The 64167-nt window shown below is 44.3% G+C and overlaps 2 protein-coding genes across 3 annotated transcripts; one reads left to right on the forward strand and one right to left on the reverse strand.

Moving 5' to 3' along the window:
- Nucleotides 1-10991: 10991 nt before the first annotated feature.
- On the reverse strand, nt 10992-38183 carry RDH10 (retinol dehydrogenase 10). Its single transcript, XM_027127907.1, has 6 exons — nt 37642-38183; nt 35773-36008; nt 15568-15666; nt 14210-14355; nt 12494-12625; nt 10992-12387 (listed from the first exon to the last, which is right to left on the reverse strand). The coding sequence occupies exons 1-6, from the start codon at nt 37928-37930 to the stop codon at nt 12264-12266; spliced, it is 1026 nt and encodes a 341-aa protein (XP_026983708.1). The 5' UTR covers nt 37931-38183; the 3' UTR covers nt 10992-12263.
- Nucleotides 38184-39547: 1364 nt separating this feature from the next.
- On the forward strand, nt 39548-42779 carry RPL7 (ribosomal protein L7). Of its 2 annotated transcripts, none has more exons than XM_027127909.1 (7): nt 39548-39659; nt 40451-40559; nt 40835-41001; nt 41528-41665; nt 41758-41867; nt 42200-42409; nt 42710-42779. In XM_027127909.1, the coding sequence occupies exons 1-6, from the start codon at nt 39646-39648 to the stop codon at nt 42406-42408; spliced, it is 747 nt and encodes a 248-aa protein (XP_026983710.1). In that variant the 5' UTR covers nt 39548-39645; the 3' UTR covers nt 42409; nt 42710-42779. The 2 variants fall into 2 exon arrangements, with proteins under 2 accessions (XP_026983710.1, XP_026983709.1); XM_027127908.1 differs by lacking the exon at nt 39548-39659 and adding an exon at nt 39865-39896.
- Nucleotides 42780-64167: the final 21388 nt, after the last annotated feature.

Raw genomic sequence — 64167 nt, forward strand, 5'->3', positions numbered from 1 at the left:
AACCGGGGCACGAACCCATGTACCCTGCATCGGCAGGCGGGCTCTCAACCACTGTGCCACCAGGGAAGCCCCAAGATCCCTGCCTTTTCATTGCTTTTAGCAGAGATGCGAACGGTGAGTTCCCCTAGCACAGACCTGGCACTCTGAGAGTTCAGCAGAGGGGGGGAGACTGCACTTCTGGTGGAGCAATTTTGGGGCCCTGTGGAAGGAGTGAGCCTGGGACCCCATGTTGGAAGTGGGAAGATAGTAGGAATGGCCTGTGGCCAAAGCTTAAAGAGCCCTAGGGAGACGGTAAATCCAGGACAATGTTGGGAATGGAGGCGGGGGGAAAACAGGTGTGGGTCGGATGCATGAATGAGATGATACACAATTAAGAATTGACGAGAGAAAGCTGCAGAGTAACAACAACAACGTGAACGGGAAGTTTCATCTGAGGATTTTAAGGGCCCAGAACCTCAGCAGCGACCTGCCAGGAACTATCCCCTAGATGCAGCGACAGAGCAGTTGTACCAGTTTGTGGTGTGGCCTCTATTACTCAGGTGCGTGAGTGTGGCTGAGAAAAGTTGGCCTGAAGACCTTGGAGCCCAGAGGTGTCCTGTTTCCTATTAGGTGACAGCTACGTTAGCACCTGGACCACTCTGCAGAGCCTGGGACAACTGGTGGCCTGCCCCCTGCCCTCGGGGTCCTCACTCGGATCGTCTGAGCCCACGGCTGGCTCTGTAGGCTGCCTGCGGGCTGTCGGTTCCCCACCAGGGCCTTAGCCTCGTGGTTTCTGGTCCTGCCTCAGGTCATTTCCAACTGAGGTGAACTCTTGGGAAAAGTCGTTGTGGCTGCCATTACTTTCCACCCCAGGCCAGTCAGAGAGCTGGCTCCCAACTGGGTAAACTCTTTCCTCAGTTTGGGAAGGAAAACAAGTGTGCAAAGCAATAGCTCATGTGCCCTGAAGGCCTACTGGTTGCCAAACACTCAGAGGAAACCAAGATTCAAGCCTGATGCACGGAGAGCACTGGTCCAGCCAGGATCAAACACACAGAGGTGTAAACAGCAGCCCAATTCCCAGGGTGGCTGAGAAGCGGCTACCCCTCGGGACTGAGGGGTGTTCACGGTGCGCTGGGAACAGTCTCTGGCAGTGGAGCGCTTTTCTAGGAGCATCTCAGGAGACTTGTGGGGAAATGGTGCTGTATTTCCTGTGGGCGTGCTTGACATTATGAGTGGGGTGCAGCCTGGGAGCTGGAGAAGCCGCAGAAAGCCAGAGCCAGCAGCAGTGCTGGTCATTTAGAAAGTACACGTGGCAACAGTTTTTGCAATGCTCCTAGGGAAATCACTCCATCTGAGTGTCCGGCCTTCGATCCCCTGAGGATGTGTGTCCTGGTCACCTCTGCATCCTAAGTGTCCAGCATGTGGCATCAGCTTGTAGCGTTCGCCCTGTGATTTGAAACGCTGAGAGAGTGTTCGCCCTGTCTTGTCACAGGTGAGGAGGACGTCAGGTAAGGAGACCATCTGCTATGGCTACTTATGGATGGAATGTTGCCTTCTCAATAGTGGCCCCAAAGGCCAGGCCATTCAAGTGGTTTTTTTGTTTGTTGGTTTGTTTGTTTTGTTTTTAATCATAGTAAAATACACGTACAATTTACCATTTTGACCATTTGAAGTTTACACTTCAATAGGGTTAAGTATATTCACATTGTTGTGCAATCAATCTCTAGAACTTTTCCGTCTTGCAAAACTGAAACTCTGTACCCATTAAACAATAATTCCCCATTTCCCGTCCCCACTCCTGGCCCCTCAACCAGCCCCTGACAACCGCCATTCTACTTTCCTTTTTTTTTTTTTTTTTTCTTTTTGCAGTACGCGGGCCCCTCACTGCTGTGGCCTCTCCCGCTGCGGAGCACAGGCTCCGGACGTGCAGGCTCAGCAGCCATGGCTCACGGGCCCAGCCGCTCCGCAGGATATGGGACCCCCCCAGACCGGGGCACGAACCCGTGTCCCCTGCATCGGCAGGCAGACTCTCAACCACTGCGCCACCAGGGAAGCCCCATTCTACTTTCCTGTTGCTATGAATTTGACTACCCTAGGTACCTCATTTGAGTGGAATCATACAGTATTTGTCCTTTTGTGACTGGTTGATTTCACTTAGCACCATGATCTCAAGGTTCATCCCTCTTGTAGTATGTCTCGGGATTTCTTTTCTTTCCAAGGCTGAGTACTATTTCATTGTATGTCTGTACCACATTTTGTTTATCCATTCATCTGTCAGTGGACGTGTGGGTGTCCTCCACCTTTTGGCTATCGTGAATAAGTGATGCTACGAACATGGGTTACAAATACCTCTTTAGGACCCTGCTTTTAATTGTTTTGGATATAGACCCAGAAGTAGAATTGCTGGATTACATGAAAATTCTATTTTTAATTTTCTGAGGGACCACCGTATGTCTTCCATAGTGGCCGCACCATTTTACATTCCTACCAACAGCACACAAGGGTTCTGTCTTTTGAAACAGCTGCTCTTCTAAGACTGAAGTGTGTTCTTTAAATAGCTGTCTGTTGAAGTTGGACACAGAAACTTTTTCTTCTCCTTTCCTTTTTCATCTTCCTGCCTCCCAAATTGTAACTGGTTCGACTGCAGATGAATCTGATTTTAGGGGTCTGATGCAATGAGAAAATACTAGAAACCCTAAGGCTGATTAAAGAATCTATCTCAGCCGATGAGCCTCCACTGCCAGAGGAGCCAAGTAGACTGGCCTGGGGGATCCGCAGTTGTGTGCATTTTTCTCTAGTCCGTCGTAACTTCACTGTTTCCTCTTTAGGTGACACTTAACTGATCTTTGAAGTTACTCGATTTTTTTCATCCATCCATAAAATACTACTTCTTCTCTTCTAAGATAAATCATTTCAAATGGACATTTATTCATTGAGAATAGGCCAGAAGTACCCAAATGGCACACACTTTTTATTCTGTGGCTCACTGAGCTAAAACCTAGAGGTGCGAATGAAACTCATTCCCCAAAGCTCTGTCCCAGATAGGGGAATTGGGCCAGTCTGTCTTCTCCAGAATGTGCTGTGCTGCATCTGGAGCAGGTGAGGAGGAATGGTTCCTGGGCTTTCAGCTGGCTGCGGGAAGGTCTTCAGGGACAGACTCCAGGTGGTGGTGGAGCAGGAAGTCGGAGCAGCTGGAGGAACTGTGGTTAGGGAATCTCCCCCAGGGCCACAGGTTTTGCTCCATCTAGTTCTTTCCGTGACAGCCGGATTCATTTCTTCACTCCCTGGCCAGGTTCCGAGTTTCCCTGATCGCAGTGCTGGAGGGCCTCCCTCTGCTTCAGGAATGTTGAGGGCAGTGGGTTGGGCTCCAGAGGCTGTCATGAGAAAAGCATCTTTAGGTCCCCTCCCGGGGATGTTGCAAAGATCCTTTAGCATCCATCCTGCTGTAAAGCCCAGAAAATCTGACAATGCCATTGCCGAAGTCACAGCAAAGCAAGTAGAAAATGAAAGGCAGAGTCTGGACGATAGAAGCTTCTAGTTATTCTTTTTTTTTTTCTTCTTCTTCTTTTCCTCAAAGGATAAGCTTTCCATTGTCACTTCAAGCCAGAAGAAATGGTGTATTAGGAGTCCGATTCAACTTCTCTGTGTCTGTGTCAATGCTTGTCTTTTTCAAAACGTGGCTAACTTTTGTTTTTCTCTCTTGACTTTCCAAGACCGGTGAGATACTCAGAGGGGTTGGAAGGGCCAGCATCTGTAGGTGCTTTGCATACCAGTGAGGTTGATTGGAAGAAAGTCAACAAGGGCATGTGAATAGAAAATTCCTTTGTCCTTATAGTGCCTTTAGAAGCAACAGAGCAGAAAAAAAATTCCTTTAGTGCACAGAAGACTTGGGAAAGTTCCTTTTTATTTCACAGATGAGACGGCCACCAGGTAATATGTGTAAAGCACAAAGGTCATTCAGGTCAACATTGATTGAGCATCTAACTGTATGCTTGGCTCTATTTGAGGTGCAAGGACTAGGATGGTTGAGAAGAATAAACAGGACTCTTGTCCTCAGATATACAAATAATTGCAAAACAATTTGTGGTAGAATAAAAAGATAATATGTATATTTGTCCTTTGCCCCCAGTTCCTGGCATAGAGTTCCTAAAACTCTTGGAATTTCAAGAGTGAAGGAAGTGTCTTTTGTTATTCATAACAAGCCCCTTTCAACCAAACCTGAGTTTATGCTAATGAGGTGACAGAGGTTGGCATTTAGATAGTTTCAAGGAGGGGCCTGGCCTTGCTTAGAGGATTGGAATTTTCAACTACCATCTGTCACCTCCCACTTCCAACCTCTAGGGTGGGAAGAGGGGATGGAGATTGGGTTCATTCATCAGTGGCCCATGATGTAGTCAATCTTGCTTACGTAATAAAACCATCATAAAAAAATACTTTTTCCTTTGGCCACGCCTCGCATCTTGAGGGATCTTATAGTTCCCTGACCAGGATAGAACCCGTGCCCCATGCAGTGGAAGCATAGAGTCCTAACCACTGGACTGCCAGGGAATTCTTCAAACCACCATAAAAATTCTTGAACTATGAGATTTGGAGAGTCTTCAGGTGGGTGCCCACATTGAGGCGCTGGGAGGGTAATGTGTCTGGAGAGGGCACGGAAGCCCTATGCCACCTTCCCCGTCCCCTCCTTGATCTGTGTATCTCCTCATTTGGCTGTTGATTCGTACCCTTTATAATGAACTGTAATCTTAAGTACAGGGTTTACCCACGTTCTGAGTTGTTCTAGAGGATTAGCAAACCTGAGGCGGCACTGTGGGAACCCCCAAATTTGGAGTCAGCTGGACAGATGTGTGGGTAGTCTGGGGCCCCCACTTGTAGCTGGCATCTGAAGTGGGTGCAGTCCTGTGAGACGGAGCCCTTAACCTGTGGGGTCTGTGCTAATGCTGAATGGTGTCAGCACTGAAATTGAACTGTAGGACACCCGGTTGGGGTCAGAGAGTGAGAACTGTTGTTGGAAAAACCAAACGGTATTATAAACAAGGTCTCTGTTCTCACCACCACCACCATCACTATCATTACTGTTAGGCTGGACCCTATGAAACTGCCTTTTGCTGTATGTAGGTCAAAACTAATTGAGTCACAGCGAGTTCATATAATTCAACCTAATGCCTTTTCTTCAGCATTTATAATTGACAGTAGGCACAGTACCGAGTGCTTTATGTGTGTTCTCTTGAATATTCCTTACAATACTCTTGAGATAGGTACTGCCATTATTCCCAGTTTATACATGAGGAGACTGAGACTTCCAGAAGTTAAGAAAAAGGCTGAGGATAAATGGCTAGGGAGGGGCAGAGCTGGGTTTGAGCTGAGGCCGGGCGTCAGCAGACTCTGCGTTCCTCTCCTAGGACTGCCTTAACAGAGTATCACAAACTGGACGCTTTTTTTTTTTTAATCTTAGGAGCCAGAGTAAATTTGAATATAGTTCACATGTTAAAAGAATAAACCTATGATGTGTACCAAATGAAAAAATATACAATGCGGCAAAACTAATACATATACAAAGTGATTTTTTGTGCATTTTTGATCACGAGGTTTATATTCTATATTAAATCATAGATAAAAGAAGCTATATATAGTTTTTGGGGGGGCGGTTTGTGGTACGCGGGCCTCTCACTGCTGTGGCCTCTCCCGTTGCAGAGCACAGGCTCCGGACACGCAGGCTCAGCGGCCATGGCTCACGGGCCCAGCCGCTCCGCGGCATGTGGGATCTTCCCGGACCGGGGCACGAACCCGTGTCCCCTGCATCGGCAGGTGGACTCTCAACCACTGCGCCACCAGGGAAGCCCTATATATAGTTTTTTGATAAATGTATTCTCTCACAGTTCCAGAGGCTAAAAATCAGAAATCAAGGTGTCGACAGGGTTGATTCCTTTTTGGAGGCTCTGAGGGAGAATCTGCTCCTGGCCTCTGCCTAGCTGCTGTCCTTGCCGGCAATCCTTGACACTCCCTGGCTTGTAGCTGCATCCCTCCCCTCTTTGCCTCTGTCATCACATGGTTTATTCCCTGCCTGTTTCCATCTTTCTTTTAAGGACTCCAGTGATTGGGCTTAGGGTCCCCCACCCCCCATGCAATATGACCTTATCATGACTACATCTGTGAAGTCCCTATTTCCAAATACCGTCACATTTACAGGATCTGGGGGTTAGGACTTCAGGACATTATCTTTTCGGGAGGGGAGGGACACATTTTGACCCAAAATGTTGGGGTCAGATGGGAAATCTATGGCTTCAGGATGCTGTGTGCCTGTGTTGGGGCCAGGATCCCAACATGCCCATTGGCCTCCTGGACCTCGCACGCCCTACGCACAGAGCCAGGCTAGCTGGGGTGACAGCAGAGGGCTGGGAGGGAGGGGCCAGGCTCCTCCTCTGCGGGGGAGGGGAGACCTCCCAAGTGCAGTCCAGGTGGACCACCCAGGACGCGTGGGCAAGGCAAGGGGGCATTTTTCATGGCTGCTATGACCACACATCTCTCCCTGCAGCATGGTTTAAATCACCTGGACAGGAAAACCTCAAACTTAGAGTCTGGGCTGAAGATGCTTTGTTTTTCTTGCTAATCAATTCTCTTGCTTTTGGCTAGTGGTTAGAAAGGTTTCAACACTTGACAGCTGAAAAGCTTGTTAGAAGCTCCTGGAAGACATCTTGGAAATACTCTATAGAAACGGAGCAAGTTAAATGAGAAATAATTACCTAGCGGTAGGATTCATGACCGCACATTCTCAACGCTTGCCCAAAGAGAGCGTAGGGAAAATGTGTTAAGTGTTATTGTATTGTAGGAACTGTGAGGCCCAGGAAGGGTCATAATAAATAGTACCTAGGACTGTGGTCCCACACGGCTCTGCCTTGCCGTTTCCTGGGAGAGCTGGGGAGTGCTTGGATGTCCATCTTGACCTGGGGATCTGCCCGGAGCAGTTCTTGGCTAAGAGTTTAGTGCTTGCGGGAACCAGATAGGAGCCTGTCTCGTCGAGCAGACTGATAGAAGCTGGTTCTGTCCCATCTTTCTGGCACGTCAGAAGGAGTTCATCTGAGCTAACATGTATCCTTCTGGTGATGCTTGAAAGGCATTTGGTTTTCCCCCGGGTTCTCATGAAGCATGGCCTCCAACATTTAAGCAAGCCGTGCTTCTGAGGCCAAGCAAAAAACACTGTCAAGTGTTGACGTCTCCAGGCTTCACTTAGGAAGCAATTCTACTTTGGTTATTTTAACAATGGCTTCAGTTACTAGGAACCGGGGTGCCCGGGTAGATAGACCCCTTGGGCTATCTGCTGACACTACCCTTCACCTTTTGGGCCTCTGCCCCAGGGCTGGCCACACAGACTCTTTTTCTTGGGCCAGACTGAGGTCTCTTAAATGTGACTCAGACTGGAGATTGGGCCCAGCCAGAGGAGATAATTGTTTCTAGTCTGGTTTCTCCTCGGGAGGAGGAAGTTCCCCTTCGAACTTCGCTGAGACGTCACCCGTTATGAATTTCCCTTCAGCTGCTCCCTCCTGTTCCCCAGGTTTTGAGCACTGGACCTTCGCATTCTGCACGTCCCCGCTCCCAGTTTCCTTGAGTCCAGAATCCTAGCACCCACCTCTCTCCTGAGGGCCAGGTCTAAGGTCCCCGTGTCTGCCGGGGATCGATCATCACCTCGAATGCAACGTTTCTTACAGTCACTGTTGGTTCTGCGGCTCCCTTAGAAACGACCTGGCTCTCTCTGCCTGACTTACTTCACTTAGTATGATAATCTCTAGGTCCTATATTCACTATCGTGTAATAAACTATAATGGAAAAGAACACGAAAAAGAATATATATAGGTATGTATAACTGAATCACCGTGCTGTACGCCTGAAACTAACACAACACTGTAAATCAACTATACTTCAATTAAAAAACTTTAAGTTAAAAAAAAACAAAAAACAAAACCCTTAACGACCTGGCCCGTGACGAGTGAGGCTTCAGTCACTCAAGCTTAAGTTAGATCTCATGGGCAATCAGCTGTTTGGCCTTGCAGGGTTCTTCTCCCTCCTAAATTCTCACTGTCTTCTTTTCCTGTCTCACCGCCAGGCTGGCTCACAGGCCTGTCACTGCTTAGCTGCAAGAGCTTCCCTCCTGACCGCTCTCTGGCTCGCGGCGACTCAAAATTCTTACGGCAGCTTGATTGGTGCTCTTAACTTCGCAACTCTGTGCTCCTGTCGCTTTCCTGCTAAGAAACCTCCCAGGGCGCCCCTCTTCTCCATCACGTGAAGCACCCATTCCTCCTCCTGGAATGAAGGCTCTTTTCAAAACGGGCCTTTTGTCGGGGAGGCATGGCATTCCCTTCGCGTGTTGTGTTTCAGGCACGATGACTATCATCATCCTTTTTCAACCTCTGGGCCTTCCCTCTTTTTTTTCTTCCCGCCACACTGCGCCGCATGTGGGATCTTAGTTCCCCGACCAGGGATCGAACCTGTGCCCCCTGCAGTGGAAGCATGGAGTTTTAACCACTGGACCGCCCGCCAGGGAAGTCCCTGGGCCTTTCCTGATAATCCATTCTTTGCAATGCCCAAGCTCTCATCCTCATCTCCATCTGTTTCATCACCAAGCTTCAAGGCTTATCTCAGTTGCCTCCCCACCTTGCTGAAACCTCATCACACTTCTGAGGCCTCACCTGTGGTATATGCACAGAAAGGTACTTGTATTTGAACTTGTGACTTGCACGCTACTCGAGTCCCTGGGCCCAGTAGATGCCTGGTGTATCACACTGAGTGTGGGCAAAGGCTGACTCCATGCTCCCTGGCCCCACGTCCCAGCCACTTCTGGCCCATCACAGCCTTGCTTTCTCTCCTCCTTTTAAAAAATTTTTATTTATTTATTTTTTGGCTGCATTGGGTCTTTGTTCCTGCGTGCGGGCTTTCTCTAGTTGCGGTGAGCAGGGGCTACTCTTTGTTGAGATGCACGGGCTTCTCGTTGCGGTGGCTTCTCTTGTTGCAGAGCACGGGCTCTAGGCTCGTGGGCTTCAGTAGCTGCGGTGCATGGGCTCAGTAGTTGTGGCGCACGGGCTCAGTTGCTCTGCGGCGTGTGGGATCCTCCCGGACCAGGGCTCGAACCCTTGTCCCCTGCATTGGCAGGCGGATTCTTAACCACTGCGTCACCAGGGAAGTCCTCTCCTCTTTTTAATCAGACACAGGCAATAAATTTGACACAGAAGGAACTGCCCTCCTCCCCCAACCCTCACTAATTTTATGTTTTGTTGGAGGCAAAAGCAAATTTCCAAGATTCAAGTCAATACCAATTTCGAATTATTTCTGCCAGTTGGAAAAGAAAACTTTGAAAAATACATGTGACTTTTTTTTTTCAACTTGGGAAAAAATTTGAAAGCTATAGCCTTTCAAGGAAACAGGATACTTTAAAGAAAAAAAACAAAAAAACACCAGCCTGGCTTTATGTAGTTCAATCCTGTCAAGCTAATCTAATCTTTTGTGACAAAGCAACAGACCTGGTAGATCAAGGGGGAAAACAATAGTTGGAATTTATCTTTGCTGCCTTCAAAACTTTTGATTCCTGGGCCCCAAGATGAGAGAGAGCCAGTTCTAGCTGGGGAACAGAAGTGGCCTCTTTAGGGGGTCAGCCTTGAGCCCAGTGGTCCTGAACATCGCCTAAAAGGGCCAACTGACAGAAAAAGGGAACATATTCGAAGTCAGCATTAATCTCAAGGTGGGGTCGGGGGTCTCGATGAATAATCAGCAAGAAAAGGAACACTGGTAATTACTTAAATGATCAACACAAGTGTGCAGTCTTGACTAGAAGAGAGTTCATGTTTGGGGAAAACTACATCATCAATACAGCTTTAGGCTAAGAACAGGAGACTGGTATGAAGCTACATAACACGTAGGAATCCTGCAGTCCTAAATTTGCATTAACTGGGTCCCCTTCCAAACTCCACGGCTAAAGATGGGAAAGAGAATTTGGACAACATTCAAGGGAGAGCCACAGAGGTAATTCAACTAAGGCTGGGACATGGGAATTGAAGACTTCTACCAAAAAGTTAAATGAATTTGGTTTATTGAATTTAGAGATGGACAACCTTATAAGGGCAGTAACAAACAAGAATAGAAATAGGTTTAAGTTATAACACATGAGAATAAAATTAAATGTAAAGACGACTTTCCTTAGTCTTAAGATTGTTAAGTGGGTTGTTAAAGTAGAACGGATCTCTGTAGGATGGTTGGAGGGTGCTAGGGGTTTACTGATGGGCAGACCCAGAGAACCCCTGAAAATAAGTCTCCACCCCACATTGTTATGAGGTTACTTCAAAGTACAGTTGACCCTTGAACAACACAGGTTTGAAATGCACAGGTCCACGTGTACATGAATTTTTTTCAGTAGTGAATACTGCAGTACTACACAATCCAAGGTTGGTTGAATCAGCTGATGGGGAATTGCGGTTAAGGAGGAACCGCGGATACGGAGGGCTGACTATAAGTTACACACGGATTTTTGACTACACGGAAGTCGGGGCTCTAACCCCTGTGTTGTTCAAGGGTCAACTGTTCTTAAAATCCAAAATGGAAAATAAGAGGCGGCCAGTGCCTCAGGTGTTATAATGGCTTCAGGTTTAGTTGTCATTTATAAAAAGAAATTCAAACACAGAATGAAGCTGCTCATTAAGACCAGTGTTGGGGACACTAGCAGTGAGCCAGCACTATCCTGTATGTGGATACAGTGCAGATTTGAGCTGTGGTGCAGCCAGACAGCACACAGGTATTGGGATTCTTTCTATCCTCTCACTTTCACTATCAACAAGCTCCTGATAAAGTCTCTGATCTAAGAAGATGGTAACATTGGAAATTTGAGTGTAGGGCAACCAAAGCTATCAATGTCTGTTCCTGAGCACTATCCCGTTCAAACATTTCTCTTTGAGGTGTGATATGGCAAGGAGAAAAAAAAGAACACAATGTCCCTGCAACAATGCTGGTAACTAATAATCACACAGTCATTTGTAGGTAAGTTTTCTTTAAAGTTAATCAGTCTTTTATAAAATTTCCCAATTAATTAGTAAAAGATGGCTTATTTTAACAGCCTAAAACATTGGTCACTATTTAAACAGGACATTCTAAAAAAAAAAAGCAATCACATAATAGTTTATAGTAATTTACAAGTGGATGGTATACATTTAGATACAGAGGTAGAAGTTCACTTTTACAACGTTTCACTAATACACATTTACCAAATTCAAGGCACAAAATAGTTTGCTTTACAAAAAAATACTGTAAAAATGTCATTTGCTGTTCTACAATGTGAATAAAACTTTCAAAAGAATCTTTACACCCTTCCATATGTACTCCACAGTATAAGATTTTTTCCCCCTTGCTAATCATAGTTGGCACAAAAATGGGGACGTTTTTAAATGCAGAAGTTCCCATTTTTAGAAACTGTTTCTTTGCAGAGCTGCTATGTATTCTAGATCAAAGTCCATCCAAAGAAATGAAACACAGCAACTTCCTGAGGAAAGGGCACTTTCTGTATGCAGCAAAATTCATAGGTAGAAAATGTATGATCTTTTTTTGGATCAATAGGTCTCCAGGGGAATAGATACTCAAGTAAAGATCTCAGAGACTCATTTTAAAATTCGACCAACACTGTAGTCGTTATGACTTTAACAAAGAGACCTGATCACCTTTACTGTAACAATCAGACATCATCATCTACTTCCAATTGACAGAGATTTCAAAATGCCATTTTCAAAGAGCTGTACATACAAACACAATGAAAGAGCCACACAGGCTTTGCAAAACTGAAACTTCGAAAACAGGAGAAAATATAGCACTATCAGTCCTTGAAGGTGCAAGGGTGTCGATTGGCTAGAGGTTAATTACAAGAATTAATAAACTCTATGGGAATTAAGAAAAACCACACACATGAAACACACTGTCGTTATCATCTCGAGACTCCCTGCTCATTCAGAAAAAATAATGGTAGCCTGGAGACATCACACAGCGCTTGTCTAAAAGATAAAACTGGTTTTAGGGTTCTGCCGGAAAAGGACCCCACTGGCAACAGCTTAAGCTCATTTACGCTGATCACATTTTCCAAGCACTCTAGTCGGTTAATTTACACTTTATTTTTTTAAAAAGTTGATTTGAAAAAAAAAAAGAAAAAAGTCAATGCGGATTTAGAATCCAGAGAGTATCAGTCATGCTGATGTGGGTCGGAATGAGATATCTTGATCGTCTTCTGGTAGAAGTGATATTCCATACAAAAAAGATCCTTAGATTCCGTTTTTTGCTTCGTTATTGTTTGTGGCTTGTTTTCTCTGAGCGATAAAGGGGTACATACACTTGTCCGCTCCTAGGAACCGATACATACACACAACTGCTTCGAAAGGGAGGATGCTGAAAAGGAAAAGTCACAGTGAGCCACCGTGAGGCGTGGTGCGTTCCTTACGTTACGGGGCGGACAGGGGAAGACCTGCCGAGGAGGGAGCCCCCTCACACTTACCTCTTCATGAAAGTCACGATGTACATGAGGCGGGGGGTGCAGATCATGGGCTGGTCCGTGAGGATGGCCTTCATAGCCTGCTTCACGCAGTAATCGGGCTTCAGAGGGGGCAGGAAAGGCTCAATTTCTTTCCTGAGAGTTACAAATTCAAAAGACGAAATTAAGAATGAACACAAAATAGGGAAGACTGGAAATACACATCAAAACACGAAGGATGACGTTATCTGAGCAACAGGATTTGGAATTCGTTTTGTTTACTTCGTTGTGCTTTTTCTGTATTTTCTAAATTTTCCTACTATGCACACATTTTATTTGCATAGTCTGGAAAACAAGTTAAAAAAAAAGCAGAATTGGTCTGCTTTTCTGTAAAGTGAGAAAGTCGTGTTTTCAACATGCCTTGAAACGTATTTCAAATTACTTTTTTTTTTCTTTCAATTGAAAAAGGAGAGGGTGTCTGGCATAACAGACACTAAACCCAAACAAGATGCCAAACTTTTAAGTATTAAGTGTAGTTCCAATGATGGTGTGTAAACACCAACATAACCTTTCTGAGTGAAACGTAAGTCAGCTGTGTGCTTTCCCGGGTGCCTGGAGAGGGAAAGCCGTGGCATTCTCTCCGGGGGTCTCTGAAATGAAGCGCACAGAGACACCCTACCTTCAGCTGAATTCATCCAGGCACCCACTGAAATAACTTAATACAATTTATTCTTTTGACTTTTCACCATCCCCCCCCCCCCCCCCCCCCCGCAGCGCTGGACACCTGCTGTGATGCTAAACAGGATGCTAAACAGTTTAAGCCCCTCAGACCTGCAGCGTCCATCTGTCCATAAGAGGCAAAAAGCAAAGCAACACACACCCCGCCCACACGCGGGAAGAGAGGCAGGGCTGAGTCCGTTCCTGGTCCAGACTTGGAGTCAGCCTGAGATGGAAATGACTCAAATCCCCTCCACCTGCTCAGAGCGTGGCCAGGCTCAGGACGTGTCCAGGTCGGCCCTGACCCATGGGGAACTCGTTTGGTTCTCTCGCTTTGCCTGTCAGATTCGTCCAAGCAGAGCTCTCACAGTCAGCATGTCTTTACAAGTGTCCTCTTGATGAGTCACGGCTTTGTTTACTCCGCTTAGCTCAAGTCAGATGTGACTTGACATGGCTATTCCCACACGCCTCCTCCCTCCAAAGTGTGGTGGTATTTCATTTCATGTTTAGAAAGTCTCAACGTTTCTTCTCATTCTGTCAGAGTGAATCTAGCTACATACACTCTCTGCAAAAAGGAAGTTCCCAAACCTGGGGTGTCTCACTCAAGGGTCTTTCTGGAAGAAGGACCACCCTCTTCTATGGCAGTGACGTTGTTTCGTATCCAAACCAAAGTCGCATTTATGTACTAACGTTAATATTAAAGAAAGAAAATCACTCCTAAAGAAGTAGCTTCTAAGGAAAATCCTGAGTATTTGCTCCTTGAAGATGCAGAGAAGCCGTTTCCTACTGATGCTCGTAGGCTACCTTCTGTGAGCTAATACCAGTCCTTGCTTATCAATCGTGCACGCCTCAACTTTACAGACCTTGACCAACGAAAGCTACAAGTGAGCTGCCAAACGACAGATACTGAAGTGCGAGGCGGGTTACGGCTGGAGATCTGACTGATTCCACATATTCTCCCAAGATGGAAAGAGGATTTGTTAGAACCGCTTCTTGTCAGTATCAAGGTGGGTCCTTACTGACCTGATTCGGCAGCCCCTGAACATGCCAGTGTCTACAAGGTAAGGGCAAACCAGCGTGGTTTTAATTCCATCCTTCTCCGCAGCCTTTAACTCATGGCTCAGGGATTCATGAAAACCCACGACTCCAAATTTACTGGCGCAGTAATCCTGAGGCAGAGGGGAAAGAGCAGAAATCCTCAGTACGTGTCCACATCCCTGACCCATCCCAAGCTGCCCTGGTCCCGTTACTCCGGTTACATGTTTGATATAAAAGGTTACAGGTGACTAAGCAAAGAAAAGGAGAGCATTTTAAAAGACAGATATCTGATGTGGTTTGGTGCAGAAATAATATTTTCAAAGTAACAGCAGAAACAGATGAACACTTTCTGCCACATCAACGGAGTATCAGGTTACTTTGGGGAAGTTACCACAAAGGACTCTATGAAAGCGAACGAGCTGGAGTTAAAAATGGAGAGAGGCTCGCTTTGAAGTGTCTGGAAAATTTACAAATGGTCTCTTGTTCAGTAAAGGAGACTGAAAAACCAGTTTGTTTAAATTAATGCTAGGAGAACAAAGGCGAGTTTAGCTGGGGTTATAAGCTGTTATGATCCCATTTTCTTTTTAGGGCCAAGTGAAAATGGAAATGATAACTCTACCTTGTAAAGTTAAACTAGAACTTAACCTAAGGACTCACGGTATAGGAAGAAAGTTCTTCTCCATTACCCAACTTTAAAATTAGGAGTTGAAATGTAGAATGTAGAAGCTGTCTCTTCTGCATCCTTTTGCATATTTGCATGGGATGATGTTTTCAGTTTTCCACTACAGGCGCCCATGGGATGAACAGCACACAGAGCAATATACGTATACACGCTTTGTAACTTGAATTTGGTGAAGAACAGGGTCTGATTAAGCCCAGTTCTACAGACTTAGGATGCAGACACCTGGCATCAGCCCTAAGCATCTCATCTGATGAGCTAACACAAGACAGCTCGCTTTTGGCAAGTGGACCAAAACAGAATGTCAACCTTTGGCCTCATTTATCTGTTCCCTGTGGCACTGCCACTGCCCTCCGGTTTCATCCTGACCCTGCACCTTCCCACTATTGTCAAGCACAACTGCTAATGAAAATGGGGCCATACTGAGGACGGGCCCACCCACTTCTGCTGCTGCTGCTGCTTTGTCAAACTAGTAGAAGTGACTTTATGGCAGAAGACGTCGAGCCACGTGGGTTGCTGGGGAGCATTCCACAAGCAGCACACAGGTAGCGTGCTTCCATGGCCTTTCAGGAACATGCGGGCAGCAGGTACCCTTCCTAGGACTTTGGTGTATTCTTCTCGAGATGAACCGACTGAAAGAAGGACATGCTTTATAATGACAAACCTCAACTCCAGCAGTACTGAACAATCCCAGGGAACTTGCAACGGTCACAATATGACCATGATTAATCTCCAGCATGGTAGGAAGAAAAGCCTTAGTGGTCTGAAAGAAAAGGAAGATTCAAGCTTTAGAACTGACGTTATGGGTTTCACCTAAAAAACAACAGCAACGAAAAACAAACAGAAACCCCACAAACCCAAGATCACGAAACAAAGTTTTACCCACACGTTACATTTCCCAATCTGTTTGAAAATATTTTACATTTATCAAAAAGAGAAGATCCTTTAGGCGTCTGGTTCACTTAGCACCGTATCATCGGCATGGCAGGCCTGTTATAAGCCGTGACCAACAAGACTGTAACACAAGAGCTTTCGGGGACAATGTCCAGAGATGAAAAGAAAGCCATTAGGAGAAGGCTCTTTATCACCTTTCAAGTGATAGTTATCTGCTAATCTAAACTACTCCCAGGTCAGAGATCTTTTCATGCTCTGACACTTCAGTGCAGCCTCTCCTGGTCTGTGAGGGACCTCCCGCTTACCCGCGAATAGAAGCCTCGTGTACTGTTTACCTCATGGCTGTGTCTACACAGCAACAGACCCATGAATGAAGAGATATTCCAGAAGCATCTTCCAGCATCCAAGCTGTATTATCCAAGTATGCTCACAGGAGGTAAAGTATTTTAGGTGTAAAAAAAGGAGGGTAAAGTACAGAATCATTTTAAGGAAAAATGTGTCCTAACACTAACTCTGCTGTGACAATTTATAGCATTTGAATGACCACACTCCACTGTGGGGTATACTGGGGGGCGACTTCCCCACGGAGGCAGGTGACTGGCCACTCAGGGGGCAGAGCACGTGGCAGAAGCTCCAGGGCAGTGGACCCAAAAGGCGGCGTCGATTTCTCATTCACTGAACTTCTCTTTTCTCTCTAGCTTTCTTGCCTTCCAGATGCAAGGTTGTATTTTTTTTTTTTAATTACTTCAAATTGCTTAACATGATCCATTAACTACTCCACCAGGCTCCCAACAGTTTTATAACCTGCTTCTTAAAAGAAAGCAGCAAAGAGCAATCTGTCCACTGCTGAGTTATAGCCCACTGCCAACACAGCTTCCCATGATTTATGAAGTTAAAGAAACCCAAACACTGACCAGGGGACTTAAAGGAGAGTTGCATTCCCTTCTCAGAGGATTTCCCGGCTAACAGATTGCTGAATTTTTGCATACATAGCTATTTGTTTTGATAGCTTCTGCATGTACAAGATCAAACAGTCATTCCATTAATTTTGAAATTTTTCCATGTCCCAATCCATGATGCGTTCAGTTGCCAGATGAATCTTTGTGAAATACCCCAAGGTCTTCCCCAGTCTGACTCCTGATCATCACATAACCCCCTGGTCCCCACTTATATCCATGTGTCTGGGCCTCCTCACTGCTGTTACCTGTGTCACGCTTATTCTCACCTGTAAGGTTTTACCCATGATCTCAACTCTTCTCTGACAGTCTACCCCGATGCCCTGCTATATAATTCAAAGTGTAATATTCATCACATATTTACATGGCCTCTCATGCTTTTCAAAGTGCTTTATGTTAATTATGTCACCAGAGTCTCTCAATAATTCTCTATCACAGGTAGTTATGGTATTAAGCCTTTATCTAATATTATCCTATTCACCTTGACTCTGTCCATATTTCTTTAAGACATATAATCAGTATCATTCACTGTAACATACAATTATGTTCTGCGGTGCTTTGTTTTGTTTTGTCCTTTCAGTCTACAGCACCTGGAAACTTCAGGCTTTAGAGCTTATATATGGGGACAGAATTTCAATATAGTAACATCACAAGGAAGCTTATCTATTCCAATCTAAACTACAAAACACATCCTTAAGTAATCAGGCCTGTAAGTCTTATTTTAGATATCTGATTATAATTAATTGTTCCTCAATTAGCTAAAAGGTATAAAATTTAGTCTTGACATTATCCAGAGACCACGTCTAAGTTTTAAAAGTTTGCTCTAGTCTTGAAAGACAGGGATAGATTTAGTATGAAGGTCTTATTTTTAAGTTAAGTAAGTAGAAGGACTCAAGAGTACATCCTAAGAAATTACACACAGTACAGAATACCAGTAGGAATTTTCTACTTGGTTACCTGACAAATCCGAATCGCTGACCGTGCTCGTTCCCAGCCTGTTTCCACACTAACTCTACCCGGTGGCCAGGCCTGACTAGAAACCCAGACACCCAGTGGGCGGGCTCTAATGACTTCTCCATGTTCGTGTTCCATGTTGGTGCCTGCAGGTGTTAAATGACTAATCCAGATCCCCAGCACATATGAAGGTAGGTGACAGAAGATTACCAAATTCCTCACTGTTTTGATTTTATTTTTTTAAGCCTTCATTGAATTTGTTACAATATTGCTTCTGTTTTATGTTTTGGTCTTCTGGCTGCAAGGCACGTGGGATCTTAGCTCCCGGACCAGGGATCGAACCTGCACCCCCTGCATTGGAAGGCAAAGTCTCAACCACAGGACCGCCAGGGAAGTCCCTCCTCACTGTTTTTAAGTTTAATTTCTTGCAAAGTTCTGAAACGGATTCATGTCCCCTCCTGACCTGGCAGAATTAGCTTATTCATTCAACAAGTATTTCCTGAACACCTACTACGTGCAGGTCTTGTATTATGATCTGGCCAAGCGATGACAGGTAACATGGCAGCAGGTCTCATTCCCGTCTCTAAGCAGAATTTATCCTCACCAGCATGTAACTGTGTTACATCAGTACATCAAATATACAAGTTTTAGTTTATCCTTTACAAAAGCAGGGTGTTATAGCTACATACGCTAAAAACTGTGATTTGGGGGGCTTCCCTGGTGGTGCAGTGGTTGAGAGTCCGCCTGCCGATGCAGGGGACACGGGTTCGTGCCCCGGTCCGGGAGGATCCCACATGCCGCGGAGCAGCTGGGCCCGTGAGCCATGGCCACTGAGCCTGCGCGTCCGGAGCCTGTGCTCCGCAACGGAAGAGGCCACAGCAGTGAGAGGGGCCCGCGTACCGCAAAAAAAAAGAAACAAAAAACAAACAAACAAAAAAACCAAAAAAACCCTGTGATTTGGGCCTGCTTCCCTCCCTTCACCCCCCCACCAAAGTAGTTTGGAGGGACATTTAAGCTACTGGTTTTGCACTTAAAGGAAATAAGAAACAAAAGAATCCAAATATAGCTATGTGGCTAAAGTCTTTTCCAACTGTGGGTTGTAAACATATTTTTTAGGGAAATAGGCTTCACTTTAAGCTGCTAGTAAAGTGTGGCACAGGTCTGTCTGTTTTAGTATGAAGCTTTCTTTTAAGAGGAAGGGGTTGATTTTTTTAAAAAAGGGCTGTGGCAGGTCAACACTTCTTATAAACTCTGTGCCTCCTGCCTCATCCGGGACCTTCTGTAGAAACAAAATCCAGCGTGCCACTGTGCTTTCTACATGCCAAGACAAAGGTCTATGCTCTTTATTTAGAAAGGCTCACCACTTACACGTCTACTACTACAGTTATTACAGCTACTAGCAATGTCGGAAACTCCAGACAAGGTGCTGGGGAAACTGGGAGGGGAGGAAAGCCATCCAAGGGCCGGGAGGCCTTGGGACCCAGACCGGTTGTCTTCCAAAGCTGGTGGCCACCACTCAGCTCCTACTGGATGCCGGGTGAAGGCAAGCCTGGGGGAAGAGCGTTCATACCAGGGACACTCGGGTTTCCTTTTAAACCCGAGCTTGCAGGGCTCAGGCTGGAGCCTGATCCATGTGACCGAGCACTGAGGCTGTTAATCATTTCCTTTGCTGCCCGAGTGGAGGCGAGCAATTACCGCCCGGGCCTTCTTTCCACAACCAAAGCCCTGCCTTGTGTCTGGGGCACATTACCAAATGAACTTTGATCGACACGAAGTCTAGTCCTTACGTTATGAGAAAAAGTGCTGTAAATGGGTGGTGAGAAAGCATCACGCTCTCGGGAACTTTCCCGAGTAACCCGACGAGTTTTCTTTTCTAATTACTCTTGCCCTCAACAGTCTGGTGGGTGACATCTGAGCGAGCACAGCACAGTCTGTCCTTGACACCGTTTGACAGCACAAAGAAATCTGGCACTCTGTGATGAATTATTAATGTGCACAAATATTGTAGCACGTATGAAATGGGGACCAGCAAGAGGTGAAGTGCTAGTTGCCATGACACCAGTCAGTTCAAGCTCAGGTTCGTGATCTTTGTCTGAGACGCGTTAGAAGAACGAGCAAATCTGCGGCACACACCCAAATGGCTTGAGTGTAAATTCACGCACGTGCTGCCGACAGTGAATCCGAAAGGGGCAGCTCCGCCGGACACCGGGACCGTTGTGTTCTCTTACTGTAAGGACGAATTATCCAGATCGGGAGTTACCAGCTGGTAAAGGGATGGCTAAAGGAAGTACATTTGATCAGTCACCAGAGTTAGCTGGTCCCAACAGTGGGTGGCAAGGTTAGCTAGATGTTTAGTCTAAGTCAGAGAACCGCACTCGGAGCTCTGTCCTCTGATTCAAATGTCTGAGACACAGGGGAGGACATCTAGATCGTCACGAGGAAAATGTGGTTGACTCTTGACCTGGGGGTGGGGGAGTCTCAGAGTCAGCAACCAATTTGTATGTTCAGTGAGACAATTTAGAATTGGAAGGGACCCAGGGATTATTTTATCTGCAAAAGAGAAAACTCTTTCAGTAATGGATCCTGGCTAAAAAGTATGATGATAGACCTTTGATTACCTGTGATTAATTTTATCACAAGACCACATCCAATACCATAAGCTGCCAGGCTGACAGGGTTGCTAAGTGACTAAAAAGAAAAAAAAAGAAAGGAAGGAAGGAAGGGATGAAGGAAGAGGATATTCAGACAGACACTGACATTCCTACGAAACATGCTTCACAAGTTTAATATCTCCATAGCTCCTCGGGGTTCCTCTTCAAAGCACTGGGCACTTTGAAAGATAACTGTAAAGGTCATATTTATAATATAAACAAGAACTTCTTAAACAGAAGTGTGACTGGACACAGACATGACATGTCATATCTTGAGAAATCTTTGAATGTTAGGTTTACGCCAAATTAACTCCCAACAGTTCCAACCCTCCAGATCATTCCTGGTGCTCTTAATGACAGACTGCAACGCAGAGCCCGCAGCTGCACTGTCAGGACAAATTAACCTAAAGTTAAACAAAAGAGAACGCGAAGAAATGTGATATCCGGCAAAGGCCGACTTTTGAAATTTCAAGATTGACGACACTTTAAAGGTATAGGTAAAACACTCAGAATGTTTTCCATATTTGCAAGCTATTCAAGGATAATGGACACTAAGGGAAAAGCAAAGCTAATTCCTCACAGTTAGGAAAAGGCCTCAAACTCTATTTTTGTGCATTGGCATGACTGTCCTGGGGTCAATTCAAGAAAAGGTATCTTTTTAAAAGAATCATTTTGAAGTGTTTCTCTCATTTGAATGTCCAAGAAACAGAAAACTTTCATTTCTAAAGGGGACCAAAAATCGTATTACAATGGGAAAAGGCTTAACACCATGAGCACATGTACAGTACAGTTTTCTGATGTATTTATGTTGAAGGATTTTCAGAGTCTCCAAATAGCAGCAATACATATGATCTGGAAAAAATGCGATCAAGACTCCATTGAACAAAGAACGTTTAACTGGACATCCCTATGGTACCCCTCCAAATGGTTCAGCGACTCTCCTTGGTGTTTTGCTGTTTCCGCCTGCCGCTGTGAGAGTAACTTATCTTTGTCGGGATCACAGAGGAACATACTACTGCTTATTTACAAGGCTAAAATGACATCTGGTGGCACTCTTCTATGAAAATTCAGTCACTTCTCCTGGAAAACGACGATTCAAGAGTACAAACTATTGAAGGTGCTGAAAATACAGGGAACCGGGCTTAAAAGGCTATTTAATAGGGTTAATCATTAGTGTGCTCAAAGATTAAAGAAAGGGTGACATACTCCCAAGCTAATCTGGGAAAGGAACCCATGGCTAAGTATTCTTAATCCAGTAGATTTACAGGTATCTGCTTCATCAACGTACTGAGCGCCAAACTCCAGAAACTTCACTTTGACCACAGAAAGTGTAACTTGAAATTTTTCATTACAAAACTGTCTTCAACTAGGAAGTAAAACCCAAATCTGTATTTGTTAGCAATAAACTGACTTTAAATACTTTCGTTGCCGTTGACAGCACAAATTCTGAAATTCATGTAATTCGATGACAGCTTTTTTTTTTTTTTCTTTCCTATGTGGGTGTGTTTGTAGAGACAAGAAAGGTCTCCAGACAAATTGTGCAACAGAGCCCCAAGATACTGAAACCTGGAACGACTCTCAGACTTAACAAAATGTTCATGAAAACCTCTACCTGCTGGACACAAAACGTTCTCTCTTTAGCTATAGAGAAGAATTTGTCATAAACGTCAAATTCATATCAATGTTACATCTACTGTTCTTTTTGTTATTATTTTGAGGCCACAGGGATTGGTTTAACATTTAGAGGCATCAGCAGTTAATACTTAACGCACATGCACGAGTACACGCCTACAGTTGCCCTGCAACCAAGGAGCTGATAAAAGAGCGAGGCTTTTCAAATGAACACCTAGATGATGACGCCATTAGTTATTCAGCAAAAATAAATGCTTCATTAACTTGCCTTCCCACTGTTAAAACATGGGATGAATCTACCCCAAGGCAGCAACTCAGATATCAACACTCCCTGACACTTCGGAGTTCCCTGTGCAGAAATACCAGGAAGGAGGGGACTTAAAACTCAATCTGTCTGGAAAGTACACTGGCCTTTAGGGTCCAGAAACCACATGGTCCTGACTGTCAATCACTTAACCTTCCTTGTTACTTGACCTCTCTTGGCTTAACTCATTTGTGAGACAAAAAGGAGATCGCCGAGGTTTCTCAGCTCAAAAATGTTACGACGGCTTATATCCAATAATTCGTTCTTTCTTACCACGTGTTCGATACACAAGTCGTAACACAGAGGTATTAGTTGCCTAAGACTTTCATAAATGACTCAATGAGGTATCAACTCCATTAGTGCAGTTGCCAGCATCTGGTGAGCAGTAAAAATATCTATTCATTCAACATTTATATGTTGTCATGGCTGTGCCTTTTAAAATAATGCAATGTGAATCCATGCCTCTTACATGTTAAAAAAAACTACAATCATCGTTTTTCTGTCTTTTACTTGAGTCCATGGAAGCTCGATGTTTTAAAAGGAACGATGAATGCTGCACACTGGTTCTGAAAGGCTGCTTTCCCTGACCTTCCCCCTGGCTGAGTCCTAGATGATCAAAGGAGTGTTCCCCAAGCCCCTGACCCGATTTAGTAACTCTTTACAGAATAGTGAAAATAGCTCACAAAATTGCAGCCAAATAGCCTGCTAAACAACAGGTTGTCATTAATCCCTCTGCTTTGCCCCGAACTCAAATCACATCGCCGAAACTGTAATGAAAACAGACCTTCCACAGGGCAGAGGCTTCGGTTCTGCTCGAGTGACTGGCAACTACTTCCATGAGGCATAACCACGTGCATGTGAGCTCAGCCCCTGCTTAGGCCATCTGAAGTGGCAGGACCCAGCCCGCGCCCAACCCAAAGGCCACAGCCCAGCAAGGCCCCCGTGATCCCCTTCCGTCATCCTTCGTATTTCATCTGTGCAAAGGGTTCAAATTCTTCTCTGCTTTCCAGGGTGCTTACTGTGGAGGCTTTATAGAAAATTAAATCTTTACCTAAACTCCAGATACATAAAATCAAGAGGTTACTCCCGAAAACTCACTTTATTCTTAGGCATGCACTATAACAACTTAGAACTTACTCACTGTGTAAGGGGGTCTATGAGATACCTGTATTGTGCTAGGCATTGTTAAAAAAACAAAACAAACAAACAAAAACTTTGCAAAACTCTTAAAGACACTTAAGGATTGTAAAAAGCCACCTTTTCTAGAAATCAGTTCTCAAACGATGCTACACGTTGGAATTATCCGGGGGAGGTGTTCCTTCTGAGGCCCAGGCATACCCGGGAGGGAATCTGGCCGCGGAAGGCAACACTCCCCAGGTGACTTGACTATGCAGCCACGTTTGAGAGCCAGTGTTCTAGAAGAGGGCATCTCAGCCTCAGCCCCATGGACATTTTGTGCTGGGTAATTTTCCATTGTGGGGACTGTCCTGTGCGTTGTACAGTGTTTAGCAGCATCCCCAGACTCTACCCGCTAGATGCCAGTAATAACCCCACCAGTTCTGACAAGAGGAAATGTCTTCAGATGTGGCCAAATGCCCCTGAGGGGAAAAGAGCCCCATGAGAACCACTCTTTAGAGGGAACGGGAACATTAGCAAATCAAGTTCCATATGGTCCCGTGATGATTTTTTCTAAGCTCTAAGGCTCAGGTTGTAATGACATTTTCTAGCTTTGCAAGACATTCTAGGCTTAAAAAAATTTCACGTCTTAAATATGGGCTCAAAAGCCCATTGTAGTTTACATGCCAATACCTTCAAACCACCACTCTACCACTAAATTCAGAAATACCACTGAAGGGAGATAATGCTGACAGTCTGCAGGGGCTAGGAGCAGAGAAGCGGGGTGCACGAGAGGCAAGGTCTCTGCCCTCCTGCAACCTATTTCCAGACAGCTGTTTGGTCCTGGGCAGGAAGAACATATCTCTTCAGTGCATAGCCTTGACTCTGTACCGTGATGTTTATGGCTTTGGAAACTCCATCCTGGGCACAGCAACCAAGGGGGATAGTGAGCAAGAGAGCACCTGGGCTCCTCCTTTAACAATGGCCTGGAACCCAAATAAAAAAACAAAAACAACACCTAGACAAGGCGGACCCTAGAGTGCATGGTGTAGTATTTTCCTAGTCTACAAAATCCCTAAAGGGCTAATTAGCTCAGGGAATAAAATAAAATTTAAAAAAAAGCAGAGAATATTGAGAAAGTGGGAAGGGAAATATGTGCTCAAGAGCCATTCCTCCTCACACTTTGATGTGCACAAGAATTACCTGGGATCTGAATCAAATGCAGACTCTGATCCACTAGGTCTGGGAGAGGAGAGGGCCTGAGAGCTTGCTTTTCTAACATGCAGCCTGATGGGGTGATGCTGTTGCTGCCATTCTGGACCGCAGGCTGAGCCTAAGGTTGTAGCCTGAGCCAGGTCATGTCTACTCTAAACCTCAAGTGGCTTCAGATCAATTTCTCCTAGAAATTCAGCAAGTAAAGGCAGACTAACTTCTCTGCCCTCTATCCTACCTGTGTTCTCTGAACCACAGTATTTATTAGGGGTTGAGAGGCCCCATTCTCCACTTCCCACATCCTTTCCCCAGTAATGTTTATCAGACAAATGCCAGTTCAAATTGATGCCAAGATCCCTGGGAGCTTTGTATGGGCAACTATGGGAGTTTACAGACTGACTGTATGTATATTTGCCTTGGATCCATTTTTGGCACTAGCAAGCCCCTCTGCTGTGGTTTGAATGTTTGTGTCCCTCCAAAATTCATGTTGAAACCTAATGCCCAATGTGATGTTGTTAGGTCAGGAGGGTGGAGCCCTCATGAGTGGGATAAGTGCCCTTATAAAAGAGACCCCAGAGAGATCCCTCACCCCCTTCCACTGTGTGAGGTTACAGCAAAGACGGCTGTCTACAAACCAGGGAGTTGGTCCTCACCAGACACCACATCTCCCGGAGTCTTGACCTTCGACTTTCAGCCTCCAGAACTGTGAGCAATAAATTCCTGTAGTTTATAAGCCACTCAGTCCATGGTAATCTGCTAGAGCTGCCCAAATGGACTAAGACACCCCTGACCCCATTAGAACAAGCTCTCAAAAAGAGACCTAGAAGATTTCAAAATCCTTCCCCCTTACTCACAGAGGCTTTGAGGGCTTAGCTTTCAAGACACGGAATTTAGACCCTTTTAGCCTCAGCATTTATTTACCTTTTAAATTTTCCACATTTACCTTTCTGAAGCTTTCACGCTTTGGTAAGCCTGTGAGAAAACCCTACCTAGGAAAAAGTTACCCCTTTAAAAGTCAGATACTTGGGCCACAAGTTTGGACACCATCAGCTGGCCAAAACTGCACAATTTTGAGAATCCATGATTAGCATTTCCAAAGCAAATCTCGCGCAGTTACCTGGAATTCTGCTCTCAAAAGAATATTATGTAACAGAATAAAGGTTTTATCTTTTCCAGGAGATAAGCTTAAAACAAACAAAAGTCTAAACTAAAACCACACTGTTATTGCCATTTCAGTTCCAAGTATTTATAGAACTTTGTTCAGCCAGTCTTTGTAGAAGAGCCCTTTTTATTCATTACTTTTTATGTCTGTCCTGTCAATGTTGACATGCAAACTAGGAAGAGAAGGAAGCTGAGTGACCAAGGATACACCACACTCTTGTCAATGCAGTAACCATCTCAGACACAGACCATGGAAAATTACAGAAAAGGGAGAGAAGAACACATGAATTGGGCTTTGGTAATAAAATTCTAGTGTGGTATTGGGTCTTTAGAATTTTACATGTTTGTCTAATTTATGAAGCAAACTTTCCGGGGATATTAAGCTAGGGTTAATTAGTCATTGCTAAACTAACCATGCTAATAAAAAAAAAAAATCAACATTTGAAGGTGGATTCTTACATTATACCACAGGGCACAAGCATAAATGACTCCTAGGAGAATCTACCAGGAGCTTTGAACATGCAGCCCAGATAAGTATTTGTAGAGCTTCTAAACTAAGTCCTAGGCTGAGGGTCTGGGTCCTAGCTTCTTCCTTCCCCAGTGGTGACCTTAGGCAAGTCCCATAACCTCTCTCGGTTTGTTTCCTCATCCATAAAAATGGGGATATTGGCTCTACTTAATTCAGAGTTGCTATGAGGAGCAAATGAGAGAAAAGTGTTTATGAAAGGGCTTTGTAAAATTTAAGTGCTATGTAAAAGTAGAGTAAACGTACCCAAGGCTAATTAAGCATATATTTATAGGCAGGCTATTTGGGTGAGAAGTGCTATCTATTTTTGGTTATGTCGTTTCTTCAAGTTCCTGCAATTCCCGGTTCTTACTATGTACGGCTCGCAAGCCTCCCTGCCCTCCACGTAGTGTCAGACCACACTTCCGGCAAAAACCCAGGACCTGACCACTAGAAGCAGCCTCACAAACACAGGGCTAACAGCCGCTTCAGCTGCCTGCCCCCTTCCTCCGGAATCCTGGGAGATGCTGGGAAACAACCGACACTTTCCAGTAACACCACTTCTCGAATCCTTTTCTTTAGTTCTACTGGGGTCAGAAAATCAACGCTTAAAAAATACAAGTTACACTGCTTGACGGAGAAGAGTCCAGCAAATGTAAAAATACTAAAAGTTAGTACAGAACTATTTAAAAATAATTTATTACACCTGATGTTTCTCTTTCCCAAGAGATTGTAGAACTATCCCCATTAAAAAAAAAAAAATCCTTGAGAAATCAGCAGGGGGCAGTATGTTAATTACAATTTGCAGGTGGGAAAAAAATTCAGGCTTTGAATTTTAAGTTGCACTTGTCCTCAAAATACCCATGTGCTTACATAAGTTACACCACAAATATTTTCCCAGTTACACCGATTTGGAAGTGTTATTTTGAGCCCCATTGTTTAGAATAACACTAAGAAGCTGAACCGTGTTAATATTCAGAAATTCCAGTACTAAGCCATTTGAAGGAAAGGCAAGAAATTCACATTTTTATGCAAGCAGCAAATGAGAAACACCGTGGTTTCCCCAAACCCCCAAAACGCCAATGTTCACGATGTTAACACCGTTGTCACCTTTCACACATCTTTGCGCGATCTTTGCAAGTTTCACAGACCAAGTCACGTCGTGTTTCCGAATGTGAATTCACTGTAAGTGGCTTGTCAGTTGGGCTCATTTGACAGCACTCAAGGCTGCAGCAGTAATTGCCCTTCCTTGTTAAATATTCTAGCAGCGCTTGCTGCGGTGTTGAAAGTTTTATCATCATTGTGAGAGGATATTCTTTTTTTTTCCCTGTGGTTCACTTAATTTTAGCTTCAGAGCATTTAGGAAAATGGTCCCTGACAGGTGTGAACTTGAGTTTTGAGGGAATTGACAAATAAAGTAAAAAAGAAAAAGAAACTCAAGAACGGGCCATGCTGGGTAAGAGCAAGTAAGAGATGTTGGCATCCTTCTGTTGGAAGGCACGCCTGCCAGTGCTGTGATGGTATAAGCCTGCGTAAACCCAGAGGTCCAGGTGATGGGAAGCGGTTGGCCATGTGTGTCAGGGTAAATGAGATTAGGTCCTAAGGCCGTACTCTGACAACCTCTACTCTAAACAATGGTGTCTGAACAGGGTTAGGTCAGCTGTATGCTTTATCTGTCTACCATATATTTTCAAAGAATGAAGTAAAGGACTCCATCCTCCAAGTTATTTTCTGGTTATGCTTACAAGGGGTCTCCGCCTAAAAGGAGTTTTTAGCTCAGTAAATAGAACTATAAGAAGGGGTTAGTTCTTTGAATAGCTAACTACGATAGTAACTTCTGAGATAAGAAATCAACTAATTAAACCAAGAGAGATTCACACATTTTAATCTGATTCCTAGAGTAACAGGCTCAAAACATTGGATTTAACCCATTCAGTTGAGGCAGGGAATAGGTCCCTGTTTCTTAAGGACTATCAGTTTGTCATACTCCAAAGATCAACGACAAAAGGCCCTTTATCTTGGGACAATTACTGGCTGTGTGCGGAAGGAAATAAGATACAAATCCACCCTGCCAGCACACCCCCTAGTGGAATTTCAGCATAGTACAACTTGGGGGTCCAAAACCATCCCGGGGATTTAGGACTTCACACAGGCTCGAGCGCACTTTTCCAAGTGCAGTGTCTGTAGCTGCGCCAAGGTCAGGAGCTTCCTTCCCTGAGCGCTCCAACACAAGCTAGCAAACCGCACACGTCCCCTCTGCATCCAGCCACGCAGGCAGACAGCGGGGTTAGACAGAGGCAACTTGCCTACTTATCTTAATTGAAATAGGCTTTAATTTTAGTTTCTGAAAGAACTACAACAGAAATTTTAGATGAATCTGCTATTAATATTCCTCAACTCAAGAAAAAAACCTAAATAAAAAGGGGTTTCCTACTTTAAAAAAATCATTCCACCTTCCCAGTGAGGTTATTAAACTGCTTGGAAAGTGTTTTCTGATTGTCACATCTTAGGTATGTTCAAGTTACTCAAGTCAATTCACTAGAATTTGCCAAAGATCTTGAAAAATCTGAAAAATGGTTAGGGTAAAAACAAACGAAAAGAAAGAGAATAAGTTGAGAATGTGAGCAGTGAAGCATTTAACCGTAGGGTCTGTAGCCCTCCTGGGGCCGCAGTGACCCGATCACGCATTGGATCCAGTGGCTGAGGGCTCTACCGGGCATTCTCCACTCAGTCTTTCTGAAACAGCTGTCCCAGCAGTGTTAGCCTTAGCGCAGACTAACGGATGCTTCCACTTTGACGTGCTGTATAGATTAATTTCTACCTGGGCAGACACTGGATAAAGCCCTGGATGTAGAAATAATGAGGGAGAAAAGAATACCAAGTTTGCTTCCAGGAATCTAGATAAACAGCACATAATCAAACAAGAGAGGTCCATTCCCTGAACCAGGAACTTGACACTATTCTACAAGGACTGCCCCCTTAGTATATAAAGACACTATGAAGTCAACGTGAAAAGATTTTGAATGTATTCGCTTTTCTTTCTCAGGAGTAGTGATACATTTTGTCTGAACTATTCAACTTTTGTCTCCCCAGTAAGACAGGACCCAAATGGCAGAAGAGCTGAGTGTGCCGGGCCCCTTCAGGCCCAGCGTGGTGTCCAGCCTGCCTGGTGTTTACAGTCTGCTAGGGGGTGTAATAGGTGATGAGCTTGGAAGGCAGGTGGAAAGCAGTGCTGGAAGGCCTAAGCTGCCATGCTCACAAGCCTGGACTTCACGCTGTGGACAATATGGTCACACAGGGCTTGGGGTAGGTTCTAGTCAGCATCATCTTTAAGCAAGCATCTAACAAACTCAAGTCTGCTTAGATCACCCTGGGTTGGAGAGCAAAGGCTGGAAACTGGAGAGAAGTTCAGAGATTCTTTGTAGAGGCCAGGCAAGAGGTGAAAGAAGCACGGAGGAAGAGGCGGGAACGGAAAGGAGGGGATCAAAGTACATGATAGCAACAGATCAGTCAGGATTTGGTGACCCATGAATGTGTGCGGGATGGAGAATTAAAGACACTGCTGATGTTTCCAAGCCTGGTACTGGCCACACCAGAGAGTTCAAGAAGGGGCGAAGAGGAATTCGTTCAGTTTTGAGGCTTGCTGGTTTTAGGGAATGCGTGGAAGAGCTGAGACAGTTGTATGAACTTGGGAACTCTTAGAAATCACAGTTGAAGCCACCGAAGTAAACAGATTACTCAACTAGAGGTGCACAATGAGAAGAGGTCTGCGCGTGCCGTACTAAACCACCATCGTATCTCGGAGGTAGGGAGGCTAAGAGGATTGGGAAGACAGGAAGAGAAGCAGGAGAAAGGGGGCTTATCATGGAAGCTAGAGCACCAGCGTTTCAAAGAGATGGTCAACAGGCTCACGTTCTGTAGAAAGGTCACGTCACACATTGGATGTGGCCATTAAGCAAGCCCCTGCTATTTTTTCATATGACACTGGTTACTTAGCAATATTTTCTAAACAACTCAGATAACCAGACACAGATTACAACATTTATCAAAGGTGTGGGGAAGATTTTTATAGGATGGTTCCCTGCTCACACCAGTTATGTAAAGTGACAGTTTATCATGTCATAGATGTTTATTTCTAGTAGCCCTAGATTTGGGTCCAGCATGTAATATATCAAATATAGAAACTTAAAGCTCAGTGAGCATGTGATCTTATTTTACGTTAGGAAAGAAGGCTGTGAAATGACCCTGATAGGTATAGAGCTCCAAGTATCCACGCAGTTGCTATCTAAAGAGATGTTTTACTCGGTTTTTAACTGTGACCGTGAGAATTAATAAGATAAAGTATGCTGACCCTATGTCAATTTACAGTTTGGTTCAAGACACAAAAAGTTTATTTCTGAAGCTCAAACATTTGATTTTTATGCATGTGAATTCATTTAATAACAAAAGCCAGCTCTAGTACAGACTTGAAAATACACCATGAATTTCAAGTTTTTAGTAGGGAAAACAATACTCCATAGAATTCTTAATATTATGCTTCGGAGTAGGAAGTATCAGTCAAATAATTTTATAAGAATAGAAATGTTTTTTTTTTTAAATTCTAAATCTAAGAAGCCTTGACCACAACTAGATTTCTCTAACCAGAGATCAGAGGAATATAGTATTTGAGATTAAAAACCAGTAAATCACGTAAGAACTTAAGCATTAATGATTAGGGACCATTCATGAGATATTAGGTACAACCACAGCACTAATGTCTTTAAGTGCTACATTACTCAGATCTAGCTGGTGGGCTTTTTACTTTTCCTGGATGGATTTTAACTAAATAGACTTTAGACACTTGGATATAGATAAATGCCTAATTCAGTAATTAGTATTTTAAAACTGTGAAACCTTTTAAGTTAAGTGGTCTATTAATTAACTACCAATTATCTTGTCTGACTATCATATCAATAGAAGTAAATTACCGACTAGCGATTTGACAGATTTAGTCCTTTACCATGCAAAACTTCTTCAGAACATAAAAGGCCTGGAGTTAAATGCTTTTGCTTCCCCCTTTTGGTTAATCGGGGATCAATTTGCTGCTCTCGTATAAATGCCAAGTGCAGCTCTTTGGTCAAAAAGGATCTACAGATAAACTTTGTCTTTTAGAAATGGCAAGCAATGATTTTTTTTTTTTTAAGATTCCTCTTAAAAAATAACAAATGAAGCAATACTTAATGTTTTGGGCGAAACATGTTTGCAGTTGCTATATAGAGGCCAACTCTCCATATTTCAAAGGACACTAGAGTGGCATTTTCAAGCTTTTGCATCTCACCCAGGTACAGAGAGAACCTGAGTGGACTGTTTCTCTGGCTTATGCCAACATTCAAGTGCACTGTACTGTACACATTCTCACGTTCTTGTCCTAACTGCGAATGTTGCACAACAGATTATGCTGATTAGAACCTACCTCAAATCTATCACTTCTTGACTGGTGACCAAGGGAAGGTTCCTAGGAGAGCTGCTGGTGATAGAACACTGGATGGTAAAGTATCACAGCAGACTGGGGGGCTGTGCAGAATAATGCCAAGTACTGCAAAAGCTTCTAACGTGTATGCAAATAGGTTCGACGTTAAGAAGCAAGGAAAGAACTGCAGCAGGAATCCTCTCCTTGAGGCTCGGCCACTGGCAAATATGAATGACTGCCATATAGTCAAATTGAGCTGATTCAGATTGCCTTCTCAAAGTCGCTAGCCTCGCACCAATGAGCAGAGTCAATATACTACAGTAAAAAGCAAGCTTACAGGTAGGGCAGGGAGAATGGAAAAGTTGTGGAGGGAAACAAAAGGAGACAGACACAATAACGAATGTGAGACAGCCTCACTTTGAGATCCCGTCAATCTTATGCAGCTTGAATTAGTCCAACATAAGGCTTACCCTTTGAAACTTCAGAAGCCAGACCCATGAGAGCATTCTCTGAATAGGTTACCTTCTAAATATTTAAGCGGAAGCTTAGCCTATACTATCAAACATTTACTGAGTGACTAGGAGTAGAGTTTTGTTCCTGGCAGGGGAAAACAAACAGACGGCCATAACAAACTGCCTACAGCCAGCTTGCCATCTACTTGGGGATCTCAGGGCACAACGAATCAGAAGTTACACCAAAGAGCACATACTATGCGCAGAGGATGGGGGAGACAACAAACACTGCGAGAGATCAAGGGAAAGAAGAGGCAAGTCATTGAACGGCAGCTTCGCCAGAAAACAACGGGTTGCACAAGATGGTCTCTAAGGATCCCTGCGGCTCTGATAAGCAAAAATGCCAGAAAAGGGCTGGAGTGGGGATGGAGGTTACATGAAGAACTTGAGCCAGGCCTCAAAAGATATGCAGAGCGGAGAAGTGGGCCTTCCAGGCTGGGGGAGTGGCACGAGGCATGGTTCAAAGGAGGAGCCCGCATAGCTCTTCAGTGAACGTCCGCATGGTTTCTAGTTCGCTGCCTATGACTTTACCTCTGGGTCAGGATCAACACGCTCTTTATTATGTTATGAACACAGACACCAACTGCTACTTAAAAGGCTGGTTAAAGATGATCTGCTCAAATGATGAACAAATCTTTGCTCAGCTGATCCACTCTTTAAAATGTATGGGGCAACTTCTTTTCCCCACCCAGATGCAGCAAAAAGACATGCTGGTTATTTTTTCTGGAAGGGAAAAAGCACATGCCAATACATCTGGGAACAGTTACCGTGAACATTTTCACCTAAGGGGACTACTGGAAGGGAAACTGAATTCAGGTGGTAACTTGTACCACTTAAACCTCGCCCCTCAAAACACACAAAATAAATCACTATAAAATTATAGTAAGTCTTCTTTTAAATTTTGGTTGCTAGAGCTCTTCTTAAAAGGTCTGTAAGTCTTGGCAAGAAGCCAGAAATTCCAACTCTAAAATGAATTTTTTGACTCAATTTAGAAAATAAATTCTTAAGTTTAGATGCTTAGGGGAAAAACAGCTGGAGAATTCAGGAGCCTCCCAGATTTTAATATGAAGTGACGTCATTACTGTCAAAGCTTCCAAGAACTCTCTAAATTGATGTTAAGAGACGTTAAGCAACATCTCTAAGCAAAGTAAGGACTCTGAGAAGGTGGTATGTTCCTCCTTGGTATAGAGATTCAGGTCCACAGTAGTTTATTTCGTTGGAAATTTGATTTAATTTTCTACTTAGAAGTATATCAACTGATGTGCGTTTTCAAAGCGAAAGCAATGGATTTTCTATGCTTAATACACTCTAATTAGCTCTCTTTTTATAGGATGTCTAGCAAAAAGAAGCTTCTTTTCTCTTACAAGTACCTAACTGCTTGTAAGAGCAATTGTATGGAGTTTCTTTAAAAATCTCGTTATGTTTGGGACTTCCCTGGTGGCACAGTGGTTAAGAATCCACCTGCCAATGCAGGGGACACAGGTTTGATCCCAGGTCCAGGAAGATCCCACATGCTGAGGAGCAACTAGGCCCGTGTGCCACAACTACTGAGCTTGCACTCTAGAGCCCACGAGCCACAACTACTGAGCCCACGTGCCACAACTACTGAAGCCCACGCACCTAGAGCCCGCGCTCCGCAACAAGAGAACCACGATAAGAAGCCCACGCACCGCAACAAAGAGAGTAGCCCGCCACTCGCCGCAACTAGAGAAAGCCCGCTCGCAGCAACGAAGACCTAATGCAGCCAAAAATAAATTAAAAGAAAAAAATCTTGTTATGTTTGAAATTGTACAATTCAGCAAAATATTCATGCAGAGAAGGTAGGCAAGATGGTTAAACTTCAGAGTATTTTGTGTAGGTAAAAGTTCATATTTTGGAAACCATACATCATCTCAGTCAAAGGTTTTTGGAAAAAAACAATCCTGGTGTTGGTGGTTCATAACTAGCTGACCGACGGCTGGATATCTGTTTAAGGATGACAACGTGACTGAAATCAGCTGGTGTTTCTCTGGCAGCCTCATCCTTACCAGGCTTTAAATATGAAAACTACAGTCTACTTGCAATTTATGTGCATCTTTTATTTCAAGTGGTGGCTGTTTGTTTTACTCAGAATTATAAACACACAAGATTCTTGATACACTGTATTGCCAAGTTTATTCTGTTGTGCTGGCTTTTACTCACCTGATCCACTCCTTTGTCACTTGCCGCCTGTTCCTGTGGACCCCACGGCAGCAAGGACTTATATTCAGTTCCCCACCCCCGGTGCACACACACACAAGCACACTCAAAGCCCTCCAAACTGTATTTGGTAACCTCCTATGCGTTTAAAACATAGATATGAGTTAGCTCATGTCATTTAAATGTTCATTTCTAGAGCTCTGGAAATGAATTAAATAAAGCTCACGTTTAAAAATACAACATTAAAATAAGCTTCTTCCAGGGGCAGAGAAATGGTTTAATGTTCAAGGAGCAACATTTGAATAAGTACTTCTATAGCTAGATTAAGTTTTTAAAACAGTTGCTAAAAAATTAATGAGGTTTAATGTGACCTATTTAGGAGAAACAGTTCTTTGTTGTGTTCTGTTAGAAGGCTAAGCCGCCTATGGGAGAGAAAAAAAAAGAAAAACAACAAACCTATTTCCTTACCCTTTCTTTATTGGATCCTACCTGCCTACAAAAGAAAAGGAGAAATACTATGGGGGAAGAAAAGCAGAAAGTGGGTCAAGAGTGTACAGTTATAGGGGAGAACTTCACACCTACCATTACTGAAGATAAATTTAGTTGCAAAACTGGGGTTAGTTTTGCCCCCAGAGCAGAAGGCCCTCCCCTCTCATCTATTTAGATGATGTAATAGCTCTGATGATTAAAAGCCGACATGGTGCATGTCCCCGGTTTGCCAGGTCTCACAACACCCCTGCCCTCTACATAGGGACTCTGTGGTCCTATCAGGGTGACTTCTGTTCTCCAAAGAGACGCATCCTCTAAGCTGAGAAAGTGCTGAGATATACCCCAACAGGACAATGTCACAGACCCTGGGGACAGTCAATGGATGGTAAAGGAACTGCCAGGGTGGCCTGACCACTCCCATGGGACCACAAATGCTGATCTCAGAATCCCTGGCACTTTATAAAATGTGGCTGAGCAGTAATTTGGAAGCCTAAACTCTGACTTTAGGAATTCATAAGAACAACCAAAGTTTTACAAACTCAACAGAAAGTAAAATAAACAAACCCAGAGTTTTATGCTCCCTCTTGTTATTTTTATGGCAATCTTCCAAACTAGTTCAAAATGTTCAGTCCTCTACTCTCTCCAGAAATACTGAATTGGAGGGGGAAAAAAAAAGAAAACAACGATTTAATAGTAACTGGCATACGTTGTAATTCACCGGGGGAGGAGTGAGGTGGAAGTAAGCTTTGTGGTGAAAGAGTGCAGGTGGCTTTCAGGCTGGTCCCGAAGTCTCACTCCCTCCCAGCCTTCCTGCTGAGTAGGGCCCAGTAATAAAAACAAGCATGTTTATATTTACCCAGAAGTGTGCGTGGCAATTGACCATCATGGTTCTCTCAATGAGCTCATCAGGACATTCCAGAAGGTGATGCCCAGAGACCACGCCAGCATTATTGACCAGGACTGAGACCTCGCCAACCTCCTTGCGGACCCTCTCCGCTGTCAGGTAGACATTCTCTCTCTTTCCCACATCACAGGTGTAGGTAAAAACCTGCAGGTTACAGTGGGGCAGAATTTCTTCCTCACCATTCCCAGCTGTCCTCAGAAGTCCAGATGAAGAAAAAAAAATGGAACAGAGAAGGGATTGGGGGGGGGGTGCAAAACATGAGTCACGTGGCCATCAGTAGGACAAAGATCACACAAAACAAAAATCACTACAGTGAGCTTCAAATTTCTAACACCGTAAGCCTTGCCAATGACGGAGCTTACAGCTGCCTTCCTCCCCCAAAAGTCTTTGGGAATTACAGCAATTTACTGGATAACTCTGCTTAGGGGAAAATCATGTAATTGTGACAAGCCCAATACAAGTCAGACCTCATGGGATCGGCTTCCCGGAGCTAAAGACACCTGGAATGAACTGATCTCAGCCCAGAGAGTAACACCCCCTCCTCCCAAACACATGCACTACACACTCCTCTTTTTGGGGGAACAGTGGCCAGAAACAGCTCTTACTCTTTAGTATGTGCACCCTCAAAATGGAAACTCATCTCAAGGTTCACAAATCAAAATTGTAATTAATGATCTGAATTCATCCAAAGCCAAGAAATCAACCAAGTTTCTGATAAAAAAGTGGGACTCACACTGGTTTGGTCTAACTGGAGTAGCTGAACTCCCCAAAGAAGCATTCTTATATAAACCAAGTTTACAGGTAAATATGCAATTTTACCATATAAGAACTCAATTTAAAAACCAAAAAAACCTTCCCTGGAAAACGACTCTTCCCTTTTAGGTTTAGGCAGGGAGCACAAAAATCTCTATTTGCTACCCTCTTACCAATGGTGAAAACATACTAGTTTTCTGACCTAAAAGGCAAGTGCCAATAATTTTGGTGACAAATGATCAACATGGGGGAGGAGTGGTGCCCAAGTTAATCTTCCAGATATAGTTCAATGTTTTCCCTGGAAACGAAAAAATTGTCAAAAATGCAAGAGATTACCAAATCTCCCAGACCCAAACTTATGGTCAATTATGGTCTCCGCTTTGGCTTTAAAAAAAAAAACTCAGATTCAGGTTAGTTAATAAATATCCAGAAATGCAGATTTCCTAAGGTTATCAAAAACATGGAATGAATTTTACAATAGGGCTTGAATCCTTCAAGCGTTTTCCCTTAAGAGAGGAGGTTACCTTTCAATCAGGCTGAGTATGTAACTAAAGTACTGACTTGTCCCTGGTGAAACAATGTTAATTATTTTCCCGTGGCTAAAGTTATAGTGAAATCATCAATGCTGCCCTAGTCTCAGCGGTTCAGACCGCAGTAACATATACACATGCATCAGTAGAGTCTGAGAACAACTTCCCAAAGACACTAGTTTCCCGTTCGCAAACGAGACTGAGACATTTCTTTAGGATTCAAACCGGTGGTAACAAGTTCCCTCGCCTTCCTTAGCCTCCGAGGGCTTGGGAAACCCCACAGTCGTGCTCCAAGGGACAGGACCTCCGTTAAGACAAGGCTTTGGCGCACTTTCTCCCTCCTAATACAGAGGTGATCGTGTTCCTTTATTAGGGGACAAATTCTACTCGCAGAGGACCGGGCTGGGGTGGGGGTGGGGGGTTCTCTTCCTCGAGAGCAGGGTTGACCGTGACAGTGGGGTTTCGGGGCCCTCCAGGGTAGGGCGCGGGGGTGGGAAGAGGCTTGACCCAACAATGCTCGGGTGCAGGTCCCAGTTACCTTGCAGCGCCGCGGCGTCCGCCGCCTCCAGGTCGCGGTAGATGTGGCGCACCATGCCCGCCGTCTCCTCGTTGCTCTGAGTGTTGATGTCCCAGAGCACCAGCAGGGCCCGGCGCCGGGCGAACTCGAGCGCGAAGAGGCGGCCCAGGCCGCTGCCGGCGCCCGTAATGAGGCACACCTGGCCAGCCACGCTCTTTTCCTTGGGCCGCACCAGCCAGCGCGCCGCGGCCAGCACGAACGCCCAGAGCACTTTAAAAGTGACCACGAAGAACTCCACCACGATGTTCATCGCGACGTCCGGGGCCCCGCACGAGCCCAGCGCCCGCGTCCGCGCCCACCCCGCGCCCCGCAGCCCCCGAGATGCCCGGGGGCGCTTGTCAGAGCTGCTGGGACCAGAAGGCTGCGCCCCGCGCCCGCCCCCGAGGTGCCCGCCGGGATGGAGTGCGCAGCGCCGCTCCCCGCTTGCGCGGGGCCACTCCCGCCCGGGCTCGGCGCGGTGGCCCCGGGCTGTGCCCGCCGCGGCAGCCGCCCGGCTCGGCGCCTCCTGCCGGCTGCCGCCCGCCTGTCCCGGAGCGCCCGCGCCGCAGGCCGGTCCCGCTGCAGCGGCGGTGACAGCCGCGAGTTAGGCGGCGCGCGCTGCTCTCATGGCCAAGCCGCCGCCGCCGCCGCCCGAGCGTCCCCGGAGCCGGCGCGGCGGCTCCCTCTCACTCCGGGGGAGGGGCGCGCAGCGGAGACGGCACGGGCCGGCCGGCCGCCGCGGGAGTTGTCAACTTGATCCAAGTTGCGAGAGGGTAGAAGAGTGGGGTGCGGGGCAGCGGGAACGCCAGGAAGGGGCGACTCGCTCGGTGCAGGAGAGCGCTCCCCAACGTCTTGCAGCTGCCTCCACGGTCTCGTGTCCCCCTGCCCTGCACTCCCCGCGGCTGTCACTCGGGCACCGGGCTCCGAAGCGCAGCGCCGCTTGCAAGTCGGAGCGCTCCCGACCGCCTCTGAGAAGGCTCCACACTCCGCGCTATATAACCCGCGACCGGGAAGAGCCGGCGGCGGCATCGGCCCTCCCTCGGCTCGGCCCTCCCCGCCCCCGGGCGCACCCCGCCCCCGGCCCAGCCCCCCGCCCGCTCGCCGCCCGCTCGCCGTTCGCCGAACCGCGGCGGGGCAGCCCCTCTCACATGGCCGTGGCCGCAGCCTCCAGCCCTCCTCGCACCTCCCTTCGCGGTTCACGCCCCCTGCCGTGGGGTGTCCCGGCCTCCGCCTGCCAGACCGGACGGTCGGCAGTGCCCCGGCCATCTTCCTTTGGCCGTCCGCTCCTCGCTTGTCCCCGTCTCGTCACTTTCGTTAACCAGGGGGCTCTGGGTGGCCCCGCCTGCGATCAGGCGCTGCGGAAGACAGCCCTGCAGGCTGGAGGAACGAAGAGAAGGACCTCGGCAGCGCGGCAACGGGCGTGCCGGTTTTCCACTGGGGTTGGCAAGGAGCCGAGAAGGCGGTCAAAAGCCGGCAGCAACTTCGAATCGTAGACTTTGGAACGTAGGCTCAAAGGCTCTCAATTTCCCCGGCTGGATTCACCACCGCCGTGGTTCCCTACCGACCCGGTCAAGCGTTGCCTTCCCGCCAGGCGGGCCGTGAAAGTGATGCATGCCGGGATTTGTAGTTCGCGCCCCGGTCGCGCGTCATTTGTATATATTACTGGGTAGAATTCGAGCCGTATCCTGTCAACGCAGCCCAGGGATTAGGACCCCGAGTAGTCAAGGTATCGGCACTCTTTGCTCTCATCATATTGGTTAAAGAGTCTAACCAATGCATTAATTTTTCCCATACAGATTTTACTTGAAACTTGATCGTAAGAGGCTGAATCAGGCAGTTCTTAATTCTGCTTCTGCAATACGAGTTCTCAGTTCTGAGTTTTTTTCTGGCTTATCCTGGGACACCTATGAGTCTTGGGGCTTCACGCTCGCCGTCTTTAAGTGGAACAGCGCGCATGCGCGAACTTCCTCTTTCCCGGCTGGAACCATGGAAGGTGCTGAGTAAGTTTCTTCTCGTCCTTTCGAGAATCCTCCTCCATCCCCGAAACCAGAGGCTTTTGTCTTACTCTCTCTCGTCCCATCTGTAACCTGTCTCTTTGTCGACTTACCTGTGTGTTTGTGAAGTTGTGTGAAACTCCTGGTGGTCTTAGGCTGAAATGGGCTTCAGGAGGCCTTGGGGCGAGGTTTTGGAGTTACCGGGAACGAGATGTGAGAGCTGAATATGTGCGGAACCGACAGGTTGTCCAGTCTCTCGTCTTTTGAAGGAGGCTCAGAATCTCTGAATGGGGTTCTTTTTCCTTAGCTGGCATTTGTCCGAAGCGTCCCTGCCGTCAGGTCTCTGCTCACAGCATATGGAGCTTGAGGCTTGAACCAGGGTTGTCGTTGGGGGTTTGTTTGAGGTTTTTTGTTTTTTTTTTCTCTTGAGACTCTTAAGTTCTCTTAGACTCATACTCACTAATAGTCTAGGGATCAGTGTCTTGCGGCAGCCTTTTACTCTGAACGGTTTGCTCTCGGCATTTTTGTTGTCGTGGGACCCCGGGAGTGATGGTAGATTAAATGTGAATATGTTATTTTTGTGACTTGTTTAAAGAAAGTGGTCCGTGTTAAAGGTAAAGATTACTGGCATAGGAATTTTCTAAAATCTGCCTCTTACACCATAGCACGCTACAGCGGTTAAAGAAAGGTACGTTTGAAGTCAGTGGTGATAGTAGTAAGAGAGAGCGCTCAGTACAGAATGGGAGTGCTGCAGTGCTGTGAGCTTTCTGAATTAACGCTCTGTCTGCTAATGTTAGGGAGAAGAAAAAGAAGGTTCCTGCTGTGCCAGAAACCCTTAAGAAAAAGCGAAAGAATTTCGCAGAGCTTAGGATCAAGCGCCTGAGAAAGAAATTTGCCCAGAAGATGGTAAGTAAACTTTTTTGAGGCACCAAGTTAAAAGGCCCTACGATTGAAAATGAGGTGAATGTTTTTAACAAGGCTTGTTTACTTCAGCTGCTGTACCAGTGAGCATGGTTAACTTAGAACGACCTTTCCGAGTGAAGTTAGTTATCTCCCTCTTGCAATGTTAACGCATACTGTAGTGAGAAAGCTTCAAGGGAAGGGTTTTCTTGGAAAGAACTGATACTGCTAGTTGTGTTTGGGAGCTAAAAAGCAGATGAACAACTGATGTTGGTTTTCAGCTTCGAAAGGCAAGGAGGAAGCTCATCTATGAAAAAGCTAAGCACTATCACAAGGAGTACCGGCAGATGTACAGAACTGAGATTCGAATGGCTAGGATGGCAAGAAAAGCTGGCAACTTCTACGTACCCGCGGAACCCAAATTGGCATTTGTCATCAGGATCAGAGGGTAAGTTCAGTTTTTACTGCATTCTGGTTTTCAAGGGAAAGCTACACAATTCCAGTAAAATTTCACAGTACTTGTGGGGACCTTGGTTGTAAAACATTGGAATGAAAATATTTGGGTGGTGAGGAGAGTAATTTAGTGATTGTAAGCCCTGTGCCCTAAGCATCTATCCATTCTCGAATTGAGCACTTGAGTTCAGTGTCCTGGAGGTTACCTTCAAAAGCAGTTAAATTGGAGCCTCATAAGTGCTGTGACAAAGATGTATGCAAAACTAGCAGTAATAAGAGTGTTAGGGAAAGTTGTAAACGTGAAAGGTATGTGTCAAAAGACAGTTTACTTGCAGGGGAGGCAAGCTGGCAGAGGTAATAGAATACAGCTAACTAAAGGGAAAAGTGGTCTTTGTAACATGCGAGGCTTCTTACTTAGGTGTGACACGTGTTGCCCAAAATTGTAATAGTTAGTTTCTCGTCTTTTACTAGTAAAAATTCTGATAAAAGCTAAATGAATTTTTTGTATTTTTTCATTGCAGTATCAATGGTGTGAGCCCAAAGGTTCGAAAGGTGTTGCAGCTTCTTCGCCTCCGTCAGATTTTCAATGGCACCTTTGTGAAGCTCAACAAGGCTTCAATTAACATGCTGAGAATTGTGGAACCATACATCGCATGGGGGTAGGTGTCTCTGATTTCTGTTTGGTAAACTGGCAGGTGTTTTGACAGTGATAGTCTTATTGGGTCATTTATATCTGTATTTCCACATTCAGGTACCCAAACCTGAAGTCAGTAAATGAATTGATCTACAAGCGAGGTTATGGCAAAATCAACAAGAAGAGAATTGCGCTGACGGACAACGTGCCGATTGCTCGATCTCTTGGTAGGTTCTGCCTCTCGGGGCAAAGTGACTGTTGTTAATTATAAGTTACTGTATCAGACAAAATGATACTCTTTGGCATCTTGTGGCCTGGTTTTTCTCACTATTACGCATCTTCCTGTATTCCCTACAATATTTATGAAAAATGGAGGTATGATTTCGTTGGCTTGAGCTGTATCTTTGTAAATAAAGTCATGTATTTCCTTCTTTGTTACTTTACTCTTGATTTACTTCTAATTCTTTATGTCACAGCCTATCTTAATGCCTTAAAAATTTAATAGTCTCAAAATAAACAGTTTTAGTAACTTTAAATCATCTTGATGATTTATGTTCAGGCAAATACGGTATTATCTGCATGGAGGATCTGATTCATGAGATCTATACTGTTGGAAAACGTTTCAAAGAAGCAAACAACTTCCTGTGGCCCTTCAAATTGTCTTCTCCACGAGGTGGAATGAAGAAAAAGACTACCCATTTTGTAGAAGGTGGAGATGCTGGCAACAGGGAAGACCAGATCAACAGACTTATAAGAAGGATGAACTAAGGTGAGCAGCTACATCCTGAAAGAAGTTTACTTAATACTGGAGGAAAAATGACTATTGTGGTAAGGGTTTGGTTTGAGTTCTAAGCAGTATTTAGTGGGGCGGGTGGGGGGGGATCAACCATCATATATGATCGCAGTTGGTTTGGTTTCTCCTTTTGAGGACATTTATGGAGGGAAGAAAAAGCCTTTTTTTCCTTCCTACTTAATAGTGGAAACTGAATTGGTGTTTCTTACAACTTCCAGGTTTATGTTAATTCTTAGTTATTAAGGTGTTTAATGGGTTTTTTTCCCTTCCTTTCAGGTATCTACCATGATTATTTTTGTAATCCGGTCAGTTAATAAACAGTGACTGCTCTCAAATTGAAATGTATTGTTGTCTTGGTGACTTTTTGTTATCTTTTCTCAGCCGTCCCCTAACTATTGTGGCACATCTTGGTGTGACACAGTTAAGTCACATCAACAGCCTGTTGCGTGTAAAACTTAGGGTCCAGTTTGTATCTTGTGAAAAACATTCCTGGGGTTTATTGAAGATTTTCCTGTGTGAAGTCCTGATTTTTCACTTTTGAGTTGGCCAAAATGGGTCTATTCTAAGAAAGCCCATTTCACAGGCCTTTGTGCATGAGTAAAGGTTCAGTTTACAAATAAAAATCCGTTGCTGAAATTCCATTTTCTCAGGCTTTGGCTTGCCTATAAAGTAGTGAGTAAATGTGTCCATTTTCTTTTTGCATTTCACTTTTATGTTTTTGCTTTGCATCTTCTACCCATACTTACGTGAGTTCCTAATAATTCCACTACGTATTGTGTCTATCAAGAAGGAAGAAATGAAATGTGCCCATGGATGCAATTTATTTGGAGCACCTAAAGAACTCATGAGAATACTAGTGAGCAAAAACTTGAAATAGAAAGGCTTTTATAAATAACATTCCCTGTATATTTTTATGTATCATCTCACGTAGGCTAGCAAACCTGAAAGTTTTAAGTGTAGTGTAACAGGAAGTACATAAAATAAAAGTAAAAAGGTTTATGATTCTCACTGATAGCGCCAAGGGTATTACGCCGTATGAAATAGATGCCCTATTCTTTTGATTTTGTTGCACCAGAATCATCACTTTAGTATTTGAAAGTTGCTAGACAACTACATTTAAATTCTTGGATGTTGGAAGCTATTTGGATTAGTGAGTTTAGGGTCAGTGAATCCTGGAGGGAAATCAAGGTTATTAGTTTATAAAACCAATGTTACATGTATACATGTCTATAGTGTTTTGCAAGAAATTTAATATCTTGGTGAACAGTTGGATCAATGTATAACAAAATCATACATTAATCTCTTGGTGGAGCCTCAAAGTCTTTAAGTTTTGAAATTACCTGTTTTGTTTTACTGCTTTGGTAGGTAACTACACAGTATAGCCCACGAGTCTTTGCACAACCAGTATTCTGAACGGTAGGAGTGGCTCAGAAGAAAACATGTAATTACTGTAATAAAGTTGATCAGGTGGCATATTGCTAACTACCTAGGCATGTAGGATTTGGAATAGTAATAGAAATGGCATTCTATATATGAGATGGTGGTATTTAATAATGTTTTTTTCAAAAGAATTAACTTTTTAAGAGCAGTTTTAGGTTCACAGCAAAGCTGAGTGGAAAGTACAGAGTTCCATTATACCCTTCTGCCCCTAAACAGCCCGTCTCCCCCACTCTCAGCATTGAGTGGCACATTTTTTGCAGTCCATGGATGTTGACACATCATTACCCAAAATAGCAAATACTGGTGAAGCAGGTGAGCGGGATAGGAAGATCTGTAGGTATATGGAGGGGAAAGAAACAGTGTTTGGGCTGTACATGTCCTCTGCAGACACGTTTGTTTTCAGTCCTGGAAATTCACTGTCCACATAGTTTCCGAATGTGGCTAGAGGACCAGAGGATAGGGAGATGTATGAGAGAGTTTGGAAGTGGGGAGGACATCTGGGAATATGGTAGATAACTACAGCAATGGGAATAAACAAAAAAAGCATGCTGTCAGGTGACAGTTACAGCTGTCAGATTGCTAGGGAGTAAATTGGGATAATCATTTGCCTTCACAGGATTGCAAGGATTAAAACTGAACATGAGAATATTCTGTGAACTATTAGAACCTGTTGAAATGCACCTTAATATCTTATTTTACTTAACTCCCCTGAAAGTGGTGTCACTTTCTACAGGAGATATCCACATCCACTAGAAGGCTAACCAACCTCTGATGAAAGTCTGGGCCACCCAGGTTCTACTTATACAAAGATTCACTTCACATAAGTACATTGCCTTTTTGTACCCTTCAGAGTTCCAGCTTTATTAGGTCTTTCCCTAGCTACCCTAGTTTAGTTGTTGCCGGTGTTTCCTGGTCTTGCTTACCTTTGAAGTTTCCTTTGTGGTAAACTGGATTAAGAATGCTGGCTCTGGAGCCAAACTGCATGAATTCATATCCAGCTTCCACTTAATAGTTTGAGCCATTAAATTACTTCATCTCTGGTTCCTTACCAGCAAAATGGGGGAAATAATAGTACCTAACTTTCATAGGATTTTAGTGAAGATTAAATATGTCAGGTCATGGAAAATGCTTAGGGCAGTGCCTGGCCCAAAGTGCTTAGTAAATGCTGTCTGCTGTGTAACTTGAGCACTTAGCAGGGGTGTACAAAGGAAAATAGCCTCTGCTTTCTTGTGTTAATGGGCAAGATAGACTTAACACAAATATAAGTGCTACACGAGGATGTCTAGGATGGGACAGATCCTTGAAGTGTCATTGGGGACCACCTGCAGGGGAAGATTGACAACTTTCTGTTCCCGCTGTTTTCCTTTACAGATTTGGTATCAAACTAGCGGAAACATACACGTGCCTCATTCACGTGCTCCCTTCTCTTCAGCAGTTAACTTTTTAAGGTGGGCTTTTATTCATCCTACCCAGTACCTGACATAACTTATAGTAGGCACTAAGTATTTGTTTTCTATCACTGCTGTCACAAATTACCACAAACTTAGGGGACTTAAAACACAAGTTTCTTAACAGCTTTGAAGGTCAGAAGTTCAAAATCAGTTTCACTGTGCTAGATCAAGGTGTCATCAGGCCTTCCTGCCTTCCGAAGCCTCTAGGGGAGAATCCGTTTCCTTGCAGTTTCCAGTTTCTAGAAGCTGCTTACAATTCTTGGCTTGTGGCCTCTTCTCCATCTTCAAAGTGTAACCTCTGTTTCCATCCTTCCATCGTCTCTGGCTCTGATCCTCCTGCCTCCCTCTTTTATGGACTTCTGTGATTATGTTGGGCCACCCAGATAATCCAGGATAATTCCCCATCTCAAATTCCTTAATACTGAATATAAGTACATCTGCAAAGTCTACATAAGGTAGCATATTCACAGGTTCTAGAAATTAGGGCAGGGAGATATTTGAGAGGGCCATTCTTTGATCTCTAATTTATGGCTCCCAGCTATATTTTTTCTTGTTCCTCAAAAATGAAAAGCTTCTAATGTACGGTCTTGGCACTTGAAATCTTGTGTCTGGAACACTCAGCCCTGAGGAGGTCTGTGTACTTGGCTTTTTCATTCTGGATAAAGATCTCTGACATCTCTTCATGTAACCTTGTTTTTTGTTTTTTTTAATAGTATCTTTTACTATCAGAAATCATTTTACCATTTACTTGTTATCTGTTACTTTTCCCAGCCACTCAAGATTTGAGTATCAGGTTTGAGTCTTAGCCTCCTCTATTCCAGCAGTTAGAGAACAATGCCTAGTGCATTGCAGGTCCTTTGCTTTTTTGATTGAGTGAATCAAGCCTTTTATGGACAATAGCCATTTAAAATTTTGCATCTCCAGTGTTAGCACATTTTAGTCCTTGGGTGTTTGGGGAATGGTGAGAGGAGGAGTGGAAGCTTATGGAGATTAGATAGATATTGTTTTACTCAGGAGGACTTGGGAAAATGAGTTTTATCGTGTAGGGGTAATAGTATGTGAAAATATGTTAGAGGAATATAGGAGATGGTTCCTGCTGTGAGGATTAGGAAGTTTCACAGAGGAGGTCGAATTTGGGCACGTGTTGGTAGAACAGCATGAGCCAAGGCAGAGAGTTGGGTAAGTGTCAGTGAGGGGTGTGGTAGCCAAGAGGAGGGGACAGCAAACTCAAAACAGACCGATTTAATAAACATTTGGTCATATATTGAGGGCTAGTGTACACTTAATCCACCTTATCCTGGGTGGGTGGTTCTCCACTGTGAGTGCAACTCCAGAACTGAATTCTTAATTGGTTTGGGGATGGGCCCAGGCTTTTTCCCTTTAAAGTCTCCATGTGATTTTTTTTTTTTAACATCTTTATTGGAGTATAATTGCTTTACAATGGTGTGTTAGTTTCTGCTTCACAACAAAATGAATCAGATATATATATACATATGTTCCCATATCTCTTCCCGCTTGCGTCTCCCTCCCTCCCACCCTCCCTATCCGACCCCTCCAGGCAGTCACAAAGCATCGAGCTGATCTCCCTGTGCTGTGTGGCTGCTTCCCACTAGCTATCTACCTTACGTTTGGTAGTGTATATATGTCCATGCCTTCCTCTCGCTTTGTCACAGCTCACCCTTCCCCGTCCCCATATCCTCAAGTCCATTCTCGAGTAGGTCTGTGTCTTTATTCCTGTCTTACCCCTAGGTTCTTCGTGACATTTTTTTTTCTTAAATTGCATATATATGTGTTAGCATACGGTATTTGTCTCTCTCTTTCTGACTTACTTCACTCTGTATGACAGACTCTAGGCCTATCCACCTCATTACAAATAGCTCAATTTCGTTTCTTTTTATGGCTGAGTAATATTCCATTGTATATATGTGCCACATCTTCTTTATCCGTTCATCCGATGATGGACACTTAGGTTGTTTCCATCTCCGGGCTATTGTAAATAGAGCTGCAATGAACATTTTGGTACTTGACTCTTTTTGAATTATGGTTTTCTCAGGGTATATGCCCAGTAGTGGGATTGCTGAGTCATATGGTAGTTCTATTTGTAGTTTTTTAAGGAACCATGTGATTTTTTAATGTGCAGCCTATTCTATTAGGGAAGTATACCACTGTCCCCATTTTTTAGACGAGGGGCTAACTTTCCCGTCTCCCAGGGTCACACAACTAAGTGATTAGGTTCCAGGTCTAATGTGAGTTGGTTTTCTTAACCAGAGGAGCTAGGAAATGTTAGTATCAAACTTAATGAAAACAAAAGTGGTGTGCTGAGAGCAGTTTCAGGAGTTCTGTGGGATCCGAAACCACACCCCAAGTTTGCAGCCCTAGTGGAGGGGTCAAGAAATGAAGACAGGGTTTGGAACAACTTGGCAAGAGTATATATACATAGGCTAAGCCACTACTGTCTTAGGCCGCTAGGCTTCCCAGCTAGGGAGGATACGTGCGCCGAGATTTTCACCAAAGAACCTCGACAGTGGAGGCGTAGAACGCGGAATCCGGGAGCGCACGATGAGGGAACTCGGGAAGGCTACGTCTCTTGCCGAAGATTGCTCTAGTCAGGTACTGCTGGTCCACTCTCAGCAGTACTCTGGAGAGCCTGGTTAGTTTGAATCTTAAAAATGCAACCCAGAGAACCGAACCTCACCAACCTTGTCCAACTGCCCACTACCCACCCTGTCTACAGTGGGTGGCGCCACTTTCGTGCCGCACTGACCTGGTGTCACGACTGAGGCTCGTTTCCGCAGCCTTCTGCCACCCCACCCCCTGCAGCCGTGACTCCGACTGCGGCGGCCCCCTACAGTAGTTCAGTGAGTCCTAGCGGTCTCCCCAACGCCCAGGCACCATCCTGGCGCGGCAACCTGACTTGCCGCCCGGAGTCCTGCGGGACGGCGCCGGGTGACCGCCCGGAAGGCATCCTGGAAGCTTCGGGCGCGTAGCAACGGGTGCGCATCGGGCTGGCGGGGTGGCGGCCGCAGCGGGGCGGGGCGGGGGTGCGCCGCGCTCCCGAGCATCGTCGGGCTGCAGCCCGCCGAGCATGATCGTCCCGAGAGCGGCGCCCGAGCGAGCGCGCGGCCGCCCGCCCCGCCCCGCCGCCGCAGTCAGCCCAGCGGTTCTGCAGGTCTGGGTCGGTGGTTCGGCTCAGCTCCGGGCCGCCAATGGCTCCCGCGCTGCCCGGTGCCCCCGCCCCAGACCTGGGCGCCGCCGCTGCGGGCCAAGCCGGAGAAGAAGCCCCTCCCTTCCACGGCGGAGCTGCGGGGACAGTGACTGCGACCGGTCCCGGGGAACCCCGGCCAGGGGCGTGCCGGGGGTGGAGGGGACGGAGGGTGGCCGGGTCAGGCTTGAAAGGGAGGTGGGTCCCTGAAGTCAGCTGGCTGGGCCCCCTCCCAAGAAGGACATTTATTCTAGTAACGCACACGGGTCGCCCCAAGGATCCTTGTGATGCTCTTGGAGGGGAGCTGGCGGGGAGGCCGGGGCTGAGGACCTGACGGGGAGGCTCCGGGCGGCTCGGGTGCAGGAGTATATAGACTTAAGAGGTGAAAGCCCTCTTTAGTTTCTAGTCCTTTCTTTACTTTCTAACACTTCTTACAGTTAATTTAGTATTTATTCTCTTTTCATTTGTTTTTGGTCATCAGTGGAATATATGGTTTCTTTTGAGAAATTGCTTTTTTTACTTAAGATGTGGAGAATACCTTTCACAGCAGTTTACTTAGGTCTTCGTTGAATGTTTCATAGATGTGTCACATAGATGTATGATTATATGGTATAGATGTATCATAATTTATGTAACCATTTCTCCTGAAGATCGGTTCCAATTTTTCCTTATTACAAACAATGCAACAGTGAGCATTCTTACACATGGGAACAGTTCTATAAAGTGAATTCCTTGAAGCAGAATTGCTGGGTCAGATGTATGTACGTTAAAAACTTTTGGTGGGATCTTGCCTTCCAAAAAGTCTTTACTGATTAACATGTCCATCAACAGGCTGTGGTGAAAAAAACCTGTATTTATTATCATCTAGAAAACAAATCAATATCTCCCACTAATTGAGTGTTTATTACATGCCCAGCACTGTGCTGAACATTTTGCATGCATTTTACTTTTATTTTTCTTTTATAAATTTATTTAATTTATTTATTTTTGGCTGTGTTGTGTCTTTGTTGCTGCGTACAGGCTTTCTCTAGTTGCGGCGAGCGGGGGCTACTCTTCGTTGCGGTGCGCGGGCTTCTCATAATGGTGGCCTCTCTTGTTGTGGAGCACAGGCTCTAGGCGCGTGGGCTTCAGTAGTTGTGGCTCGCGGGCTCTAGAGCGCAGGCTCAGTAGTTGTGGTGCACGGGCTTAGTTGCTCCGCGGCATGTGGGATCTTCCTGGACCAGGGCTCGAACCTGTGTCTCCTGCATTGGCAGGCGGATTCTTAACCACTGCACCACCAGGGAATCCCCTGCATGCATTTTATTTATTTATTTTATTTTTTTAACTTCAAAAGTAGCATTTTTAATTTTTGTGGTAATTTTCAAAGCCACAAAATCCTGCATGCATTTTAAAATTTAATCCTCACTAACCCTATGAGAGTCAGAGGCACTATTATTTTCTTCATGACCCCATGGTTATGCAGCTATTGAAGTGCAGAGCCAAGATTAGAATCCTGGTTCATTTAATTGCAATGCTTATGTTCTTTGTTGGATCTGAATTCCTGGTCAGTAATTGACTGGGCATTGTGTTTCATTGGGTTGTTTGAGGATTAAATGAGATCACGCGTTTGGTGTTACAGTATTATTAATATGTGGTTCCTTTCTCTACTAACTCCTGTAGAATTGGACATGGTCCGGTTCTTCCTACGATTCTGGTTCCTCTGGATCATTTGCCTTTCCTGTCACTTTTCTGCCTTTTCTTTATCTTCCTGGCTTGCATATATTTTAAGGGAATCTGGTTTTCTTCTCCCTGGAAAATCTCCTTTGCCAACTTTATCCAATCTCTGGCCTTAATTCTCACCAGTAAATCGATAACTCTTAAAAGCTTCATCTCCCAACCAAACCTATTGTCTTCAATATTCCTATAGCTTAGATCCAGGTTATATATCTCCACCTGAATGTCCTAGGCTAATTTTATCTAAAACTGAGCTGCTTGTTGCCCTCTGCCCCCAGACTCGCACTTTCTCTGAATTTAATTCATGGTTCCATAATTCTTTTGGTCACCCTAGTTCACAGCCTCAGTCCTCTTTGACTCTTTTTTTTCCTTTCCTGAACCTCCAATATTCAATCAATTGTCAGTGTTGTCAAATTCTCTCTACTACTCTAATTTAAGCACTCTGAACTATTATATGTAGTCTCTTAACCTGGCTCCAGTCTCTGCCATCTTAATCTTCCTAAAGCATGACTGTGAATATGCCACACCTCTGTTCGAAAACCCTCATGCCTTCTCATTGCTAAAAAAGAAAGTACAAGCCACTTTGGCTGGCGTTCAAATGTGTCTGTGGTCCTGCCTCAGTGCTGAACCCCTCCTCCACTCTCCAGGGCAACTTTCACATCTTTACCTTTTCCAGCAGGGTCTCTACCCACATTTCTATCTAAATGTCATTTTCTAGTTTCTTCCGAGTCTTTTTTGAACCCCCTTGTGAAAGTTATATCTCCCTCCTTTGAATTCCTCAGATGTGAGATACTGTATATCTGTCCATCTAGCTCCCCTAAGGCTGTAATGTGACACTTTGCCTTATACTATAGTTGTATGAGTGGCTACAGTTCTTCCTTTTGGACTGGAAAATCTGTGAAGGCAGAATCTCTAGTTCGCCTTTGTATTTGTCATGTACATGGCACATAGACTTGCAGATAGTATATGCTTAGTGAATATATTTGAGTAAGTGAGCTAATATATTCACCCTTGGGAATAAAAAATTGCATGTATTAGGGTATTGATAGCTATAACGACAAACAGTCCCCAACATTTTAGTGATTTAGGATACAGAACTTTAGTTCTTGCTCACATAACAGTTCCAAGGCAGGTGTTCCTGGTCAGCAGGCAGCTTTCTTCCCATTGATAGTAGGACCCAGACTCTGCCATTCATTAGCTTCACTCTCGGCTAACTGCGGCCAGCAGGATGGGAAGGAGGAAGTATGGAGAAAGCAGGCCTGGGGGAATTTCCTGGCGGTCCAGTTGTTAGCATCCTGACTCTCACTGTCGTAGGGCCTGGGTTCAGTCCCTGGTCGGGGAACTAAAATCCCACAAGCTGCGAGACCTCAAAAAAAGAAAAAAAAAAAAAAAAAAAAAGCAGACCTGCTTCTGAAGTTTCTTGCACGAAGTGTCACACGTTGCATTCACTCCCATTCCAACCACAAGGAGGTAACCACTTTCTAGGAACAACTGTATTCTCCGGAGGCACCAGCATTTTGGGCATCCAGTCTTCTCTGCCACAGTCCATTTCTATTTATCAAAACCCGTGGGACTTGGCTTGAACAACCCTTGCCCATAAACAACAGCAAAACTCTCCTTCTTCCCCAGTCTGGTTAGGTCAGCAAAGGCCCTGTTGTCCCACAAAATCTAAACACAGATTTATCATCAATATGTATCATAGTGAAGTGTAATTGTTTGGTTACTTTGTTCCCCCAGTAGACTGTACGCTTTTGCATCCTAATCATTTTTGTATTTCACGTCCTAGCACAATGACTGGCATTGCAAATATATAAATAACTAGCTTTCTCAATGAATCTACAACTTGCCTTTCTTTATGTTCACTTGATGATTATTTTGGTTTAATCAAAGCTAAAAATAAAGATAATCTTACCATCTGCTCTTTGATGTTGGGCTATTTTCAGCTTTTTTGCTTTTCTATTATAGAAAATGTAGGATTTGACATCCTTGAAGGTAAATATTTGGATGTATCATTGATTGTTCCTTTAGGATAAACTCCTGGAAGTGAAATTGCTGAGTCAAAAGTATATAAAATTATAAGGACATATGTATTGCTAGGTTGCTCTCTGGAAATATACTAATACTTCCACTGAAACCTTATGAGAGTAGCTGTTTCCTTGAACACCATCTTACACTGTCCAGTAGTAGAGAAAAAAAGTTTTGCTATTTTCAGGGCAAAAGTTGTAGCTCATTGTATTATTTTGCTTTTTTTTTTGAGTATTAGTGAGGGCAAACTTTTATTGACCTTTTTTTCTGTAATGAGTTATCTGTTCTTTAATAAACACATTATCTTGGGGTCCACTTTCCTATTGATTTTTAAGTATCTTTACATACAAGAGAAATTAAATTCTTCAGTTCTTTATGTCATCGTTTGAAGAGCTATTCTGGGAACTTCTGGTCAGTGTGGCAGAGGAAGGTGACATGAAGAAATTCCATACTGCTTCCATATATTTCAAATGCGGGGTAAAGTATATTAAGATAATTTATGGCCATGTGGCTGAGCTAGGAACCAAGAGGAGGAAACCCCCAGGTGGCAGAAATGAGGGAATGCTCACACAGGAAGGCAGCGTTGAGCATCTGCTGAGAGCTGGGAGTCACAAAGGAGTACTGTTCCAGTTGCCATGGATGCATCACAAACTTCTCCAAAACTTAGTGGTGCAAAACAACCCTTTATTGTCTTCATGGATTCTGTGGGACAGTGCAGGAATTTGGACAGTGAACGGCAGGGACAGCTTGGCTCTGTTTCACCATGTCTGGGGCCTCAGATGGAAGATTTGAAGGCTCGGGGCTGGAGTCACCTGCTCACTCACTCCTGTGTCTGGTGGCTGATCCTGGCTGTGGACTGAGACCTCAGCTGTGGATGTCAGATGGACCCTTTCTACGGTGGCCCCTTCCTATCACTTAGCTTCCTCACAAAATGGTGGCCGGGTTTCAAAGGTGAGTGTCCTGAGAGAGCTAGCTAGTGGAAATCGTATCATCTTTTATGACCTAGCCTTGAACATCACAGTGTCAATTCTACTGCATTTTATTGACTAAGGAAGTTAGTTTCAGAGAAAGGAACACAGACCTCACCTCTTGATTGGAAGAGTGTCAATGTGACATTGAAGGAAGAACTTGCAGAGATGATATGTATTGGTGCATCCTTCTTTGGAAAATACAACCTGACACAAGTACCTTGACAAAGTGATGATAACTAGAAAAATACCCCTCATTGGCCTAGGGAGACTGTAAGGAAGCTTGCCATCCACTTGAACTATGGTAGGAAAGAGTCAGCTGCTAGACATTAGAGCATCATACCCCGCACCAGCTCAAGTCTGAGGTCTGAATTCACTTTACTATATGACTCAGGGACCACAGTCTAAGAAATTGGCATATTAACTGGCCTGACACCTCTGAAACCCAGGGCCAGGCAGAGACCAATGGGAAGTATACAGAGAGATGTATAGCACAGTTTCGACAGCTCAGGGAACACTGGACTCCTGTAGATAGCAATCTCTCTAAAGATGAGCTCGCAGTCAAAGATTACAAATCATATAAGGAAATGGAACCACAAGGAAGGAGACTTGGTGAATGCAGCAAATGGGAAAACTAAAAATAATAGACATCTTGGAAAAAAATTTAATATTATTCAAGGAGAGGAAGGAATGGAAACTGTAAGGCAAGAATGGGACAGTATGAGTAAGAACAGGAGAGATCTAGGGCTGCATATTTACCCTGACAGGGAAAGAAGCAGCACTGAGTCAACCAGTACCTCCTGGACCCCAGGTATTAGTTGACTCTTGTCCTATAACAATAACAGTCATGATGACTATGATAATAATAGCAGCTGTCGTTTGTTTCTGTGTATAAAAATACCTTACTGTGGTCTGAACTGAAGATTCTTCTTTGAGATTAGAGCAGTGTACTGGGCATTTAGCTAGGTGCTTTTCTTAAATTCCCTTTAAACTCCACAATAACTCTGTAAGGCAGAGATTATTATTCCCTAGGTAGGGAGACTGAGGCACAGAAAGGTTAACAAGAAAATAAGTGGGTTTTTTCCATCCAGGATTGGGTGACAGGCATGGGGAAGGAGCAGAGGGCTTTAGGGTGTATAGGTGGGTGTGGATATATTGTAGAAGCTATCGATTCTTTATTTCTTCATTTCTTTTTTTTTTTTTTTTTAATTTGGCTGCTTTGGGTCTTCGTTGCTGCGCGCGGGCTTTCTCTAGTTGTGGTGAGCAGGGGCTACTCTTCGTTGTGGTGCGCGGGCTTCTCATTGCAGTGGTTTCTCTTGTTGCGGAGCACGGGCTCTAGGCGCGCGGGCTTCAGTAGTTGTGGCTCGCGGGCTCTAGAGCACAGGCTCAGTAGTTGTGGTGCATGGGCTTAGTTGCTCCGCGGCATGTGGGATCTTCCCAGACCAGGGATCGAACCCATGTCCCCTGCATTGGCAGGTGGATTCTTAACCACTGCACCCCCAGGGCAGTCCCTATTTCTTCATTTCTTAAATCACAGGCTAGTGTGTTCTTAACTTAGAGAATGCTTAAGTAACTCTTCCGGTGAGTTGAATATTTAAACACAAATGGGCTAATTAACTGCTTATGAATTTTGGGAAATGGGAAATACTTGTGTCCAGATAAGAACTTTGCATACAGTTTTAGCAGTTACTTTCCCTAGTATTTTGCATGCTTCTTATTTTTAATTTTGCTAGAGCTTAATCTTAATACTTTTTAAATTGCTTTCCTTTGTCCATCTGTCCTCCCTCCTAAAAAAATAAAGAGCAAGAATTTGATAAAATTAATAGTTATTTTTTTTGTTCCTTGTTATATACACATTAGAGGTAAAGCATTTAACCCTCCCAAACCTCAGTTGTTTAATTCAAAAATTAGAAGATTAGGTCTCTTACTGGTCTGTAAGTCAGTGATTTCTGTTGAACCAGTCCTTAATTTTCAAGTAAAATTGGAATTCAGACAGCAGTAAGATATTCTTTTTATACAGATGTATAGACCTGACTGAAAACCTATGCTTACCTTACTAAATTTCCAATGACTTTCACTTATCTCCTTCCTCATCTTTAGATTTTGGCTTGTGGATGTGGGAGTATGGACAATTCTAATTCCAGGAATTCTTCCATAAGAATGAATTTTTACTGCAATGACCGAGGCTGTTTTTATTTTTTTCTCTCTGTTTGTTTATTTACTTAGGCTGCACTCCGAGCCTTGTGCGATCTTCGCTGGGGCCTCAGGCAGTGAGAGCCCAGAGTCCTAACCACTGGACTGCCAGGGAATTCCCAGCCCAGGCTGTTTTTAAAAACAGAGGTTTTAAATAGTTGTTTTTCATTTCACTGAACAATTTTATTCTCCATCACTAAGAAATTAAAGATTTTCTTGATACTATAGGTTCTTAATGAAAGTTCCTATATTAACCTCAGCAACTTTTCATTAACATGCTAGTGTTACTTCAGTGTGTTCAGTCTCTGTTAACAGGTACCTCTTACCTTCTTAGTACTTTCAAAACTAAAGATAGATCTAACCAGATTTCTGTTGAAGCCACCTTTTATTACATTTAAAACATTTTGGGGGCTTCCCTGGTGGCGCAGTGGTTGAGAGTCCGCCTGCCGATGCAGGGGACACGGGTTCGTGCCCCAGTCCGGTCCGGGAGGATCCCGCATTCCGCGGAGCGGCTGGGTCCGTGAGCCATGGCTGCTGAGCCGGCGCGTCTGGAGCCGGTGCTCCGCAACGGGAGAGGCCACAACAGTGAGAGGCCCGCGTACTGCAAAGCAAAACAAAACAAAACACATTTTGGCTAAGGATTCTGCTTTTAAAAGCAATATGCTTAACGGACTTCCCTGGCAGTCCAGTGGTTAAGACTCTGAGCTTCCAAAGCACAGGGCATGGGTTCGATCCCTGATTGGGGAACTAAGATCCTGCATGTTGTGTGGTGTAGCCAATCAATCAATAAATAAAATATAATACATTCTTAATTTTTTAAAAAAGCAGTATGTTTAAAATGCTGAGTAGTGCTGATCTTAAAAGAATAGTCCAGTGAAAGCTAAAGCTTTTTGATGCCTACTCCGTTCCAGGTGCTGTATTAAGTGGTTGTATCATGTCCCTAATGAGCTGGGTTGTTGATGTTGCATCATTGAAAGAGGCAGTAGTACATGCGGGCAGAGTCCAGAGGAACGCTTAGTAGATCATTCTTTAAATCTACTTACATATATTAAGTGCTCGGAAAGGTCTGATGAATGGATGAATTTATCATGTGACAGGGTCCCTGGAAGAGTCTGTGGCCCACATTAATGGAGGGGGATGTTGTGGCTTTGCCACTATTTACCATCAATATAGATTCTACTGTACTGATTATTCAAATTTTTCTATTGGGCTTGGAAAAATTCTCTATTATAACAGAGACTATCGTTACAATGTGGGTTATTGTAGTAGTATTTGACCTATAGTTAACTGATAAGTTTTCATCTTGATTTTATATTTTAGGAGAGCAACGACTTATTGCCTGTTTTGTTTTTGTTTTTGTTTTTTGCGGTACGCGGGCCTCTCACTGTTGTGGCCTCTCCCGTTGCGGAGCACAGGTTCCGGACGTGCAGGCTCAGCGGCCATGGCTCACGGGCCCAGCGACTCCGCGGCATGTGGGATCCTCCCGGACCGGGGCACGAACTCGTGTCCCCTGCATCGGCAGGCGGACTCTCAACCACTGTGCCACCAGGGAAGCCCTTATTGTCTGTTTTTAAAGAGTTGTGACATAACGACCCAAAATCTGTCATACTCTGATACCTTTTGCTCAAATTCTGCTGGACCATTATTAAATAGGTCCTGTATTATGTTATCAGACATGGAGGGAGGGAAAGACATGTTCACATGTTTAAATAGATATTTTGCCTTAGCCAGTGTGGCAGGACTGCTAAAGTTTTCTCACAGCGTCTGTTCCCTCGTCTTTCTAGTAAAAGGACCCCTGATTTTTCAGCTGGGTACGTGATGCCCAGAATGGAAGATATTTTATCACTTTCTTTTACAGCTCGCTGTGGCCACGTGACTACGTTCTGACCAATGGGATGTAAGCAGAATTGTATGACTTCCAAGAAGTGACTTTAAAGAGACGGAGAGTACCTCTCTCTCTTCCCTTCCTTCTCTCTGTAAGCTGGAGCTCAGTTTGGTAGTTTTTAACCGTGGAGAGTGCCCAGCGTATCCAAAGGTAGAAGGTGGTGGATAATAAAATCCAGCGTCCCAGCCCCTGAGCTGTGACAGTTAGCAGCTCACGGCTGACCTTCTTTCATCTCTACTCTCACCACCACCGTCACCCTCTCACACCCGTTGTATTGAAGCAAATCGCAAACATTTTATCATTTTATCCATAAATATTTCAGTACGTCTCTTTAAAGATAAGAATTCTTTTAAAAACACAAACCACTATTTTCAAAACAAAACCCACTGTTACACCTTAAAACATTAATTGTGATCCCTTAACGTTACCAAAGATCCAGTCAGTGCTCAGATTTCCATGATGGTCTCATAAAGGATCTTCTTTTTTTTTTTTTTAACAGTTTATCCAAATGAAGTCCATACATTGCAACTGTTTGCTATGTCTCGTCTCTGTTAATCTATATATTATCCCTCCCATCTCTCTATTTATTTATAACAATTTATTGGTTGAAAGAACAAGATTATTTGTCACAAGTCGAAACTCCACAATCTGTTATTGCTGATTGCATCCCTGTGATGCCATTTAATATGTTCCTTTGTGCTCTATATTTTTTTCTAAATTGATAGATCTAAAATCTTGGTCAGCGTCACGTTTGTTTGTTTTGGCAAGAACTGCCTTTGATAAACATTGCTGTATCTGTCCGGAAATATATACACACACATACACACACACACACACACACACATATATGTGTGTGTGTGTGTGTGTGTGTGTGTGTGTGTATATATATATATATACAGAGAGAGAGAGGGATTTCAAGGAACTGGCTTATGGGATTATGGGGTCAGACTGGCTGGAAACTCTCAGGCAGGAATTAATATTGCAGTTTTGAGGTAGAATTTCCTTCCTCAGGGAAAACTCAGTTTTGTTTTAAAGCCTTTCAACTGGTGAGACAAGGTCCACCTAGGTTTTTGAGGGTAATCTCCTTTACTTAAAATCAACTGGCTGTAGGTCTTCCCCACATCTACAAAATACCTTCACAGCAACACCTAGATTAGTGTTTAATTCAATAGCTGGGTTCTAGAGCCTAACCAAGTTGGCACATAAAATTAACCATCACAATTGCCAAGATCCATTAATTAATTAAGGTTTGCAAGACTATAACACTGTAATACTATCATTTCTTCATTTAGTAGCTGGGATACTCTGTGAAGAGAAACTTCCCTATCATCATTCATGTGGATAAATGCTTGATTCCTCTATTACATGACCCGGGTTTCAAATCAAGTTGATTCTTTAGTGCCCTCCAAAGATGATGAGTGAGGTGTTGTTTTCTTAAAGTATCATTATAAACATTTAATATATTTGTATACCTTCCAAGTATATTTCATATAACATATACATGTTTAATATATTTCAATTCATTACAGTTAATATCTTATTAATATTTATACTCATAGCTTTGGTTAGTTGGATTCTCTTCAAGTTGGTGACTACCATGATCGTAGTCATCTTAGATTCCTAGATTTCTGGAGTGAAAAGATGTACTAGGTTCATCTTGTACATTTCCTGCCACAGACCTGGAATTAAGTATTTCTTCAAGGGGCCCTAGCTGTTTTTAGTTTTGGATTTTTTTTTTAAGTCAGGAATGGGCCCACAATCTAGTTACTAGTTTCAGTGGACAGAGCTAAGAAACACTTTTTTTTTTTTTCTTTTAAGATAGAAATCTTATACTGATACTTCCAATTCATATTTAGGACTTTGGGTTTTTAACTTATCATATTGATGTTAGATCTGTATCTTTTTCTTCCACACGATAATACTTGTTCACATCAGCACTGATATGAATGTTCATTTATTCAAACAGCCATCTTGAACTCTGAAGGTAGATACTGTATGTTCAGGGTGGTGGAGCCGTAAGATAAAAGGAGCCTGGGTCCCTGATACCTTGGCACCATCCCTGTTGTGGGAGAGGGGGGTCTGTCTAGGCTTTTATTTAAGGGAAAATCTTCTTGTTTAAGCCACTTGTTTTGGATTTTCTGTCATTTGAAGCTAAATAATACAGGAGCTATAGAGGGGTGGGATAGGGAGGGTGGGAGGGAGATGCAAGAGGGAGGGGATATGGGGATATATGTATATGTATAGCTGACTCACTTTGTTATACAGCAGAAACTAACACACCATTGTAAAGCAATTATACTCCAATAAAGATGTTAAAAAAAACAAAAAAATAAAATAAAATCGTGATGGTTGTACACATCTGTGAATATACTAAAAACCATTGAATTGTACACTTTAAATGGGTGAATTGTATGGTATGTGATTTATATCTCAATGAAGCTGTTAAGAAAAAATATAATAATACAGGAGCTACCATGGATTTCCAATTTTTAAAGGATTCATGTATAGTAAATGCATGTAATACTAAAATATTACTGAACTTAGCCTTCTCATTGATAAAGACCTCTAAGAATCTTTCCTTCACATTGCTATGAATATCAGTAGTCATTACTGCACTGTAGAATTGTGAAGGTCCCAATTATAGCTATATTATCCTTTCTTTTTTTTCTTTAGAAATTGGTTTGGTAGGAGTGAATACATTCTTATGTCTGCTTGTTTCTTGTTTTTTTTTTTTTTTTTTTTTTTTGGCTGTGCCACGTGGCTTGCAGGATCTTAGTTCCCCAACCAGGGATTGAACTCGGGCCCTGGCAGTGAAAGTGCTGCATCCTAACCACTGGACCGCCAGGGAATTCCCTATGTCTGCTTGTTTAAGTAGTGGTTTTTTTTCTTAATTGTCTCCAACACATATTTTATATTGGCTGTGATGTGTTATGTGTTAAATTGTACCCCTCTGCCCCCACCCCCCGAATTCATATGTTGAAGCCCTAACCCCAACCTTGGAATGTAACCTTATTTGGAGATAGGATCTTTACAGAGGTAATCAAATTAATATGAAGTCATTAGAGTGGGCCCTAATATAGTATGACCAGTGTCCTTATAAATAGGGGAAATTTGGACACAGAAATATGTACAGAGGGAAGACAGTGTGAAGACACAGGGGGAAGGGAGTCATCTGCAAACAAAGGAGAGAGGCCTGGAACAGATCCTTCACTCACAGTCCTTAGAAGGAACCAACCCTGTCGATGCCTTGATTTTGAACTTCTAGCCTCCAGAAACATAAGACAATAAATTTCTGGTTTTTTAGCCACCCTGTGGTACTTTGTTATTGTAGCCTAACAAAATAATATATATTTATTGTTTTCTTGGTTCTGTTTTCTTATTCTGTCTGCTACTGTTTAACGATGACATTTTATTTTTTTTATAGATCTTTATTGGAGTATAATTACTTCACCATACTGTGTTAGTTTCTGTTGCACAACAAAGCGAACAGCCATATGCATACATATGTCTCCATATCCCCTCCCTCGTTTTTTTTTTTTTTTTTTTTTTTGCGGTACGCAGGCCTCTCACCACCGTGGTCTCTCCCGCTGCGGAGCACAGGCTCCGGACGCGCAGGCCCAGCGGCCATGGCTCCTGGACCCAGCAGCTCCGCGGCATGTGGGATCCTCCCGGACCGGGGCACGAACCCGTGTCCCCTGCATCGGTATCGGTAGGCAGACTCTCAACCACTGCACCACCAGGGAAGCCCGACATTTTATTTTTTATCTTGTATTTTAAAAAGCAGATGTTCTTGGTCCTTACTCTTTCATCTCCCCCAGGAAAATGCTTAATCAATTATTTTCAACTTCTGTGTTTTCAGTGTCTCTCTTTTAATTGTCTTCATCCTCAAAATACTATACCCATGCTCAAGAGTCTCTCGTGTTTAAATATAGCTCTTTAGACATTATCGTTCTCTAATGAAATTGTTCACTGCTTCCTTTTTCTTAAAACTCTCTTTGCCTTTGATTTTTATCGGCACCCCATCTTGGTTCTTCTGTCTCTTTAACCTTTCCTTTTCCGTCTCCTTTGTGGTCAACCTATTCTTTGCCTGTCCCTCAAATATTGGTGCCCTTGGACTTGCTCTTATTCTTAACTTTTCACTGATACCCTCCACTAGCCCTGGACAGCCTTGTCTGTTCTCAGAACTTTAACTATGCTGATGACTACTAAATCTGTATCTCTTGGCTAAACCCACTCCCACCTCTGGACCACATGTACCTTGAGCTCATTTTATCCACAGCTGAATTTCGCTTCTCATTCAAGCTGGTTCCTCATCCCTAACTCTTAACATCGTGAATGGTGCCAGTCATATACAGTTCCCAGGTCCTCTAGATGCTACCACATTAAACTCTACCCAGCTTGTGTCTCAGTCTGCTTTTTCCTTGGTTTGGGCCCTCACTACCATTCACCTAAACAATTGTAATAGTTTCCTAATTGGCCTTCTCATTCCCATCTGTCTTCTAATATTGCCAAAGTTAAAGCAATATTTTAAAATCTTAGGTCTAGTCCTTCACCAGCTCCCGCTGTTTATAGCTGTGGCCTCTGCACTAGGGTGCATGAACCTTAGAGTATGATCCATTGAAAAAGAAAGTAGAATTCCTGTAACATATATATTTTAAATTTCAGAAATTTCATCTAGCATAACACCCAGTAAGTACTCAGTAGATGCTTGTTGAATGAATTAGAGCCGGGGCTGGCAAACTTTAGTAAAATAGGTACAGTAAGTATTTTAGACGTTGTGAGCCATTGAGTCTCATTTGCAACTACTTAACTCTGCTCTTGAAGGCCAAAGGAAGCTATAGGAAATATGTACAAATGGACATTTGTTTCTGTGTTCCAATGCGAAGGTACTTACTAAAACAGGTAGCAGGCTGGATTTGACCTGGGGACAGTTTGCTGACCCCTGAATTAGAGTATGGGAGAGGGGGAACTGTCTAGTGACAAGATTGCAAAGGTAGGTCGGGAACAGATCCTAGGGGATTCTGTTTGCAAAACGAAAGAGCTGGCAAAATAGAGTTTGGAGTTTTATTCACATACCTGTGTCAGAGACAGACAATAATGACATATAAATACATTATTATAAACTATGATAAGTGCTGTGAAGAGAATGACAGGATGCTATTAACATGTAGCCGAAAAGCCCAGAAGGCTGCTTGTCCACTCTGTAGTGATACTAACTGAGGCAAGAGCTGGCTGAAAGGTTTTAGCTCTTCTGCTCCCCGTTCTGTTCTCCAGGCGAATAGAGATATGTGAAGAGGTAAGAATCATCTTTTTAAAAAGCAGCCTTCTGGGGCTTCCCTGGTGATGCAGTGGTTGAGAGTCCGCCTGCCGATGCAGGGGACGTGGGTTCGCGCCCCAGTCCAGGAAGATCCCACGTGCCGTGGAGCGGCTGGCCCTGTGAGCCATGGCCGCACAGCCTGTGTGTCCGGAGCCTGTGCTCCGCAATGGGAGAGGGCACAGCAATGAGAGGCCCACGTACCGCAAAAAAAAAAAAAAAAAAAGCAGCCTTCTGGGCTTTTCACCTACATGTTTATAGCATATTGCCCATATAAGTGTGGGCTCATTCCTGGCCTCTATGTTCTGGTCCATTGAGCTATATGTCTGTTTTTGTGCCAGTACCATACTGCTTTGATTACTGTAGCTTTGTAGTATAATCTGAAGTCAGAGAACATGATACCTCCAGCTTTGTTCTTTCTCAAGATTATTTTGGCTATTTTGGACCTTTTGTGCTTCCATATACATTTTAGAATTATTGGTGGGCCAGGCTGGGGCCCACAGGATCCTGGGGCTGGTGCCCACCCACTGGTGGGTGAGTCTGGGTCCTAGGCCTAGTTCTGGCCCACTGGTGGGCAGAGCTGGGTCCTGGGGTCTCTGGCTGTAGGGCCTTGCGTGTCCCAGGGTTGGTGTGTTGGCCTGCTGGTGGGTTGGACCAGGGCCCTGGGGTCCTGGGGCTGTTGCCTGCCCACTGGTGGGTGAGGCTGGTCCCAGGGCTAATGCTGGTACACTGGTGTGTGCAGCCAGGTCCTGGGGCAGCTGTGGGCTCAGGGGTTCTTAAGGCAGCCAGCCTGCTGATGGGTGAGGTTGCCTCCCTGCCTGGCCAGTTACTTGGCCTGAGGCGTCCCAGTAGTGATGTCAAAAGGCTGATGGGCAGGGCTGGTTCCCAGTGCTAATGAACTAGAGGAAGGACTCCAAAAGGGCACTTGCCAGCACCACTGTCCTTGTGGTAGAACGAGAGTCCCTGAATGGCTCCCATCAGTTATGTCCCCAGGGTGAGCTCCAGGGGACTCCTACCTCTCTAGAAGGTTCTCCAAGATAAGCAGGTGTGTCTGACCCAGGCTCCTTTCACATTACTGCTTCTGCCCTGGGTCCTGGATGTGTGAGATTTTGTGTAGATTTTTAAGAGTTGTGTCTCTATTTCCCACAGCCCTCTGGTTCTCTGAACTTAAGCCCTACTGGCCTTCAAAGCCAAACATTCTGGGAGCTCATCTTCCTGGTGTAGGTCCTCCACACTGGGGATCCCAATGTGGGGCTCAGATTCCTCACTCCCTGGGGAGAACCTCTGCAAACTGTAATTATCCTCCTATTTGTGGGTTGCCCACCTGGTGTTATGTGGTCTCAACCGTACCACATCTCTGCCCCTCCTACCTGCCTTGTGGTTCCTTCTTTATATCTTTAGTTGTAGATCTTTTTCTGCTAATCTTCTGGTCTTTCTCATCTATAGTTGCTCTGTAAATAGTTGTGATTTTGGTGTGTCAGTGGGAGGCGTTGAGCTCAGGATCTTCTTACTTCACCATCTTGGCCACACCTTCTTTAATCCC

This window comes from Aethalodelphis obliquidens, unplaced genomic scaffold (assembly GCF_003676395.1).
Source record: "Aethalodelphis obliquidens isolate GAN/ISIS:26980383/991018 unplaced genomic scaffold, ASM367639v1 scaffold33, whole genome shotgun sequence".
Taxonomy (NCBI): domain Eukaryota; kingdom Metazoa; phylum Chordata; class Mammalia; order Artiodactyla; family Delphinidae; genus Aethalodelphis; species Aethalodelphis obliquidens.

Bases quoted from the DNA above. Each gene is read 5' to 3' on its own strand.
- RDH10 (XM_027127907.1), bottom strand. From the start codon at position 37,930: ATGAACATCGTGGTGGAGTTCTTCGTGGTCACTTTTAAAGTGCTCTGG. The intron at 15,667-35,772 runs GTAAATATAAAC...CTTTTCTTTCAG, and splicing joins ATTGCCACGCACACTTCTGG to ACCACTAAGGCTTTTCTTCC. The intron at 12,388-12,493 runs GTAAGTGTGAGG...TTTCCTTTTCAG, and splicing joins ATCGTGACTTTCATGAAGAG to CATCCTCCCTTTCGAAGCAG.
- RPL7 (XM_027127908.1), top strand. The intron at 41,002-41,527 runs GTAAGTTCAGTT...TTTTCATTGCAG, and splicing joins TTTGTCATCAGGATCAGAGG to TATCAATGGTGTGAGCCCAA. The intron at 41,666-41,757 runs GTAGGTGTCTCT...TTCCACATTCAG, and splicing joins GAACCATACATCGCATGGGG to GTACCCAAACCTGAAGTCAG.